Here is a 72,089-nt window from a genome sequence, read left to right on the forward strand (position 1 = left end):
TTCGCTACAACTAGACCGGCCAGTCTAGGGTGACAAATGTCTTGAACAAAACCGACGCCTGAAGAACGTCATAACAGACACTCCGTCATATTAGTATGGTTATAACGACTCACTAGAATATATCAAAAATGTAATTATACAGATTTCATCTTCAGTTAAAAATCAACTATTCTGACTACCTCAATGAGACTTTTTCGCACCTGTGTTATGTTATTACCAAAATTACTATTTTATACATCAGAAAATATAGGATTTTCTGGAGAAAACGATTTGTACGATTATGTAAAACAATGAATTAAGACACACATGCAACTATATTCGATTTGAAACAAGAATTACAACCACTTGATAAGAAAATATTGGATTTTCTGGATTTTTAAACTATCATCAAAGTTTTTATACTCAAATGCTTATGAACTCACCAACATATTTTATGTTAACGCTTTTCAAACGACTTGTATTCTCAGGAAATCAATAAACATGTTATGGATTGCGGATTCAAGCTTATTTTGCTGTATTTTGGGAAATTTGCTTACTGATGTTTCTTTTGTGTACACTTGGAAACATAAACATGATGTAAAACAATGTAAGCTTGTTATATTTATGTATGTTGTTTTGGATTTGATATGTTTCATTTATATGCAATTGTTATGATACTACACAATGAAGTCACCAGCCTCCGGATGTTTCCGCCATTCTGGTCTGGGGGTGTTACAATAGATACCTGCAAATCGATGGTGAAAAATTGTGAAATATAGCTTTAAACTAAACTCAGAAACCTAACTTTGAACCTGTGAACTTGTTACACTCCAATTAATCAAATTAAACCTAACTAAAACTAATCCAATTAGTGAATGAAAGTTCAAAGACACAATATAAAACTCAAAAGAATTATAACCAACTTTGAGCTAAATATAATCTATGATTGTGTGTTCATCGAAGCTTTTAAGAACCTCAAAACCCAGAAAAAGCAAAACCTAGAAAAATCAAAATCGAAGTTCTCAAGCACCTCCAAATCATTGATACTTATGGGGTGTCTATGTGTGTGTTGATACGGGTGAGAAAGACGACAAGGAGTCTTCGATTCAGGTGCATATTGGCCAAATGCCAAGTCAAAATCGTTTCAATAAATTGATCATTCAGGGAGTCTTTTGATTCTTAAATCATAGGTTTCTCTAGATCAATTTTGCAATTGAAGCGTTTCTTTGGAATAGTTGATGGAACCGATGAAGAACCTTATGCGCTATAACTGATGAAAGGAAGATGATGGAAGCGTGTGTAAGAGAGAGAGAGAGGTAGGCTTAAGTTGGGTGGGGCCTATTTTATTTCTAATTAATTAAAACACTTTAAAATATTTAAATAAAATGAAAAAAGAGTAAAAACGAAATAAAATGGATAAAACGGTCTTTTCATATTTACAAGGACAAAACCACAAAATATATGATTTTGGACTATCTATGCATGTCCAAAAGATTTTGGACCTTATTTATATTATTTTTGCTAACAATAGGTGTAAGAATCCAAAATTTAGAGTGGTTTGAATTTTAGTCCAATATTGACCACAAGAGAAAAATGGTCATTTAGAAGAATTTAATATGTTTATGAAGTTGTCACTTCATGAAAATGGTCAAGATGAGTTTAAGTCACTTAGATGTGTAATGTCCCATTTTAACTAATGAATGTTTTCATTTTTAATTAAGGTAAAACATCATTTTCATAAAACCCAAGTTAAGAAAACTCATTTGTTCCAAAATACAATTGTTTGAAAATCAGAGTAATCTAATAAATGTGAAATTCCCAATGTTGTTGATGGGTGTGTATAGTCACACATTGGCCTTCTCACGATCACCAATGGTACCTGAAAAACATTTAATCCACATTTGTAAGCTAACGCTTAGTGAATTCCCCCAAAATATTCCATACAACACAACATAATAATCAACTGTAAGTTATCAGCAACCCTGAGACTATCAACAGTCTTGAGGTGTAACGTCCTGTTCTGAATCGTTTCTTATTTCGGGGTGGTGATCAAAGATCGGGTATTAGCAGACTTAGAAACTTTGATGAATTGATATATGGACTCATTTGGAGGTGGGTGATGTAATTTAGATGATCTGGGGGTTCGGTTTGTGTTTTGGAGCCAAGGGGTATTTTGGTAATATGTCAACTCGGGCTTTTATAGCAATTGGATTTTTGTTCAGAAAATTGTAAGGAAAGTATGAGTTGATTAAAGTGTAGAGCTTCTCATTACCTTTTCATGGATATAAGGATCATCGAAATCGGATTTATAATGAAGAAGTTATGGCCTTCAAAGTATTTTAGCGTTTAAGGGTGACCCTAGTATGCGGTGTGTACATAGGGAGTATGCGGCCACGCGGGGCGTACTAGTGCGAAGTGAAGTATGCAGAGTATACACTGGTGTCCACTTAGCATACTAAGAAGGAATGATCGCAAAGCTTCGGCCTCGTACGCTGGTGTCCACAAGTACATTGCGTGTATGAGATGAGTACGCCCTGCGTACTCAACAAAGTTGGCCTTAAATCGTTTGGGCTTTGGTTTAAGCAATTCTTGTGGGCCTAGAGGTTTAGGGCTTTGTTGGGCCATATGATTTCAAGTGTTTTAGTTTGGGAATATTATTGGGCAAGGGTTAAGGCTATGGAAGGGATTTGGGCCTAATTTGGAAAATTGGCCGTGTTTGGGCCTTGTATGATGAATTGGTTTTTGGGCCTTTTGGATAGTAGGTTTGGGCCTTAGTCTTGGACCAAACTAGATAAGGGGTAAAATGGTCTTTTTAAACTAATTGTGGGATGATGGTTATGGATTGGAATCTAAGTATTAATTGGATGTTATTTGATATTGATAGCTCGGGATTTGTCGGACCAACAACCGTGGATTTATCAGTGTGGTCCAGCAGTTCGAGGTGAGTCTTCTCACTGAGTTTAGCGGGTCGAAGTCACCAATGCTGAACCATGGTTTATATGTTAGGATTCTAGATGTCTGCATGACTCTTGCATGTGTTATGTGATGGTATGTTTACCGGGTAAGGCCTGATGTCAATCGGGGCCTGATGAGTATATTGTATGTTAGTTATCAGTATGTGTTTTTATGCTTACTAGGCAAGGCCCGATGTCGGGAGGGGCTTGATGACTGTATGGTATGCTATGGTCTTTGTGATTATTGCATGTGCTAGTAAGATTATATATTTATATGATTATGTGTGTAATGGGCGGGGCCTGATATCAGGCGAAGCCTGGTGATTGACAGATATGTAATCCGAGCGGGGCTTGATGCTGGGCTCGATACTGGGTGGGGCCCATTATGTGTTGATATGTATGGTATGTGGTGCTTTAGGGAACTCACTAAGCTTTGTGCTTACGGTTTTCAGTTTATGTTTCAGGTATTTCTGGTTTCAGCGGGAAGAGTTCGGGATGATTGCAGGGCACACACCACCTCGTTCCGTGTTTTGTGATTTACTCAGATTTCATATAACAATTGATACACTTGTTTTTATCTGGATTGTATTGATGATGTTTTTGGAATACTGATTTTATTAAATTAAAAATGAAACTTTTTGGTCTTATTTTTGGGATGTTACATGAGGACTATCACCAATCATGAATATCACATACAACATAACAATATAAATAACTATGAGTTATCAACAACCCTAAGACTATTAGCAGTCCTGTGCACTATCAACAATTCAATGGGCTCACAACAAACCTATAGATTATCAGCAACCCTGCAGACTATCAACAGTCTGGAGGTTATCTACAACTCAATAAATACACATAACAATAATTAGCAAATAAAACTCAGCTAGTCTGCCATGCATACTACTTTAATGTAGATAATATATTGAGAAGGCTCACTATCGCATACCGAGCCTCATACAATACTTTACGCACCACTAGAAGATCACTAATGAATGCATAGTTATATGTAATAGAGGTGAGATAGACAATCGAACATGTGCTCCCACTCTAGAGCCAAAACCAAAAAAAGAACAAGCAAGAAATCCTAGATCAAGAGTTCTTTGGCTATCCTACATGACTACATGCATCCCCTAGGCCACTCAACTAAACGATCATCTACCTCCTATTACTCTAACAGTCTAACTAGCATGCAACTACTCTTATATCGTAACATACAAAGATTTATCAGAAACCCCGATGCTAGGGTGTAAAGCTCTTCATTGGATTGTATCTTAGGCTTTCCTTTATTCGATTTGGGTTATGGGTTGAGCTTGCATATATATATATATATATATATATATATATATATATATATACTTGTATAAGTGGAGAGAGCTCCCATTGTACAGATGAGTAATCTATTTTTAGAGAGAGAGAGAGAGAGAGAGAGAGAGAGAGAAAGAGAGAGAGTGTGTGGTCAAAGATGAGTAGACGCTCACATTTAACATCCGAAAAGGAATTAGTAGTAAATATAAATTTATCCCTCTCTAATAAAAAAATAAGATTAATCTCATTCTGCCATGTGTCAAGTTATTAAATCAATATTATGCCACATATTGTTGTTTTGCTTCTCCAATTTGAATTTCATTTGTTGTGTCTGCATTTTTAATTAAGACCTACTCCATAAAATCAAATACATCTTGTGACATCCCCAAAATCACGGCCAGAAAAGACCGGTTTGTTTATGCTTTATAAAAATCAGAGTACTTCATTTTATAAAAATGTTGTGGAATTTGTTCCCAGAAAAACATGGTAAATATGTTATTAAAACATTTTCGAAGAAACGTATCTATTTCATTTTAAAATGTTTGGGATGTCATTGTTAATACAGAAACATAAGCATAAACAGAACTTACAATTATTTACACTAGTGATCTACATCTCTTTAAATCTCTCAGTGTAATGTCACTTCATATCGTCACCTGTGATGTAAATAAACTGAGTGGGTCAGGTTGGGAAACCTGGTGAGTACATAGGGTTTTCAACCCACAATAATATAATTATTATTGTTAAACATCAAACACTCAACCCAATTACCCATTCCCGTTATCCTCACATTACGTCCCTAAAACATCTAACACAAGGGACCTAGTCAAAGGACTATCATTGGGATGGAGTATACCTGGTGAGCACACAGTTCACACAGTTCGAATAAACACACAGTTCGAATAAACACACAGTTCGGTTAAACACACAGTTCGAATAAACACCTACAGGTTGCGAGCCTGCTAGTGTTCCACTGGACTGTCTAGAATAGTCCGTGGTTGTCATCTATACTCCGCTAGATGACTAGATCATCAAGAACAGCTATAACGAGGCCTCTCATTATTTTATTTTGTCACACAGCAACTATTATATCTACCCGTGTTTTACCCCGCACATTATGTAGATATAAAATACTTATACAGTTTGAATCACTGAAAACATGTATAAAACGTTCTTCCAATATAGATAGCAAGTATACAGATAATATACACACACAGCACGTAAAATACTTCATATCTATGTGTAAGCTGAAAGTAACTATGCACTCACCTGAGTAGGTGGTGACTCAGTACTCGGACAGCGCTTCGATACTCTCAAAACGATATTCCTTCGATAAAACCTAGTACCGATACCACTAGGGTTTAGTTTAACGATAACCGCGACAAATTAATTAGTCTGGCTATTATTAAGCGCTCAATATAACTCATAATAATAGCTCAAATAATTATTTTAAGGACCTAATAACATTCCTATAATTATTTGAAAGCTATATAAAAAATTGCGTAAGCGTAGCACACTTACAGCGAATTTTATCGAAAACCGGGACTTAATTGGAGCAGCGTTTCGAAACCGAAAAACTCATTTTTCTCGGGACTCCGGGAGCCTCGGGGCTTCCCTAGGGTGCTAGGGGTTTAACTAGGGCTTAGGGGGGTTAAAACCCTTTAGAGAGAGAAAGAATTTTAGAGAGAGAAAGAAATTGGTTTGAAAAAGTGTGAAAAATCCGGAGACCCTCGCCCCCTTTTTATAGCTGCGAGGCCTCGGACTACGCAGGGCGTAATCCTCGGCTACGCGGCGCGTTCTCTCGGATAAGGATGCCAGCTTCGCACCAGCTGGCTCGCACCCATTCTCGGACCCGGACCAGATCAAGTACGCTGCGCGTACCCAGCTTCGGACGCGGGGCGTACTCCGGACGCTAGGCGTCTCTTCGCTACGCTGGGCGTAACCCTCGCACCAGGTGTCATCATCAGAAGCGGTTTCATCCGACGGCTGGGAGTTCGGCCACGTCATCACTTCATGCATCAGTTTCGCAAGTTCCCTTTCCAACTTTAAAAATTCATAACTTTCGCGTATGACCTCCGTTTTCGACGTTCTTTATATCCACGCGAAGGTGGGAACGTACTCTACAACTTTCGTTTAGACTCCGTCGGGTAATTTTGGCTAGATTTTAAATTTTATATTATTAACGGGCCGGGACACGATTGGTCCGTTAAATCCTCATAACTTCTTCATCCGACATCTGTTTTCACCCATATTTTTCTCGTTACGCTACTCTCAACGAGACCTTCGATTCTCGTTTAGGTCGTGTCTGCTAAAAACCGCTCGATCTAATATTCGAATTTCGGGCAGTACACTGCTAGTCCGAAACTTCGAAAAATCATAACTTCTTCATACGAAGTCAGATTTGGGCGTTCTTTTTATCGATGTTCTTAGTTTAACATATTCTACGACTTTCGTTTAGATTGCTAAAGCTAAATCTCACTCTATCGTAAATTCACTATTTACGCTTTCCGGTATCGTGCCGGTTCCGTCGCGAAACTTCAACGGGTAATAACTTCTTCGTTATAACTCGGATTTCGGCGTTCCTTATATGTACGGAAACCTTGTGACATACTCTACAACTTGATTAAGATTATTTATTCTAAATAATCTTTTGTCGAAAAGTCGTTTTCGACCCCTATTGCCTTTAAATTGACTAGCCCGGATTCGCGGGCGTTACAATTATCTCCCCCTTAGGATGATTACGTCCCGGAATCATCAACGAAACATGGCCGTATAATGACTCCACGCGTCGTCTCTTCATCCTAGGTAATAATTATAACTTCTACATTCCTTCAAGTCTATCTCTCAGACTTATTGACTGTATGTAGTACTCGATCGTGCACCTGCTCTCTAACTCAGGCTAGACTCCAAATTATGATCTTCAAGTCACAATCTCGATCCTTACTGGATACGAACTTGAGATGACTTCTTTTATTACTACTATGGATCGATATGTCATATTCTAATGACCTATCATCGTATGTTGCAACACTTAGACTTAGGTCTCTTAGAGTTAAACTCTAAAACAGACTATGCCTTCCTTCATGTTCTAATGTGATATAATCACACTTTAACATTAGGCATTTCTAGCTGCCAACTTCTTTAACAACGAGCGCGATATTTCTATTGATCGCTTTGATTTCAATCGTTTGGTTTAAGTCGGACGCTACATCAAACTTGGTTCTCTGAACCACACAACATACTCATCGTAGTCGGACTCGATTCGATATGGCCACTAGGGTCGGAATATCAACAATCTTCTTAGTCATTACCGAAACGATGGTAACAACACACTTGAATAAAATGAAATCAATTACTAGCTTCTTGGTAACCTTGTGACTTTCCCTGATCCAAGTGTGAGTCCTGTGCTTCCGGTAGTATAGGCCTCTACTACCATTCACACCTACTCATACTCGTTCCAAGTATTGTCCCGCAATTTTCCAAGTCACCATACAAGGAAACCACACAACAACTTAACACATCAGATAACAAAACAAAGGTTTCATATTATTTCTTGAAACGGTTACATAGGTGTTCAAGTTCACCCTAGACTATGCCTCTAATAGGCTACATCATATGACACTATCTATATGGCTTCTTCATAACTTGATCTCTATATATCCATCCTTACTCCTGATTCCTTGCATCGTCAGCTGCTTCGTCAAGGATCATTTGAAATGCTCTTGCCTTTGGTGGAATGTTTGGTTTTGCCGCCTCTTTCTTTTTCGGACAATCCTTAGCAACATGCCCTTCTTCACGGCATTCATAACACACCTTTTTGCACTCGTTGGCGTAATGTCCGGTCTTCCCACACTTGTAGCAAGTCACTTCTTCGCTACATTTCCCAAAGTGATTCTTCTTGCACTTCTCGCACCATTTCACTTTGTTTCCTCCTCCGCTAGACTCCTTTGAACCATACTTGATCTTCTTACTGGGCCTCGTAGATTCCTCAAACTTCCTCTTTTCGCCAACCTCAATCTTGTTGGCAGCTCTTCCCTTAATCATATCTTCCACAGACTTGGCAGCCCAGATAGCTGCCTCTAGAGTAGGTGCCTGACGCACTGGCACCGCGTACTCCCATGGAAGTCCCTTTGCGTACTTGTCGATTTTCGTCAGCTCATCCGGAACAAGGCGCAAGGCAAACTCCATCTTCTCTGTGAAGTTGTTGGTGTATTCATCGATTGACATGCTTCCCTTCTTCAGGTTTAGAAACTGGTTCTCTAGCTCGAGCAGGTTTTGGGCTGAGCAGTACCTACGTTTGAACTGCACCAGAAATTCTGCCCATGTTAGTTGCAGGGGCTCATTGGGGCTCAGAGTTTTCCCCAAGGTATTCCACCAACGTACAGCGCCTCCTCGAAACTGACACACTGCAAATGTGGTCTGTTGTTTTCCTCTGCAACCGCACGTCATGAAAGCTAACTCCATCTCCGAGATCCAATCCATGACCCCGATCGGATCCTCCTTTCCAGTGAAAGTCGATGGCTTGCAAGTCAGAAAATCCTTGTACTTGCATCCATTCCTCTCGACTTTGTCATCTTGGTTGTTTTGTCGAACTATTGGCGGGTTGACTTGACCAACAGTCCCACTGTAGTTCTCCTCCTCAGTCTGCCCTTCATTCAACTCGGGCCGTTCGATCTGAATAGTGGCTTCCTCTCGATTTTGCTGGAGTAAACGTCTAGTTTCCTCCATTTGACGATCCAACATCGCCTGGATCATTGCTTGCACTCCGGCCATTGTTATTGGCTCAGCAGCGGCTACTACAACTGGTATTTGCTCAATCACTGGGGGTTGGTTTCGGTTCCCATTTGCATTCACGTTTCCGCTACGGGTTCTTGCCATCTTGATCTATACACCGAATAAGGTGAATCTAGGCCTTTACTTAGGATTGACGGTTAAATCATCCTTATCACTCCGAAACGTTTATATGCTAGTTCTAATATCGTAGTCGTACGTTTAGAATCCTAAACACATAAGGTTTCCAGATCCGGTCGGCAACAGACCATAGATCCGAACAACTAACAGCATATCAGGCACAAGTATTTAGCACATAAAAGCATTTTAGGCATAATTCCTAAAATAATCTAGTGCTCACACCTCACAATCATCGCTTAGCATTCTAAGTTTAAGTCTAGAAATAAATCCATATTCCTAGTTCGCTTAAACTAATGCTCTGATACCAACTGTGACATCCCCAAAATCACGGCCAGAAAAGACCGGTTTGTTTATGCTTTATAAAAATCAGAGTACTTCATTTTATAAAAATGTTGCGGAATTTGTTCCCAGAAAAACATGGTAAATACGTTATTAAAACATTTTCGAAGAAACGTATCTATTTCATTTTAAAACGTTTGGGATGTCATTGTTAATACAGAAACATAAGCATAAACAGAACTTACAATTATTTACACTAGTGATCTACATCTCTTTAAATCTCTCAGTGTAATGTCACTTCATATCGTCACCTGTGATGTAAATAAACTGAGTGGGTCAGGTTGGGAAACCTGGTGAGTACATAGGGTTTTCAACCCACAATAATATAATTATTATTGTTAAACATCAAACACTCAACCCAATTACCCATTCCCGTTATCCTCACATTACGTCCCTAAAACATCTAACACAAGGGACCTAGTCAAAGGACTATCATTGGGATGGAGTATACCTGGTGAGCACACAGTTCACACAGTTCGAATAAACACACAGTTCGAATAAACACACAGTTCGGTTAAACACACAGTTCGAATAAACACCTACAGGTTGCGAGCCTGCTAGTGTTCCACTGGACTGTCTAGAATAGTCCGTGGTTGTCATCTATACTCCGCTAGATGACTAGATCATCAAGAACAGCTATAACGAGGCCTCTCATTATTTTATTTTGTCACACAGCAACTATTATATCTACCCGTGTTTTACCCCGCACATTATGTAGATATAAAATACTTATACAGTTTGAATCACTGAAAACATGTATAAAACGTTCTTCCAATATAGATAGCAAGTATACAGATAATATACACACACAGCACGTAAAATACTTCATATCTATGTGTAAGCTGAAAGTAACTATGCACTCACCTGAGTAGGTGGTGACTCAGTACTCGGACAGCGCTTCGATACTCTCAAAACGATATTCCTTCGATAAAACCTAGTACCGATACCACTAGGGTTTAGTTTAACGATAACCGCGACAAATTAATTAGTCTGGCTATTATTAAGCGCTCAATATAACTCATAATAATAGCTCAAATAATTATTTTAAGGACCTAATAACATTCCTATAATTATTTGAAAGCTATATAAAAAATTGCGTAAGCGTAGCACACTTACAGCGAATTTTATCGAAAACCGGGACTTAATTGGAGCAGCGTTTCGAAACCGAAAAACTCATTTTTCTCGGGACTCCGGGAGCCTCGGGGCTTCCCTAGGGTGCTAGGGGTTTAACTAGGGCTTAGGGGGGTTAAAACCCTTTAGAGAGAGAAAGAATTTTAGAGAGAGAAAGAAATTGGTTTGAAAAAGTGTGAAAAATCCGGAGACCCTCGCCCCCTTTTTATAGCTGCGAGGCCTCGGACTACGCAGGGCGTAATCCTCGGCTACGCGGCGCATTCTCTCGGATAAGGATGCCAGCTTCGCACCAGCTGGCTCGCACCCATTCTCGGACCCGGACCAGATCAAGTACGCTGCGCGTACCCAGCTTCGGACGCGGGGCGTACTCCGGACGCTAGGCGTCTCTTCGCTACGCTGGGCGTAACCCTCGCACCAGGTGTCATCATTAGAAGCGGTTTCATCCGACGGCTGGGAGTTCGGCCACGTCATCACTTCATGCATCAGTTTCGCAAGTTCCCTTTCCAACTTTAAAAATTCATAACTTTCGCGTACGACCTCCGTTTTCGACGTTCTTTATATCCACGCGAAGGTGGGAACGTACTCTACAACTTTCGTTTAGACTCCGTCGGGTAATTTTGGCTCGATTTTAAATTTTATATTATTAACGGGCCGGGACACGATTGGTCCGTTAAATCCTCATAACTTCTTCATCCGACATCCGTTTTCACCCATATTTTTCTCGTTACGCTACTCTCAACGAGACCTTCGATTCTCGTTTAGGTCGTGTCTGCTAAAAACCGCTCGATCTAATATTCGAATTTCGGGCAGTACACTGCTAGTCCGAAACTTCGAAAAATCATAACTTCTTCATACGAAGTCAGATTTGGGCGTTCTTTTTATCGATGTTCTTAGTTTAACATATTCTACGACTTTCGTTTAGATTGCTAAAGCTAAATCTCACTCTATCGTAAATTCACTATTTACGCTTTCCGGTATCGTGCCGGTTCCGTCGCGAAACTTCAACGGGTAATAACTTCTTCGTTATAACTCGGATTTCGGCGTTCCTTATATGTACGGAAACCTTGTGACATACTCTACAACTTGATTAAGATTATTTATTCTAAATAATCTTTTGTCGAAAAGTCGTTTTCGACCCCTGTTGCCTTTAAATTGACTAGCCCGGATTCGCGGGCGTTACACATCTTCATGATAATCCCAATTAATCAGGATGAAAATCGATTGAGATATACCTCATTTTTCTCCCTCTAAAAACCCTAAAAGTCATTCAACACTCTTTGCGATCGTTGTTGATTAGAGAAATAGAAAGGAAATGATGTCGACGAACCAAGGTAAAATGGTCAGGACTAAGATCATATCCAAATTTAATTTAAGTTTCCTAATACAACGGTTTGCGCTTATATTATTCCTCTGATCTTTGCTTTCGGTAGATCACCAATTCTTTAAGGTAAATCGATTTATCCAAAAAAAAAACCAAAGCTCTTCCCATCGATTTAAGGTTCAATATCAAACTTTATCTTCTTCACATGTATAGTATATGAATTTCATATCTAAATATTAGGAATTCTGATCATATCCAAATTTAAAATCGATTCATTAATACCTTTAACCTCACTTTCAGTTGCATATACATGAAGGTACAATTGATTTGTGGCAACGAATTAAAGATCATTTTCCTCTTCTCATCAATTTCATATTAGTTTCAAAATTGTTCATCTCCGATTTTGAGTTCTTGATGTGCCTAATTTTGAAAATTTGTTCAAACCTTTACGCCCAAAGATGTTATCACACGCTCTCCCTCTAGGAGACTCTGGTTATAATTTCAGGTCTTTTGTTGGTACTTTAAATAAGTACTTGAAGTGTGTCTCACAAAGCTATGTTGATGGTTACGTGTAGAATAATTAAAAACCTTTTTGTAATGAATGACTTGTACATATGTTTCATAAACTATACCTATTATAGTTTATATGTTTGTTTATGTATTGTATTATGAACTTAGTAAAATAGTATACGTTTCCATAAACTATACATATTATAGTTTAACGAGTATATTTTGTTGAAAGAAAACCTTTGTATTGTTAACAACTTTGAATATGTTTATCCGAAATTCTGAGATAATGATATTTTGTGAAATTTATCATTTTTTTACGATCGACAATAAAAATAAATTGCAAAATATTCTTTTTCTTTAACATGTTTAAATAGTTATATATATATATATATATATATATATATATATATATATATATATATATATATATATATACATAATGCTTATATAATTATGATTGAAAAGACAGTTGAATAAATGATCGATGTTAGCCTTATCAAATTAACGAGTGATGACCAATTTTGAGAAAAAATCCCAACTATTAAATGATACATAACAAGAAACTTAATGTACCAATATTTTTTTTCTATAGAACTCATTAATAACCTTATAAAAAACACTCCATTAATTGTCAATTACTAACTTCCCATATGCTGATCACGATTTCCTCCTATATCCAAATGTAACTATGGTATTTTATTAAATTGACTATACCTTATGGTCTCCTCTATAAATATGATTCATGACCCATTGAACTCATCTGCCCGCAATTCTTAAAATTTTATACAACGTTCTACATCATCCCAACCTAAATGTCCACATATATGTTTTTTCTTCGGTATGCAACCTCCCATGATTTTCAATTTAACTTTTTATTTACATTTATTAATTTTGAATAAAATGTTAATATATCATGTACACATTTTGTTAGTCAATGTGATGTTTCATAATTAAAGGAAGTTTATGTGAAGGAAGAAGTAGCTCACTTCATCAACAAAAGAACCCCATAAACATTTAAGTATGTATATATCCCATTTTCACAATTCGGGATGTTTATATCTAACAAGTGGAGAATGACATGCTTTGAAACTTGGAAGTGTGTGAAGGACCATGTATGCTCCATTAAAAAAATATGCTTTTTCTTGGATGGTTAACAACTTAATACTCTACTTTATGAACTCTTTTGCGTTTTTTCGAAGGTTAGTCCTTTATTGATTGATTAAACTACTTAGTAAGAACTTTATGTGTTAAAAACAGGATTTCAACTTGAGCACCGATCACTTTTTTGCTCTTGACCCTTTTTCTCTATAGAAGCCATTATTATTAGGCATGTTGTTCGTGTGTTGTTGTAGGTATGCAAACCTTCATATCCAATTCATTGTTATAATATAAAATAAAATATATGAGGTTGTATCTGTTGTATGATTTTATGTCTTAATAAATGAATATCATATCAGAACACTATCTATTTTTACATACAACCCCTTTTGATTATCTATAATATTTTGTGCTCTTATAATTGTCCAACAACCAAATCAAATTAACTATGGACTTATATAGGACACATGCATCATAATGGTTCACCGAATAACATTGGAACTTCATAAACTAATTTTTCCGAGTAGGTTATTGTTGTAAGATATTGTTTTCGAAAGAAGTCTTAATTTCAATAGCCATATAATAATAATAATTTATTCTTTCCTAGCACAAACATGGAACTAACATAGCGTGTTTTTATCGTGATCTGAGGACATGGCTTCAAGTAACAAATTTCTCGCGGGTGCGAGACTAGCATAGCCTTATTATTTGGTGTGTATTGAAGCAACATATGAAGAAAGTGGATGTGTAAGACATAATATAGTAACACATTCGTTCTGTTGTGTAAAAATTGAATGCAATCCTGGATATTGTGATTGTTAGATAGTGAACGACTTAAGTATCTTTCTTTGTTTTTTATATTCGCTTAAATTAGATATAGTGCATGTGTTGTTTGGATATTTTTTCACTAGATATGTATATATTGGCCCATCCCCTCTATCTTCATCTAATTTACACTAACATGTTAAATCCTCATTTATACGATGGAAATATACCTTCAAAGTCACTTGTGGACCATTATATAAAGTGATTTGTCTAAAAAAATAGGAAATTTTTAATTGATTTTTCTAAAATTGTCATTTTTAGTAAAACCCCAATTAACCTAATAACTAATATGATTAAACTTGGAAACCAAAAAAACCGATTTTTAGACTTAGAATCATTTTTTTGCTTCTATGCATAAACCAAAAGAAACATTGTGCTTATCACATGTCTTTACGAATGCATCTCGCCTTTCGAGATCTGCTCCCTGAAATTTATTCTCCTCCGCATTGCGCGAGTGCACATCTAGTATATATATATATATATATATATATATATATATATATATATATTAGTAAAAACAACAATTGAAATCATTTAAAACAGTTTAGATATGAACACAATAGTTCTTATGTTTTACTTGTATCCCCCCTAAAACAATTGAAAAATCGTGAAAACGTAGGGGTATGAACTCACCTTGAGTGTGTGTTCTTGGTTGGTCACGACTGGGTTGTGATAATCCTCGGGTTAGAACACGTATAGATTAACCGTATCCTAATTTATATTAACACATAATATCGGGTATAAATTAGATAATCTAATAATTTAAAGTGTTAACTAACAGTAGTTTGTATTAAATACTTACAAAGTGTAAATGAGTTCTTGGGAATTTTGGATGTAGATGTGAAGTGTTCTTGGGTGAAATATGGATATTTGAAGGTTACTGGGTAAGACTTATGAAGATATAAAGAAATGTTTATGAGTTTTGAGAGGATTTGCAACTGATTTCGAACATGAAATGGAATAAATGAGTGTGATTTCAGCCTATAAAATATATATGAGGATTAGATGATTTGAGATGTGCATTGGGAGGTGCATTTTATCACTTTGGATTGTGTGACACCGCCTAGGAATGAGATTTCGGCCATAAAGAATTAGATTTCGGTCCTAGCATGACCGAAATCACCTAATGTATCTCACAAAAGGTAGTTTTCGGTCTTAGTAGAACACCCAAAACTGAAAAACCTAATTGATCTAAGACTCCAAAAGCCGAAAACCACTTGTTTCCTAGGTACTAGAACCGAAAACTCAATTGTTTCTAGATTCCAAATACCGAAATCTAATATGAGGTGTCTTATTTGTGGTTTTAACTTAGCCTTTTTGACTTATATTGACTTGTTACTAACTTACTTCAACATGGTTTTCAATATAAGTATATATAACTTATATAAGCATTCCCTCATGGCTAATTGTGATTTACTGTAATAAGGTTAAAATGTGGTTTCAACTCAATAATGATACATCCTTTAATTTAAACTAATAGACTTTTATTTATAACATTGATTTTTAGTTAAACATTGTTTGACCTTTATTAACTTTCTTTTACTTTTATTGAATGGAAATAACTGGTTTTTACATGTACACATTTTATCAGTACTCTCCCAATTTTATGATTCATAAAAGGAAGAAACACTCTTATTTGTAAGTTTCTCTTATTTTCTTTGCGTGAATGATATCCATGTATCAAGTTATGAATAAGATTATGAAGTTTTGATGCATTTTGGTTTCAATATTGAAACTTGAAATAGACTTCCATGAATCATTTCCTTCACCTTGATCGTCTTATCCTTAAAGACATTATCTCTCTAACCCTAAAATCCCCTTTTTTCTCTCCGCATCTAGATGAAGATATGGTCTCCTTTAGGGATGGATGTTAGCACTTGTGTAAAAGACATTGAAGGTTGGTATATACTAATTTCAATATTTTTCCCTTTTCATTTTCTTTATATCATAAACAGACAGATTTTATGGTAACAACACAACTGAGAAGAAATAAGTATATCTTGTAGGTTTTGGTGTGTTTGAAAAACAACTATTGTATCCAACTCAGCTGACTATTATATCATTATTTTATGTTTATAACTCTAATTTATATCTGGTGTAACAGACATTGAAGCTCTACATTTCATTTTCTAACTCAGGTGACTGTTACCTAAGGGTTTTTGTCGCTCCACTTCCAGGTAACAAATTTTACCTAGACGTTTTGATTTCAAACAATATTAAACTTTTTGGAACTTCTTATGGATGTTCGGAAAATATCACATCTTATTTCCTTTGGTAAGCTTCATGCTTTGTTTTTTTGTTGTTTTGGGCCCTGTTTTTCATAGATGCTTGTATCTATTACATTATATCTATGTAATAAAGGTTTAATGAATTTCATTTTAATGAATTTCATTATTGTCCAGATGCTCAGGTGGATGGAGATCTTTATTGAATGAGAGTTTGGCATGGTAAGCTCTCTTTTGGTCCTAATCTTAATTTTACATCAATGTGTGGAAAATACAAGGATATTTTAGTCATTTTGATACCATTAAATTTTTTAAAATAACTGGTAACCTATTTGGTGATTGTATGTGCAAGTATATGATTATGTGTGTATGTCACTGTATGCGTAGGTATGTGAATTTGTGTTTATGTATGTGACTCTATGTATATGTATGTAAGTATGTGTGTTTTTATGATTGTGTGTGAATGTATGTATGCTTATATGTGACCGTTTGTATGCAACTGTATGCGTAGGTATCTGACTGTGTTTATGTATATGTGTGATGTTTATGTTGTATGTCTATTCTTTGTTTATGTTAGGGAGGAGGGAGTCTTTCCCTCCCAACCCACTGAACCCACTGTCACATCACTTTTTCTCTTTTATTTTCATCATCTTTCCCAACCCACAACACACGTAAACTCTATCTTTTTGAACCCACTCAACCCATTCAATTAAAAAAATATATAAAACAATCAAAGGTAAAATTTTAATTAGCAATAGAGTTACCGGCGGTACCACTCCCGCTTCAACGGGTTGGTTAATTGGTTTCACTAACCCACTTCATCATATCTCTCTCCTTTATCTCTCTCATTTTCTCTTGTATCGTGTGTTTTAAAACTTGTACTTTAGTTGTTTTGTATTTTTTTAATTGAGTGGGTTGAGAAAGATAGGATTTTTCGTGTGTTGTGGGTTGGGAAAGATGAAGAAAAGGAAGAGACAAAAATTGATGTGTCTGTGGGCTGGAAGGGAACGACTCCCTCCTCCCTTAGGCCGGACGGAGTGGGATGAGGGAAAGGAGCGGGAACCGATCCTGCACCTGTGCACACCGCACCGTGGGTGTGGGAAAGGAACCGGGGGAAGCAAGTGGGGGGAGAGAGTCCCGCTCTCTCTCTCTCTCTCTCTCTTCTAACCATTGGCCGATGAATTTTTTTTTTCTTTTTTTTTTCTTTTTTACTCAAACGGCTATATAGCCGTTAACACACACACACACACACACACACACATATATATATATATATATATATATATATATATTCTTTTTTCCTTCCCTTTTCTTAATCTATAAATACTCAAACATTTTATCATTTTTTAAACCATAATCTATATTTCTCTATATTTCTCTCTAAAAAATATTACTCAAAATGTCATCATCTTCATCATCCGATTCGACAGCAGTTGAGGAGGCTAAGTTTATCGGTTCCGTCATGGCAAAAACGGTTGCATACTATCAAAACCGACTTAGTGAAACATCACATGCACGACCTAACCTAAGAAAGCCGTCGTTACGTAGAAATCACAAAGCTGGACACGATCATCTTTAGAAGATTATTTTGCAGATGACACCGTCTACGCTGTAAAGTTTCGACGTCGGTTTCGGATGAGGAAGGAACTATTTTTACGTATTGTTGGCGATTTGGAAGGCTGCTTTCCATATTTCCAATGGAAAATGGATGCAAGGGGAAAAAGGTTTCTCTCCCATTCAAAAATGCACAGCTTCAATTCGTCAGCTAGCATACGACATTGACGCAAACAAATGGGACGAGTATTTTAGGATGTCAGAGAGTACCATGAGGGACTCTGTGTACAAGTTCTGCAAAGCTTCTGTTTGGTTTACGGGCAACAATATTTGCGCAAACCAACTATCAACGATATCCACCAATTGTATACGGTGCATGAAGGCAAACATGGATTCCCTGGAATGCTAGGTAGTATCGATTGCATGCATTGGAGTTGGTCATTATGCCCCAACGCATGGCGTGTCCAGTAAATGAGAGGCGACCACAAAGAGTCGACGATCATTCTAGAGGCTATCGCATCACATGATCTTTGGATATGGCATGCATTCTTTGGTCCAGCTGGTGCAAACAATGACATCAACGTGCTAGACCAGTCGCCTGTATTCAACGATATCTACCTTGGAAAGTCACACGATGTACCTTTTCAAGCAAATGAGGTAGCATATAAGCGTGGATACTATCTTACTGACGGTATATATCCTCCCTTGTCTGTTTTTATGAAATCATTTACATGTCCTAACGACCCGAAAAGGAAAAAGTTTAAAGAGGCGCAAGAGTTAGCTAGGAAGGATGTGGAGCGAGCATTTGGTGTACTTAAGAGACGTTGGCAAGTACTAACGGTCGGGGCATGGTCATATGAGGTGAAAAGGTTACAACACTTAATGTATGCATGTATCATATTGCATAATATGATTCTTGAAGACGAAGGAAGAGCGATATGCCGATACAACGAAAATGAAGTTTTGCCAAATGTCGAAGGAGTAGCCATTGGTACACAAGAGTATAGGGTGAATAGAAGAGAAGTACACAATCGCGACATTCATCAGGCCCTTTATGCTGATTTGGTGGAGCACATTTATAGGGATCATATTAAGCCCCCGCACGAGTTATCTCACGATGATTTGTTTGACGAATCAGACGAGGATTCTGATATGTTCATCGAGAGTGAAGATTCTGACGACGAGAGTGACGCTGGGGAGAATGATGCAGATGATCAGGGCGAGGACGAAGACGATGATTCCAAGTGACATATCTAGGTTTAGATAAAATTAGGATATTAATTAATAATTTTTACTATGTTGTAGGTTGTTTGATTTTTTTTTTTTTTTTGCGGTTTTTTTTTCTACTTTTTTAAATATTAGGGTTAATGTAATTTTTATTTTACTTAATGAAATGTTTTTTATTTTTAATTAAATTTTATGTTTGATATTAATTTAATAATTATGAAGCAAAAAAAAGTATTTTATTTAATATATATATATATATATATATATATATATATATATATATATATATATATATATATATATATATATATATATATATATATATATATATAAAGGTGAGTGAAGGGTTTCCCACCCATTCCTTGGCTTTTAGGTGAGGGAAAAGAGAGTGAGGGAAAGAGGGGTATGACCCACCAAAAGTGAGGGAAGCATCCCACCCACTCCTTCCAGTCTTATGTATGTAAGCTAAAAGAATTTTACTGGAAGGCGAATTTATACTCTACACACATGATATATATATATATATATATATATATATATATATATATATATATATATATATATATATATATATATATATATATATATATATATATATGGGTAGATTATGGTCTAATTCTTCTTAATAAATAAAGAACTTTTTGCCATATGTTATCTACTCCTTCATTTGGACACATGACATTTTCTAGAATTTTTGAATTTTTTATTTTCCACTTGTCATTTTAGTGAATTTTTTATTTTATTAAATTAAAATTTCACATTTAATATGTAAGATAATATATATGTAAGATATTTATTAGAAAGGGTTTATATATATAATATATTCAATACATTAAAGACTCATTAATTTTAATAATTCAATTTTTTTTTTCATTTTTCTTATAAATTCAAACTTTTCAAATTGTTAAAATTTCATATTTAATTTTTTTTAAATAAACTCATATAATACATGAGTCTAATATAATACATGAGTCACACGTAATTAAGCGAATATACAGGGATAGTTCGATGGTCCAAGCAAACCCCATACGCAACTACACAAGCATCTAGAAAGCGCAAGTTAACTAATAAACAAAGGGGAAAATAATACATCGATTATGAGGGTAATCGTCGAATTTTTGGTGATACCATTTTTGTGTTTCCATTGCTGCGAAAACAAGATTTGCCACCTGCAAGATAACAGATTGATCGGGTGAAATATTTAAATTTAAATACTTGAATAGTTGAATTCGGGTGCGAGGGGAATGTAAAAGATATACCACAAATGCAAAAAGCAACCACAAAGAGAGATCCGAACCCCCACTAGCCACCACAAGACCACCATATATCACCTTCATCATTAACATCAAGCGTTTGTAATTTGAACCTCCTTTACGTTGAAAAACGGAGGTTATAGAACATGTACACATGAGATACTTACAATTTCAGCCGTGTAGTGCGGAGACGAGACGTATTCAAACCAATCGCCATTCGGAATAACATACTCGTCCAGCTTTTTGGTTTTGTCTCGCAAGGAACCCTAATTATCACAATGTTAAAACAACAAGAACAAAGTATACATCTTTTCTTCAAATTAAAATATAGGAAAAAACGTACAAGGATTTGATGACAGCGAAGCTGATGTACCCAACCCCATAAGAAAATAGCAGCACCTATCCACGCATACCATGGAAGCCTCAAGAAAAGAGTCAGAAACATCCATATATTATCAAATCCAGGCCTTGACATGCCAACTCTTCCGCTGACAAAGTCAAAGACTTGAGGTGCAAAATTACAGCATAGGGATAGTGGAGCTAGTACATAGTATCTGATTTATAAAATGGGTAATTAACTTGAATATATCAGCAAAAGAATCTTGAGAATCCGGAATAACATACATAGCTGTTGCAGATATGTGAGACTTACAATAAGCCCAGAAGATAACCTAAGATGTGCATTCGAGCTGATGGACTGTAGTTAAAAACATAGATTGACTCATAGAAGCGTCGCAAAACTTGAACTTCCATTAGCAGAAGGAGAAATACAGCTTGAGATAGCCAAACATTGTATACATGTTCTCTTATTGCATAAGACCATAAAGAAACAAGCAAGATTGTCGTCCATAAAACCCCCACCACATAAAAGTGAAAGAAGAATCTTTGAGGCACAGTTAGTTTCTGAAATGCATAAAAAAAATCGTAATTAAGATGAAAATATATTTTATTACTATGAATAGGATTGTTGTATGTGACTATTATATTCACTTACGGATTTGGATTGCAAAATCTTGCCTCTTTTGATAATCCCCAACAGAGCTGTCCGAAACCAACCAAGCCCAGGCAATGGAAAACAGGCTACAGCAATTGACAAAGTAGCAAAGATCCATGCTACTCGTATGAATGATACGGTCCCCAGCCCCAGTTCTTCCATTCTTTAATTACACGAAAATGGGGGAAAAAAAAGAATCTTGAAATGGCGTGCACAAGGACTAAGTGAGCAGAAAGATAAGATCCGATACATTTAAATTATATTAATTAAAGAATGCAAAACACTCCCTTTTGAATAGAAAGTTTGGTTTGCCACTATAAATTTCTAGTGTTTAATCAAATCCAAAATATACATCACGGTAATTTTTAACAAAACCCTACTAACTACTAGCTACCTGCTAACTACTACCAGCTATCCATTAGTTTTGCTAAACAAGCGCCCACAAAATAGTTTCTAGTTCCTTTAAAAACATATAAATCTAATAGAGGAAACTACAAATATGATCATGTTTGTCAAATTTTGGCCGGGTTCAATGTGCTAAAACACAATTTTGCACAAAGTACTCTTATTGTTTCATGGTGGTGGCGGTTGTGGTGGTGGGGTAGTCGGCGGAGAAATAAGAAACGGATGACACTACATAATCATTTATGATTATAAACTCTCCGGCCGTACCGGTACGCCGTAGGGTTAGAACGTAAAATAAATAAAAAAAATATGTAGTTGACGTTGAATTTCAAGATTCGTATTTTTTTCTAATGAAATATATTCTAATATTTTGTTATTCAAAAAATATAATATATGTAATATTCTGATATTCTAAAACAATATTTTTAACAAAATTTACATTGAAATATTCTAAGAACATATAATTTTAGAACATTATACATACTATAGTTTTACGATGACTATAATATTAGAATATTTCACTAAAAGAATTGATATAACGGTCTCACAAAATTATGTACGTCTCAAATGAACTCTTATATATATATATATATATATATATATAGACCAATCATTTTAATTATTTTAAAAAAATAATTAATGGATATTAAATGCTGAAGATTTAATTAATATCTATTATATCTTCAACATGTAATATGCATTAATTACTTTCTTAAAATAACTAAAATGATTGGTCCAGAATCAATCATAAATGCACACAATAGATAGTGAAAACAAAGTAACCTAACCCTATATATATATATATATATATATATATATATATATATATATATATATATATATATATATATATATATATATATATATATATATATATATATATATATATATATATATATATATTACAAAATGATTGAAAAAATATTTTTATACAATAATGTTCGAAAGAATGATTATAAAAAATATTGTCTACAATTTGTTTTCATAAAAACTTTTTACAAAATACTTTTGAGATAAAGTTATGTTGAAAAGACGTTTTTATAAATAACGCTGTTATTGAAAGAAACGTTCCATACAAATAAGTGAATAACATTTTAAACATTTGTGACGTGTGTGTGAAAAAGATGGTCGGGGGGGTTTATATGATTTGATGAACACAAACCATTTTGAAATAAAAAAATAAAAAAATAAATAAGAGGATCCTCACTACAAGAAAACAAGGCATTAGCGGCGACAAACATTGCTGCTAAGACTACACATTTTCACCGGTAAAATTAATAACGGTGAAGCGTTGTCGGTATTTGTCAATCGATATTGCTCTAATATGTCGTCATTAAAGATAATAGTCACCGCTAATAACATTATCGTTGGTAATACATATGTCGCCGGTAATACCGTCGGTAATAGTATGTGACGCCGATAATATCATTTTTTGTATTTTCTTTTTAAAATTGGCATTCACGTGTGTAGAAAAATCGATATGTGACGACATTAAATGTTGAAAACACGAAATACAAAAAAAATTACATAACGACATCCAAGTAAGTACTAAAGTGTTATAATTATATATACAATTAATTATAAGTGTGCTTATGAACAGTACCCCCAAGCGAGCCGGGTACCATTCATCGGGTCAGGCTTAACTTTGGCGCCTGTCACAACTAGAAATTTTCGGTGCCTTGTAACTACAACACTTATGTCAATTATGAATCAAAAACATTAAAGCATGCATGATACTTACTCTATGACAACAAAATTTCAATCAAACACTTCATACAAGCACTGCAAATAGTCAACAAACAATTGGAAACTTTAGAAATCCTTGTTTAAGTCCATTTTGGATTAGGATTTCCTTATTGGGCCCAATGGACCAATAAGCTTCCAATTGGAATATCATGGGCTTAGAGCTCTTAAATGGGCTCTAATTGGACCCACTTCTATTTATTTCAATATTTTGGGCCATATCGGGCCTAGAATGAAATAAATTATTTAAATGGACCATTTTGGGCCATAATTAACTTAATTTAGCCCTAATAGGCCATAAAAATCATTCCTAGATTTATTTGAGCCAAAAATTCACCTAAATGGATTATAATAAGTGCTTAAGCATTAAGGGCCCAAATCTTTTTTTCTTCCCTCTCTATTCTCGGCCCAAGCCCAACCCAAGAGGAGGTGTTGACTTTTGATGCCACCTCACAGTTGTTCATGGGATAACCATGCATTTTTCTCATGTTCTCATGCATAGTCACCTCACTCACTCTCTCTTCTCTCCTCTCCTTCTTGCTCTCGGCCGAACACAACACACACACACTCACAAAAATTCACTCCATTCTCTCTAAGTCTTCAAGAACATCTTCTCACTTCTTCTTCAAAACTTTCGAGATCTAGAAGGCTTTCAAGGATATTCTCCACAAAAACTCATCATCTAAGGTAAGATATTGCTTAGATCCATAATCTAGCTACTTCTTTTCATCAAAAATCATCTCTTAATCCATTCAAGTTCATGATCTTGCATCTTAGAACCCACTAAGTTCGAGATCCATCCAAGGAACTTGATAGGGCCGAAAATAGCACCAAACTTCTCCAAATCTTCTTCAAAACCGATCCACAACTCAAGGTGAGTTTCATACCCCGTTCTTTTCGGTTTTTATGAGTATTATGGGGGGAGAATACAAGTAAATGTGTAGATCTATGTGTAAATGTATGCTATGTGTGATTTGATGCATGTATGTGTGTGATATCATGTGTTTGTGATGAATATGTTATCCAAAAAGTGTGTAAAAACCAAGATCTAAAACATGAGGAAGGAAATAAACATAACTTAAACTATTTTATACTAATCAAGTCAAGAAAAATAGTTTATATGGTTAGGATGAACATACTTGAACATAAAACCCATTTTTTGGGCTTAAAATGTCAAAAATACAAAACTTAGGGTCCAAACTGACAAATTATAATTTCTGGAGGTTCAAAAGGGTCCAAACAGTTTCTATAAAAAAAATTTCTGAACAACAACATTTTTGGGGGACTTAAAATGTAAATTTCGAACTTAATGGGCTAAATTTGGGCTTTTCGGCCCAATAAGCCTCAAAATGCGAGATTTTTAAGTTTGAGGGGATGAAAATGCAACTTTATGTAAAACAGGGGATTTGAAGTGTATTAAAACTATTCCAATGGTCAAAAATGCTTTTCAAATTCAAAAAGGATCAAAAATGTAAAAAATTTCTATTTTGGGCCAAAACTATAAAAGTTGCGAAATTGGGGGTTTTAACCGAGAAAACATCATTCTGGAAGGACTAAAGGTGTTTACAAAATAAATTTGGGCTAAAAATGTCTTTTCAACAAGTTTATGATACAAAAGTGTCAAAATAATGTTTTAAGGACTAAAATGAAATTCTTTTATATAAAGGACTAAAAGTGCTATTTTTATAAAAGAAAGGTTGTGAAAAGTTAAAAATCTTACTTTTAAATGAATTAATTCATTAAGACAAAATACAAGATCCACGACTACCGACGAAACATAAAAACAAATACACTCTCAACAACCAATATCGTTACTAAACGAATTGATTCGGTCTCGAATCAATAACAAAACAAAAATCAATAAACCATAGGATTTCAATAAACACGAGATAACTATGAGGAGTCAACATTCAATCTTTGGGCTTGAAAGTTTCAAATCGTGCTTGTCGGGCCTTGCTAGCCCAATAACATGATCTTTGGGCCCTGAAGGGAACGCGCTTATGTGTTAATGGGCCTTCTATGACCTAATTTCATGTAAAAGGACTTTCAATAGCTCTATTGTGCTATTGGGCCCTAATGGTCCATTAGTACTGCTAGTGAGGTCGAGAAGTCAAATGTGAGTTGGGTCAAGTGCCTTTCGCATTCCCGGTAGCCTTGAATAACTTATGGAAATAAAGGGGGCTTCGTACCCTCCTTTCTCCTCGGTTGTTGGGCTTATGAGAAATCGAGTAAACAGATTTGTGGCGTAAATCAAGAGAAGTCAGGGTGGTTGGATTAAGTGAGGAGTACGGACGACGCCTTAAGGATCGTTCGTAATTTGTAGTTATAAACTAGTCATTTTCAATAATGCGTGATTGTAACAACTCACAAACCTTAATTAATCCAATGTCACCTGGGTAATCAAAAATGATCGTCATATCGGTATAACAATAAACAAGTCATGTAATTTACGTATTGGGAAAACAAACATCGGGTTTTCCCGGGGAGTTCAACATTTTAACCTATGTGATGTATACAAAGTTCAACAATTATACATGTTTTCAAAATCGACAAGCATATTTACGGATCTTCACACGTTTTTTATAAACAAATACTCTTTTTAGAAAATATCGGATTTTCTGGGTTTGCAATCTTCACAAAAATCATTTTTCCATAACATTACTTATGAACTCACCAACACTTCATATGTTGACGTTTTTCAAAATAACTTGTATTCTCAGGTAACAGGTAAGCCGAAGAATAAGTACCAAGTTATGTCATGGTGTTTTGCTTAGATTTCCTATCGAACGGTTTATGTTATGAAATTGTAATGACTAAAACAATGTAATAGATGTAAACCATATCAGTTGTACTATTTCAATGCATGGTGATGAATGATGTTATGATTCATGTATAATCATTGTGATGGTATTCAATTTAAGTCACAAGAGCCCTCGGACGTTTCCGTCGTTCGGTTCGGGGGTATGACAGCGCCGCCCACATTTCCCCCTCCACCACCTCCCTCGATTCTTCCAAAACCTACCGATTGATTGTGTAACATTTGTAATCTAGTAAGTTTCCTTTTGGCCCCTTTAATGCAAATCGTTAACATTTTGGTCCCTAGCTAGTACGTTGGGCATACTCTATGAGTACGCTTAGCGTACTAGCCCATTAGTTGATCGCGGGTTTCACCCACATCCCGCATACGTGGTGCAAGGGCAAACCCGAAAAATTAGGGTTTACACCCAATTTAAACAACTTATCTCACTCTTGGACATTCTATTAATCATCCTCCGTCACCTTATGCCCTAAAAACGAAACCCTAAGTGCCTCTTGTGAGTTTTGAGCTTGTAAGTGAGATTTTGGTGGTGTTTTAGTGAAAGAAGAAGAAGAAGAACTCTTGGTGGTTGCTTGGGAGTAGCTTGGGCTTGTACATCCAGCTTCATCATCATCATCGCAAGCTAATTGAGGTATAAAACTCTCTACTTGATGGTTCATTATGCTAGATCTAGTTTTGGGACCTTGTTTATGCATTTTTGGGTCTTTGAGCTAAAGCATAGCTTTTGATCTACTCAGGAAGCCATGGATGTTAGATCTTAGCTCCATGGAGGTCCCTTGTTCATAAAAATGCAAACTTTTCGAAATATATTGGTCAATGAAGTGTTAAGAGCTTTATTAAACTTCTTTTTTGGTGTTGGGTCTCATTAAGTCATGCATGGGTGTAAAGTATCCAACTTTACGTATTAAGTCACCTTTTAGGACCAAATCTGAAAGTTTGGCAAGAGGTCTTAACTGATTAAGTGTTGGGTCTCATTAAGTCATGCATGGGTCTTAACTGATTAAGTGCTTAATGTGGGGCGTTCCCTTGCTGAACGCAATGAATTCGTGGCCAGGTGTCACCATCTGGTGCCAAGCCGTGGTGAGGAAGAAAATGCAAATGGTAATTTTTAGGAAAATTATAACCTAGTAAAATATATAATAATTACATTATTACTTATTACTTGTTTGTTTTATTAAATTGTAGCTAAATGGTGGTCAAGTTATGGAGACGAGTGCCCGAAACTTCAACATCTTGCTATTCGTGTCTTGAGCCTCACATGTAGTGCCACCGGATGTGAGAAAAACTGGAGCACTTTTGACCATATACACTCCAAGAAAAGGAACCGTTTGGAGCGAAAAAGGTTAAATGCATTGGTGTTTGTTAAATATAACATCAACCTTGATACATGACTTCAAAAGAGAAAAGAAAGAGGGGAGACCTATGATCCAATATGTTTGCCGGACATGGAGTCGAATGATGAATGGATTACCGAAAATGAGGATGTATGCCTCCCCGAAGATATCTCATGGATGGATGTTCATGAATGTTTTAAAGAAGATGAAAGAAATAGTACTAATAAAAGGATTAAATGTAAATTATACAAAGGGATGTCTATATATTATAATATTAATAAGTATCAAGTTTAATAAATACAAGCTTTATTTATTTGTAGGACCAAGGAACCTAAACAAAGTTCCTAATGTTAAAGACAAAGCTAAAAGCCAACTTGTTGACTTAGATGATGAGGATGAGGAGGAGTGAGATGATATTGGTTTCCATGAGATAACGGTGGTTAAAGATGAAGATGATGAGGACCATTTTATACCTGAAGTTTAGTTTTATGATTCAAACACACCAAGTCTTTTTTTCATTTGCTTTGTTACTAAATCACTGGTTATTTTTTGTATACTTTATGAGGTGTATGACCCTAACTAGTGGATTTGTAACATATTAGTAAATATTCTTAAATATTCGGCTTATATTTTGATTACACATGATGTTATATATAATTTTTTGTATATAATTTTTATTTTCATGACTCTTACGACTCGATTCAAATGCCTAGAACTAATATCGTTTTCTCCTTTCTAGATTAATCTTTCCTTCTTCTATCAACAGGCTTCTTAACCAATTGCTGCATCTCTATAACTTAAGAATAGACATAAAAACACTTAGGTGAGTTTTTTGTTATTGATTTTACGATTTCAAGGTTTTTTGTTAACGATTTCATGTTTTACTTCTTCTGTAGGATAACATATGTGCATGTTATTGTGGGTGTTTTGGCTGTTTTAAGGATAAAGCTTTTTCTTCATGCCCTGATACTGAAGTGAGGTTATTTTTTTTATTATTTTTTTTTTCATATCTACAACTTAAGAACAGATAAATAAAAATGATTCTTTTTCGAATTTGGTTATTATGTCTCTCAAGAGAGTTTAGTTTTTCCTTCACGGTTTCATTTTTTTCTTGAAAAAGAGTATCAGATCTGGGTTGTTCTCTTACGTTTTGGTTGTTTGAAGGATAAAACCGTCTCATCCGAAATACACTATATTACTTACAGTTTCTAGTTTTGTCTTTGTGATGATGATAACGATAAATTATAAATACTAAAGAACATTTCAAACATATTAGATTATTTGCGGTTTGGGTTGATTTGCAAGGTGTATGAAACATCCCAAAAATCAAGGATAAAAAGTTCATTTTTATTATAATCAAAACTCTATTTTATCTTTGTCCAAACATTGAAAAGCATTTCAAATAAAACAATTATCAAAGTTCGTTCCCAAAAATCACATATTGCAGAAAACACGGGTGCACGCGTTGCGATCGTCCCGAGCTCTTTCATTTGAAAACTAGAGTACCTGAAACATAAATTGAAAACCATAAACACAAAGCTTAATGAGTTCCCCAAATATCACATATCATACAAGAAACATACAATAAACATATAGTGGGTCCCCGCCCGGCATTGGACCCCGCTCAGCATCGAGTTGAGCTCGATAAAACGGGCCCGCCCAACCTTCAATAACATATATCAACTAACACACACATGAAATAATCACATAGATACATAGCATACAAATATTCATCAGTCCCTGCTCGGCATCGGGCCTTAGCTTGGAAACATATAAACACAGGCACATGCAAGAGTCACAAAGACACCTAGCATACTAACAACATAATATAAACTTGGGCCGGGATTGGTGCCTTCGAACCACCAAATCCGGTGAGGAGACTCACCTCGAATGTTGAAGCACACTGAAAGAAATCCCTAATTGCTGCCTTGACGACACCTCCAAACTGATTAATCAAAACAACACCCAATTAACAATTGGGTTCCAATCCATAACCACAACTTCATACCTAGGGTAAAAAGACCATTTTACCCCTAACCTATCCTTGTCCAAATATATGACCCAAACTATAATTTGAAAGTCCCAAAGGCCCAATAATCAACCAATGGCCAAATTTTTCAAATTTGGGCACAAACCCCATACATGGCCTTGCCTTAAGGCCCAACCATCTTTCTAGTCCAAACACTTTGTATCCCGATGAACCATTAATAACTCAAGCCCAAAATGCCAGAAACTACTCGGTCCATAAAAGTCCACTAATGGCCCAATTTTCCAAATTGGGCCCAATCCCCATATGGGCCTTATTTTAAGCCCATAATTCCCTTACTTACAATTCAGATTACCTCAAGTACCCCTTGGGACAAACTTGTTCAAAGATAAAAAGTCAAAAAATCAAGATCAACAATCCATGTTGACCCAACTCACCGAGTTGACCAACAACTCGCCGAGTTTCTCTATCAACTTAAAATGGGGAAAACCAAGTCAGCTCGCCGAGTTCGCCCAAGACCCAACAATTTAATGCATTAAGATGCGTTCATCGAATCCAGGAGCTCCAAAGCTCAGATCTCGACCAAAATGAGATCAAGAAGGGTAAAGTTGGAAACTTTACCCCTAGGAACCACCTAAATGGGTCCAAACCCAAACCCTAGACTTAAAAGAGTGAGGGGTTAACCATTAAACACTTAATCATCAAAGACAAACCTAAAATGCAAATCTGACCCCATAAGGCTAGATGGCCACATAAAGTTTCCAACTTTACGCTTAAGCATGACTATGAGGAGCTCAAAAGCTCAAAAAGGGCTTAATAAGGGACTTAATGAACGCATGAAGTCCTTAAATCCATAAAGTTGGCACATTTATGCCAAAAGAGCTCATGTAGACCTTAGATCTGAAAGAATAATCATTTGGGACATCCTAATCCCCAACATCCACCCAACCATGGCTAAAAAGCATAAAATCTAACCCAAGAAGATATCTAAGCAACTAATAAGCAAGGTGAGAACTTGATACCTCAAAAACTTAGCAAATGAGACAGAGATTCTGGATCCAAGACTTCTTATTCAGGCCAAGCAACTCCTAATTCATTAGCTCCTTCAACATGCACCAAAAATGAACACCCAAGGGTCTCCTCAAGCTCTCACACTCAACAATGAAAGGTAAAGCTCGATTTTAGGGTTTCTGGACAAAGGAGGCTGGTAAGGAGGCCAACCAAATAACTTAAGGCCTTTAAATAGGATGCAACACACTAAAAATTAGGGTTTCTCAATCAACGTCGAACTCACCGAGTTCCCTTCACCAACTCATCGAGTTGGTCCATAAAAATGTGCATCCCAAAAGCTTCCAACACGTCGAGTTTCCCACCATCAACTCGCCGTGTTGGTCCCTAGGAAATGGGATTTTCTTCCACAATTAATCTTTTAGATTTCGGGTGTTACAACTCTTTGTACACTTAAATTAGATTTCGTCCTCGAAATTGCTCCTTACTAACGCTCATATCAAAACAAAAAACCTGAGGAACACAATCGAAAATTCTGCGCAAAAGAATATCTTCCCAAGACAACCAAAACCTAAACCAAAACTTTCATCCCGAAGACAACAATCAAACCTTCATCCCCTGCAACCGAACCACTTCTACTTTTCTGATACCCGAAATCTATAATGGTCTGACTCCCCGACAAACCACCCATGCTGAAACAACTCCATGCCAAACTATCAACGAATAACAAACCAACATAACACTTCTAACCCAGATCATACAACGGCCTATCCAGATCTACTGAAACCATCCGTAGAATACTTCTTCAAGCCCGATAAAGAATGCATCCTTAATTTCTTGAATAAAAACCAATCTTACCTCACCTGAAATCTGAAACCTAAAGTCTCAATGGTCTAACTCCCTGTCAGACCTCCCACACCGAACCGCCACCATGCCAACCTCATAGAGTTTTGTACCAAACAAAATTCTTCCAACCCCCGATCACATTGTTGCTTCAAAGGGAACAAAGTCACTGACCTTATACAACTATAGAACACTTATACTCGATAGAAGGGTCAAATAATCCTTCGAGTAGAAGATCCATCCCTGCAACGGTTAGACTCATACGAGAGTTGCGCAACAAGGTCAATTTAATTACTCTGAGATTATTTAATCCCACTGCGAGTGGCTTAGCATTTCCCAATCAACCAGTCACCCTACTCCCACACGAAACCTCAAATCACAACTATTGCCCGAAGTACCACGCTACCTCTTTGTTGCTTCCCACAAGCAGTCGAGACCGCCCTGGTCCCAACTTGTCTTCCAACTATCTAAAATACTGAATTCCCGCCCGAATGTTAAGCCAAAAGACACTCCCACAGTCGCCACACGTGACTTCCTAAAGAAAACCCCGACTGACAACAACTACCTAAACCATCTAATCACCAAATCTAATGCTAAACTGAACGCTACAAGACCAACTGTAGTCTTACATCTTACTTGGTCTCCCGTAACCTTCCATTTCCTGATTACGGATACACTGTGGCTCGCCCACGGCCTTACGAACTGGCCCACCCTGGCCCAAACCATCCGAAGAACCACGAGCAAATCATAAATTTGTCACACTCTCCCGCTGCACAGGGACCGATGAATGCTACAAGCCACCCCACAGTCTTACAACACTTTCACACAACCAACCCCTAGTGAATGCTATGCGCCATCCCGCAGTCTTATGACACGCCTAAATTATATGCGGACTAGTGAATGCGATGGGCCACCATGCAGTCTTATAACACTCCTACATTTTCTACGAACTAGTGAATGCTACGGCCCCCCGCAGTCTTACAAACTGTCGCCCAAAGCCTTACCGCTAATCTATCAATTTGAAGACATCCAAAGTTGAGCACACACTCGACCCAACACCCGAGCTGAACTAGAGTCATAACTGGATCCCCAAAGCTTGCTACCCGACACCAAGAAGGCATGAACCCAAAAATTGGGAAGTTTTCCAAACTCCCATCCACACAATCCTTAATTCAAACAATCACTTGGGCTACCGTCTTCCCCGATGGGAATGCGAAACTCCTCCTAGTTTCACAACTACTTCGAATTCTGGATACCCGAATGATTCTCCCCTACTTTGATTCGACTAAGCTCTTACAGCACCTAAGATTGGAAGGATTTCCAATCCATCTAACCCTCTAAGGATTTCCAATCCCTCGATTATAAAGCCACTGGTCTTCATTTTAACCCAGACAAACGGCTACCGCTCGAAACCTACAATTTCCATCACCTTCTACATCATATCGTCAATGTAATCATGAAATATATATGGAATATTTCTCAATTGGAATGGATCATGGCTCAGTGGTTCATCAGTTAAGTCAGGTTCTTTATTAAAATCAAACCCAACAAACTTTAATGTGGTTGAGAAGTTGTATCTACTAGGAGCTTGATTTTGAGGATTGGCTTTCTTTTTTTGGTCGTCCACGAGTGTTTTTTTTTTTTTTTGAAATGTAGGTTCTCCAATGTTAGTTTTTTGCGGATCATATATCTCTTGTAGCTTTCTCATATAAGGTTGTTTCTCAGCTTTTGATTGCTTCTTGAAGCTTTCTTTAATTTTTTTCAACTATATCATCACACAAAATATTGTCGTCTACTACAAGTGTTGTATCTGAAATATCAAGTTTCCTCCAAAAGATATCTATTGAATCCAATGGTATATCTTCACCTGCATTGAAATATAAAATAATTATTTATATAACATTTTAAAAACTATCTGTATGTGGTAGTTGAACGTACGAACCTGAATTCAAGTAGGCAACAAGTATGCAAACACATGGTAACCCACAACTGTTACGAAGTTTGCAACCACAATTTGAGGAGTCGAAATTTAGATCATTCAACCTTTGAAGCTCTCCTAATATTATATCTAAAGCTTCATTCGAAACAAAACCAAGCAGTAACCGGAAACACTTCAAATTGTGGTGATTGTAGCGATAACATATGCTGTTTTCAAAACTTTCGTTGATCGAAGTTACCTGTGACTGCACAATTTAAGTAATTCGTTGCACAAATATATCTAGATTACAATTTGGGAAGTCCAGAAATTTCTTTAACTTGGAATGTGCACCCTCAACTCTATTAGATGTGTGGTTTCAAAAATTTAGATGTTGATCAACCCAAACCGACACAAACATTTCTTTGTACTTATTTAACCATATATCCTCTACGTATCTCAAAACACTTGCTAAGTAAAATAAATTAACAAATAAGTACATATATAGTAATATGAAGGTTTTGATTTAAAACATAGTCAAGAAACAAGCTTACGTGGATAATCTATGAACATTGATTGAAGTCGTTCATAGTTATTCGTGTATGTCATCCATGTTAGATACTCAACTAGTATGGTGTGGCGCTACATGCTTTCGTGTTTAATGTGCCACCAAACGATTCTCATCAATAGATAATCGTCGTACAAACGGATGACCTTCCATATGTTGTGCAAGTGCATGATTATGTTCATCACATTTTACCCTTAGCATCCATCGATCAAATACTTTTGAATACTTTCATTGAAATTCAAATTTACAATTAATCTTTATGCTTCTTGATATGTGCATATTTAGTTCATATTAAGTATAGATTTTTATTCATTTATTAGCTAAATTATTGCATTTTATGGACAAAAGGTACTTAAAAGTGTTTGAATTATATTTTCAGTCCAAAAATGAAGCTCGGAAGCAGAAGGAAGCAGGAGAAGCGGTTGAGAGATCAAGAATGGAATAAAGAAGAAAAACACTAAAAATGGCACTGACTCAGCGAGTCAGATCGACTACTCGGCGAGTCCAATCGAAGAATCGAGAAGATAATGACTCAGGATTCCAGAGAGTTATCACAATACGGGGAATGAGAGAGGGACTCGACGAGTCACCACCTGACTCGACGAGTCGATTCGTATATATAAAGATAACTCCTCAGAACGATGAGGGAGTTCTGGAATGATTCAGAAGAGTTTAGCTGCGATTGAGAAGGCAGAAAAACCCTAGAAGACGACGAAAGAAGCTAGAATTCAATTCCGGAGAGTAATTGAGGCAAAATTTCATCATTCCACTTATTCTTTTGTTTTATCATTATGGTTAAGCAATTTGACTTTGTTTGTTTGCTGTTATTTACTTCAATTATGAGCTAAAACCTTTAGACTTCTGTTTGGGGATACAAAGTTGACAATATGGTTTGATTGATTGGTAGGATTAATTCTAAGTTAATGAATTTTTGTTATTTTAGCTTGCTAAAGAACCTTGTGTGTGAATAATAATTAACTTTCTGTTAATAGGAAGATAATTGATTAGCATGAACATCTATTGATTATTAACCTCATATACTATGTGATCACTATGCTATATGTCTAGGATTAATGAATATGAAACTAGAATTAATAAGAAAATTGAGTAAATTCATGTGCAAGTTTGTAAGATGACCATCAAACAAGAAGTTAATTAAAAGAATAAATTAGTTAACTATTGCAAGTCTAACTTGACCCGAATAATTAATCTAGTGAATTTAATTAAATTAGACAATTGGCCACTGTTTAAGTTAGTTTATTTGCTAAGGATTAGGGTAGTGAACACGAATCTAATCACTTGAATCGGTAACCAACAAAAGAATTAATCCATTGCACCATTACCTTGAAATCAACCATAGAGTCAACCGAGTTGAACTAAACAGAAGTTCCTTTCCAATTATTGAATTTAGTTAAGTCTTTATTTTCTAGTTCTTAAATTAGTAATAATTAGTAAGTTTCTAATCTTGTAAAACTAGAGAAAACCCTCTACTTATTAATTAACTTAGATTAAATTAGTTTTTAATTTCAATTTACCGTTCCCTGTGATCGATATCCTGCTTATTTAGCTATACCACAATTGATAGGTTCACTGCCTTTTGTGTGTTATTTGATAATTAAAAGTAGGTTTAAAACTAAGTGAGTTTGCACACATCACTTCTAGATGCTCTAATTGTGTTAATAGCTTTATACTCTCCACTACGATCACATGCAAGTATGACTTTATACACAGATCCTTTCACATATGCTTTTGATCTTTTTGTGATAATGATATATCCTAGAGATCGTGTTGTGTTTTGTGTCCATTCAAACAATTCATTCCAAGACGTGAACATCTGAAATTGAATTTTATGTGTTTTAGAATATATTTTTTTATTTCAAAACATCACAATCGAATATAATTATATAATGTGATCGCGAGCAGACAAGTTGATTCCAAACGACTTCAACATATCTATATACAAAAATCACGATATATATATTAATATAATGTTGCACAAATACAAAAACCATAAGCTTTCATAAAAAATAATTCAATATTTTTTAAATTGAAAATACAATGTATTAACATAAAAAAATATTTGCAATTATTTAAATAAAAAATAAAAAAGTGCAACTCTAATTAGATAACATGTCCGATATAAAAAAGTGCAATTCTAATTAGATAACATGTTCGAACAAAATATGTGCATTTATTTAAACTTCGAACTAAGGGTTAAAATGAAATATTTTTAATTGATGGGCTATAAATATAAAATTCTAAGATATAAAAATCTTACTTTCTCAAAACCCTAACAACATAAATCAACCGTCAAGAAGAGAGTAACATACCATATACGATTTCCGGTAACTAGAGTCGAATTATGACGACTTCTCCGATTAAATGGTAGGCTGTTTCAGGCAGTTTCTCCTACTTTTTTAGGTCACTTGATGACGTTCATAGCCATTGGTCCAACACTTCATGAACGTCCACTGGTCCGTTGCTTCGTCGACGGTCTTTCTCACGGTGTTCCAGTCATGTTTCTCACGATCTCTCTTTTTCTCGTTCTGTCTTTCCGACGATCTATCGTTATGTCTCCGGCGTAAATGATGAGTGGCTCGCCTTTCTCAATTTGGTCACGATGGTTTAAGGTATTCATAAGGTGTTAAATGGTGGTTAACGATGGTTGACAATGGTAAAAAGGTGTTTAACGATGGTAAATGGTGGTTCCAGTGGTCTTTCTTACAATTTCTCTTTCTCCCTTTCTATCTCCGGTGTGGTTTGGTTACCACTGGTTAGTTGTTGCCGACGACAGTTTGTTGATTGAAGTTGGTTCCTGTGGTGAACAATTTTTTTGATGATTATTGTTCATTATTGTATTGAACGAGAGATCGCCGGAAAGACAAAACGAGAGAGAGAGAGAGAGAGAGAGTGAGAGAGGTCATGAGAAACACGACTGGAACACCGTGAGAAAGACCGCCGATGAAGCGCTGGACCAGTGGCTATGAACATCATCAAGTGACTTGAAAAAGTAGGAGAAGCTGTCTGAAACAGCTTACCATTTAATCGGAGAAGTCGTCGGAATTCGACTCTTACCGTCGGAAATTGCATCTGGTATGTCACTCTCTTCTTGGCGGTCGATTTATGTTGTTAGGATTTTGAGAAAGTAATATTTTTATATCTTAGACTTTTATATTTATAGCCCATCAGTTTAAAAATATTTCATTTTAATCATTAGTTCGAAGTTTAAATAAATGCACATATTTTGTTCGAAGTTTAAATAATTGCTTCATGTGAAAGCTTCAATTGACAAAGTATAATCAGACATATTTTCTAATTAGAGCTGCATTTTTTTATTTAAATAATTGCAAATATTTTTTTATGTTAATACATTATTTTTTCGATTTAAAAAATACTGAATTATTTTTTATGAAATCTTATGTTTTTTGTATTTGTGAAACATCATATTAACATATCTACCGTGATTTTTGTATATAAATATGTTTAAGTTGTTTGGAATCAACTTTGCCTCCTTGCGATCACGTTATATAATTATACTAGATTGTGATGTTTTGAAATAAAAAATATATTCTAAAACAGATAAAATTCAATTTCAGATGTTCAGGTCTCGTGAGGAATTGTTTGAATGGACACAAAACACAACACGATCTCTATGATATGTCATTATCACGAAAAGATCAAAAACATATGTGAACGGATTCGTGTATAAAGTCATACTTGCATGTGATCCTAGTGGAGAGTATAAAGCTATTAACACAATTAGAACATCTGGAAGCAGAAAGACTAATTGTAAATTTGAATTGCAAGGAAAGTATTCAAAAGTATTTGATTGATGGATGCTAAGGGTAAAATGTGATGAACATAATCATACACCTACACGGCATATGGAGGGCCATCTGTTTGTACGACGGTTTTTGTTGATTAGAATCGTTTGGTGGTAAATTTAACAGGAAAACATGTAGTGTCATGCCATACTAGTTGGGTCTCCAACATGGATGGCATACATGGAAAACTATGAGCGACTTCAATCAATGTTCTCAGATTATCCACATAAGCTTTGTTTATTGACTATGTTTTAAATCAAAACCTTCATATTACTATTTACGTACTTATTTGTTAATTTATTTTACTTCGCAAGTGTTTTGAGATACGTAGAGAATACATGGTTAAATAAGTACAAAGAAATGTTTGTGTACGTTTGGGTTGATCAACATTTAAATTTTGGAAACCGCACATCCAATAGAGTTGAGAGCGCATATTCCAAGTTAAAGAAATTTTTGGACTTCCCAAATTGTAATCTAGATATATTTGTGCAACGGATTACTTAAATTGTGCAGTCACAGGTAACTTCGATCAACGAAAGTTTTGAAAACAGCATATGTTATCGCTACAATCACCACAATTTGAAGTGTTTCCGGTTACTGCTTGGTTTTGTTTCGAATGAAGCTTTAGATATAATATTAGGAGAGCTTCAAAGGTTGAATGATCTAAATTTAGACTCCTCAAATTGTGGTTGCAAACTTCGTAACAGTTGTGGGTTACCATGTGTTTGCATACTTGTTGCCTACTTGAATTCAGGTTCGTACGTTCAACTACCACATACAGATAGTTTTTAAAATGTTATATAAATAATTATTTTATATTTCAATGCAGGTGAAGATATACCATTGGATTCAATAGATATCTTTTGGAGGAAGCTTGATATTTCAGATACAACATTTGTAGTAGACGACAATATTTTGTGTGATGATATAGTTGAAAATTTTAAAGAAAGCTTCAAGAAGCAATCAAAAGTCGGGAAACAACCTTATATGAGAAAGTTACAAGAGATATATGATCCACAAAAAACTAACATCGAAGAACCTACAATTCAAAAAAACACTCGTGGACGACCAAGTGTGAAGAAACATCAAAAAAAAAATAAAGTTAATCCTCCAAATCAACCTCCTAGTAAATACAACTTCTCAACCACATCAAAGTTTGTTGGGTTTGATTTAAATAAAGAACCTGACTTAACTGATAAACCACCGAGCCATGATCCATTCCAACTGAGAAATATTCCAGATATATTTAATGATTACTTTGATGACATACATGATGTAGAAGGTGATGGAAAGTGTGGGTTTCAAGCAGTAGCCGTTTGTCTGGGGTACAATGAAGACCAGTGGCTTTATAATCGAAAACAATTGCTTGAAGAGTTAGAGAGTCAATATTATACATACCATAGAGTTTTTACTGACGGGTTCAACAAGGTATATGATTCATTGTGTTGGTTTAAAACACCTGCACCTTCTCGATATTGGTTGCATATGCCTTTTACTGGTTACCTGATTTCCAACATGTTTCGTGTGATCGTTCACTGTTTAAGCCACGAACAATCTACGACATGTTTCCCTCTTTGGAGAGGTCCCGAGGAGTTTCAACCCCGCAGAGCCATTACATTGGCATATGTAAATGGCAACAATTATATGTTGGGTTTTTGAAAGGAAATTACCAATGCCTCCTACCACAATGTATTGGAATGCCCATAGAAGCATGTCAGCATCTACATGGGAAACTATGTATTGGTCTCGTTTTGAATTATACAATCAACTATACAATCAACTTAGGCCTCGTAGTTCTGTAGCACCTTGGATACATATTGATTAAGTACAAATATATTTTAACTTTTTTATAATCCGTTGCGTTGAAGTATTATTTTATTATTGTCATGTGTTAAATATAATTCTTTTATATAAAATAATTTTATTAGTTGTGTATAAATAATATATAACAAACGTTTTTTGTTTTATAAATTTAAAATATAAAAATGTTTTATTAAATAGATTGAATAGTTTACATACAAATAATATATGTAATACATTTTATAAATTTAAAATATAAAAAATGTTTTATTAAATGGATTAAATAGATAATCAATTATTTGCATATCAAATAATTACTTGATCAGTATAGTCAAAAAGAATTAAATTATTACTTAATCATTTTAATCATTTAAAGAAAAAGTTAATATAATGAGTAAGGGGTATTATTAGAAGGTAAATGGGTATAGATAGTTAAAGAAAAAGTTAATATAATGAAGGGCTGTTGCTAGAAGGAAAAGGGGTATGGATAGTCTGTGTCATTAATAAAATATATAACTAAATTAATTAAGTTGGCGCTATGAAAAAAAAAAGAGTTCTGTGACTAATGAAAAATACATATCAAAGGATTACTTTCATGTTATCTTGAAATTGGTAAGATAAATCCTTTGAGTAACCATCATAACTATTATTAGTTCTGTAATTTGACTTATAGAAACAATAAACATCAGTTTCACATATAAATATAAACCACAATAGGTGTTAGCGGTCATCTGAAACCAGCAACAGTAACTCCATTGAAAAAAAAGATGAACTATATTAAGTGGAGATTAGACATATATGCAATTAACATCATCAAACATTTATGTTAAAAAGCTTAGCAACAAAGAATTAAACGAACAGCAAGTGATATATTGGCGAGTGTAAATACTTTGGAAACAGAAAATCAGATGAACTTTACCTTGTTTCGAGCCATTTACCTCTGGATAGAAAATACGAAGAAGGGTGTCTGAATCGTAGTGGGTTACCAGTAGTTCGCCGCCGGAGTGGAGTAGAAAAGAGAAGGCTGAGAGAGAGCGACAGAAAGCAGATAAACGGAGGAAAAAGGGGATGAACTAGAAGCTTGACTGAGACTGAGTAGAGAGACAAAGATTATGGACTACAAGCTCGACGGCGGGCCTAGTAAGAGAAACGGAGGCCAGAGGGGCGGGATGATGGTCCACAGTCGACTTCGATTGTGCATGATCAGTGGATTTTGGAAACGGAGACCTAGGGATTTTGCGGAGTCAACTAACTTGGGGGTGGAGGAAAAGTGGGAATTGGGAAACACCAAAATTTAACTGTTTGGGGAGTTTATCGCCATTTTTTAAAGAAAGAAAAATAAATTTTGTGAACATATAAATATTTATTTATCAATATTATAATCTTTACTGTTATAATAGTTTTAAACTTAATATATATGGTTACTAAAATTTAAAAAATAATTCATTATAAATTTTACTATTCTACAATTCTTTATATATATATAAATTGCGTGTTCTCTTATGAAAACTTCTCGCTAGAAGTGAACATATTAACTGAATTATACCCAAATTAATTGATATAATCGAACCATTTTAACTGAACCATTACTAAAAGATATGATTCGGTTTTCAATTTTGATTAACTGAATGCATATGGTTCGGTTATGGTTTTCATCTAAAACTGAACCATTAGAAACCAAACCGAACCAATAATATTAATAAATATTTTTAATATAATATAATATTAAATATATGGTTTGTAATTATATTAAGAATTGAAATTTTAAAGGGTAATTGTTTGAGTTAGATATGATAAGTAATATTATATCAATACAATTATATATACACAATCATTTATTTTTTATAATGATAGAACTTTATGTTTTTTAATTTTAATAGAAAATTATTTTTACTTTCATGTCATCGTTGACCATTTTGGTTAATTGATATTAACCATTAACCGATTAAAACCGTTAACCAAAACCAATATTAACCGCTACCTAATGGTTACCAAAATACATTAACCAATTGTAATGGTTATGGTTCGGTTTTAACCAATAACCGAATCAAACTGCCTCATACACACCCCTACTTCTTGTTGTTCATTGGTCTATTTTTTATTCTTTTTTAAAAACTATGAGGCAAAACTCATTTCAATTGACTACAGCTACCAATGGCACTTAATGGTTGACGATGTCCCCATAACCTACTGTCTAAGAGCAACTCCAATGGACCACTAAAATGGTGCAAATCTTTTAAAAACCATTCTAATGGACCTTCAAAATCATCACCATTTTTGTGAAACCTCTTAGTGACCTCCAAATTTGGCGTGTCTATCTCCCAACACCAAATATACTTTTTCAATATAACTCCATTATTTTATTATATTTATTATTTTTAACACCATTATAATTATTATTTTATTTTATATATTACTTTTAATGTAAAATTTGTGTGTATGGTTGAAGTGAAAACTGCATTTTAGTGTTACAAAGTCACAATTTTAGTATTTTTTTAGTGTTTTGTGGTTGGAGTTGGTCTAAGCCAATAGGGATTGGATTGTTGTCCACCGCTTTTCTTTCTATCTTCCGATTAAAAATCCCTAAAACCACCCCACTTCCCCATTTCTTCACATCACCGTCGATCAACACTCAGTCTCCTCCCCCTTTAGCTACCCACCTCCGACATCGTTTCCAGCCCTAAATCGGCTGAAGGAATACTCGTCGATTTCTTGTTTGGAGGTGAATTTAGACCCTCTTTTCCTCTATCGAGACCACGAACACAATCTCTTCAAAAGCTTCCATGAGTATTTTTCCTCTTTTCTCTTCTACTCCATAATCTACTAGAGAAAACCATCTCCCCTTATGTGCCTCAGTTCATTCACTTTAATTCTAAATTTTGTTTTGCAAAGGCTTTTGATCCTGATAAACCACGCCCCGCCACTTTATTACTTTATGGGTGGTATTGAGAAAATAAGGAGCGAGAACAACATTATAGATGTTGTGTTGGGATAAATTCACAATCTTCTTCTCTAAGTTTTTTTTTAACTTGTGTTCAATTTGAGTGAGGTTTCTCGGTTTTTATCTTTCTTTCGTGTTGCATGTAAGTAGGTCATTAAGAGCTGCAATGAAAAATGTAAGGACAATTCTTTTTTACATTCACACAACGTTTTACCAATGATAAGTTCTAGTTTTGTGCTTTACAACATTCCCATCTCAAAAAGGTTGGATATGTGATATAATCATGTTAGTCTTCAAATCATTTCCTTGCAAGCTTCTTACTCTGATGGTTGCTATATCATAAAAGAAGTCTGTTGCCTCCTCGACTCTAATGATGTTTGGATACCTAAGTAATTTATAATTGATGATTTTCCTTTAAACATTTCATCAATCTGAAACAATAAACAATTATATTTATTGTAAATTAGTTGTAACAGAAACTTAGGGTGTAATTTCAATAACATGAAAATTTCCAAAATGGGAAGTTGTTAGGTCCAGGCTACCTATATTTTTGTTATCATGATTAATAAAGAACTTCATTGTAAATTTGGTATACAAGATCTAAATGTGTTTACTAAAGAGTATTTCACAAAAGCTGTAGACGTTTTCTTTCTTTAACTATGTGTTGAAGTTTGGAATTTGAAAATTTTCAATGGAAATAAGGTGTAAACCAAATTCATATCTCATCTTTTTGTTTATGTGTATAATGCTTAATATGTGCATATAATCTATCAGTTTATAATATATTCGTTCTATAGTGTAAGTATTATTATTTTTAATATATTCAACTTTAAGTTATGTAATTTATGTTAATATTTGAACTTATTTTCAATAGAATTTTTATGTTATTGTGTAATCTTTATATTCAACTCTTATCATGGTGGTGTGGAAAATGATTAAGGGCTATCTGAAATTGAAACTGGTAATGGAGGTTCAGGCTGTTGCATTGGGGGAGACAAAGGGGTGAAATTTTTATATACATAACCTATTTGTTGAAATGCTTCAAAGAAGTTTCTTATTCAAGAACACATTAATTGGTAGGTATGCACTTATTAGTTGCAATTTATCTCCTATCTTCGTGTTCTTCTTTTTTAGTTATTTAATAAATGTTTGTTTTCTTTCAGTCCACACATAGGTAGAAAAAATAACCATTGGAATCGATCCCTGGCCCCTAAATCGAACAGGGCGATGGTGGCGGTGCTTTTCCGGTTTCCAGACTTTGTTTTGGTACTGTTTTTTTATATTTAAGCACAAATGTTTCTTGATTTTGGCATATATTTTTCTTAAATATAGGCACCACAACATCCATAATTTAGAAAGTTGATGATAAACAAACATTCGGGATGGTTTATAAACTTCTATATGACATATGAGGTAACTACTTGATTTTTTTTAGGATTTTCTTGACTCAAGTTTATTCTCAATTCAACTTTGGGCCACCATGTGCATATCTTTCTGTAAATTATTTGAACAAATTTGTCGTTGTCTATGAATTACCTGTAAGTTGTTATTAATGTTGCTTAAATAGTTACATTTATTACAAATATTCAATATTCCAAATTCATTTCTATAATTTCTTTAATCACAATCTGTCTCACATGATGATTTATATGTACAAAAAGGAAGGGAGCAATGATAAGGCTCGATGGTTACTTTCAATGATGATTTATATCTAAAACAGTATTTTCCAACACCATATATATCTGAAAAAATGCATAATCTGATAATAATAATAATAATAATAAAATCTAAAACAAAGCATATTCTGAAAAACCTGAAACAACAATAAAGTTCCAACACCAAACACCTTCAATCCTTATTTTTGTTTAAGGTTTAACCAAATCTTAGTTTCAGATTGGGTCTATGTTATTTAGCAATAAAGTAAGAAAGAGATGAAAAAATCGAATCACCTGGTGTAAGTTGAGTGAGAGTTAACCAAGGAAGAAGCCGGAGGAAGAAGTGACGACGGACCGAGACAGCAGCAACGTAGGTGAACCATTGGCGTAGCGATTAGCATCGGAGGCGGATGCAGAGTGGATCCAGCTGCGACAGAACCGGACGAAGATTAAGGTGGAGGCAACACCGGATTGAAGGTTCGATTTGTAGAGTTGTAGTTGAGGCCGATCGGAGAAAAATGGAAGCGGAGAAGGAGTCGATTGTAGGAGCCGGAGTGTGCGTTTGATTGTTGATTTTGGAATGTGGAATAGGGAAACATGAATTAGGTTGAGAAAAAAGTAGATTGATTCCAAATGTGATTCCAGAGATACTATTTGGTTTTTAGCCCAAAATTTTATTATTTCTTACTGAAATTGGCCATTATAATTCTACAATATATAAGAAATTTAAAAATTATAATTTTATTTAAAAATTAAATATTATCAAATAGTATTAAAGTTTTAACCTTAATTTTACCCGTTTTCTTTTCGTGTATGTCAACCCATTTAATTAAACATATCAAAATCTTTTACTCAAACCAAGTTATTTCATGTCAGGTTAGTTTTGGGTTATCGTATCATGTCTAGCTTTGATTTTATTATGTTGATTAGCAGTTGTGAATTTATGAAGAAAAAATCACTTATGTTTAGAAAAAATATAAATCCACTTTTTTACTTGTGGTTCCCATGGGTTGTACCATTTAATTTGTAATTTATTGTTTTGTGTTTGTTTATTTTTATTAAATATTTGTTATTCAAATTAATATTATATTTTAAAAATTATAATTATATTAAATATCTTCACATACATATATATATATATATATATATATAGAGAGAGAGAGAGAGAGAAATGAGTTCTATGGAAAACAAATAACTACGGTAATGTATGTTGAAACCAGTAATCAAATGACACGCGTCCATTTTTTTATTGACAAGTAATGTATTATGGAAGTTATTTATATAGTTATCTAAAGTTATGTGTTGTCATGTTTTCATTGGTTCAAATATGTGTTGCCCTAATCATTCATTTTCCATATAACCCTTTCATATATATATATATATATATATATATATATATATATATATATATATATATATATATATATATATATATATATATATCCGGTAAGAAATTTTTTTGGTACGAAGGTAAGAAGTTTTTTTTCTACATATTTTTTTGACAAACAAAATAAATGAATCACTAAATGATTCATTTGTAAGATGATTCACAAGAAAAAAAATTCCCAAAAAAATATCTTTATGATTCATTTTTAAGTAAATTAAGAAAAAATTGATTTTTATGACAATTTTAGTGAATAACAACAAAATCATTATACAAATGAATCATCGAGATATTTTTTGAGAATTTTTTCTTGTGAATCATCTTACAAATGAATCATCTAATGATTCATTTTGTTTGTTCGCGAAAAAAATATGTAGAAAAAACTTCTTATCTTCCTTCCAAAAATTTCCTTCTTATTTGATATTGACTATATATATATATATATATATATATATATATATATATATATATAGAGAGAGAGAGAGAGAGAGAGAGAGGTAGGTTTCATTGAGATTAATAATAAATAGAGATCTTGAGATTCAACCTCAGCTACGTATTTCACATCTACCGCTCTAACCCTCTGGCGTACCGGCATGGCAGGCCTGGTATAATCATAAAATGATTATACAGTGTCGTTTGTTCCTTTCTCCTCCGCCACCATCCCCACCACCATCACCTCTGACACCAGTCGACCCCACCACAGTCACCTCCGTTACTTATACCACCGCCACCTTTGTCACCACCACCTCTTCTGCCGCAAACTGTCATAATCATTTATGATTACTCAATCTGTGAACAGACATATATGTATAATCATTTATGATTAGGCATATACGTATAAATATCTATAATCCTATATGATTATACCTTTCTGCCATATAATCATTTATGATTAGGCATACGTTGTTGTTGCCGGTACGCTGGAGCATTAGAGCGGCAAATGAGAAATATGTGGCTGAGGTTGAATCTCAAGAACTCTATTTTTGTTTAATCTCAAGTGAACCCTCCCTATATATATATATATATATATATATATATATATATATATATATATATATATATATATATATATATATATATATATATATAAACTTTAAATAATCAATACAAGAAGCTTTAAAAAAAATTTATAAATAATTTAAATGTTTTATAAATATTTTACCTATGGTTCCCACGGGTTGTAACCTAATATATATATATATATATATATATATATATATATTAAAAACTTAAAAAAAATAAAAATTAATAAAAAACATAAAAAGAGAGATAGAATGTAGGAAATACACCCTATGTTGGGAAATCCCCCACCTCAACCGCACCATGGTGTGCTGGGGTGCGGTTCCTGCTAACTTGGTGAACCATATTATGTTGTTGTAGATACTTCGTCCGATCTTACATATCAATGTTTTCTTCTTTCTTTGAAATAAAGGGCTCAAGTACCCTCGTTGAGCTTTAGTATGCAGCGAGGAGACGGGAGATTAAGATAGAGACCCAGATAAAGGAGCAGCTTCAGGTTCCGGTTCTATTATATCCCGTAGCAAAGTGGTTCAAGTCCGTTGGCAGGAGTTCGGGATCAACGGAGGGGAGGTACATATCTTTTTTATGTCACATGTGTGGCGAGGAGGGCCATTTTGGTAGAGATTGTAGGCGTAGTGCGCGAGTTTGTTTCCATTGCAGCCAAGAAGGCCATATTAGAGCTCGTGTCCTTTTCTCGTTTTCGGTGAGGTGATGGATCTTACACCCTTGCCTTGGCAGTTACCCGACGATCTTCATGGGATGACCGGAGTCTTGACGACCGAGAGTTGAGTTGGTAGATCTTTATTCAGTAGTTATGGTGGTATTGGTATTCATCTGTAATTTCTGTTTGTGTTTCACGGCTTAGTTGTAATCTTGGATGATCATTAAAATGAAATTATCTTATTTAGCTTTGTTTAAATTGATATCTTGTTATGAATTGATTAATCATATTTTCCCTCGGTTGTATGCGTATTGAAATTTATGAATGTTGTGTGGTTCAGATTCTCATGCGGATGTGGATATCAGTAGTTGGGATTAAGTGGTAGGGTTCAAGTTAGTATGGGTATTGAAGGATTGTGAAGTTTTCAGAATATAGCATATCTCAAGTGGGGAAGAGTGAAGACCTAGTAGAACGAAGACCTTATGCCATGATTCAGTTTTCAGCTATTTTTTTTGCATTCAGGATTTCGTGGAATTGTTCGTGATGGGTTTTGGTCATAAGACATCTTATGTGCTCATACAAACCCTAATGCTTGGATCTAGGTTTCTCTATTGTACATGCAAGTTATCCAAGGCTATAAACCCTAATTCTAGCATTCAAGTAATCATATTAACATGAGAATAGGTTTAAGATGTTACCTTGATTGTTGTGTAGCAACAACAATCCCAAATCTCCTTGTATTGACTTTAGAAAGCTTAGAGTCACAATTGTCACTCCTCTGATGGTTCACAAACACCATAAGCAAGAGGATGAAGAGGAGAGAGGATGGAGGCTGCCCAAAACGTGTTCTAACCCTAGAAGAAAGCTTCACCACGTTTTTGGGTCATAAGGGTCTTATATATAGTTAGGCAATTAGGGTTATCTAACAAGGAAACCCTAATTTGGATGCTTAAGCCCTAAGCAACCCATGGACTCCTTTAATTAGGGCCTTGGAAGATTTCCTTATGGGTTTCCCCATAGAATTCGTCCACTCCTTAATTTAAGACAATCCATGGCCCAAATTGCAATTATCTTATAATTACAATTCCAGTCCCTTAAGTTTAATTAATCTCTTTTAGTCACAAAACTAATTACCAATTAATTCTTGACTAATATTAATTAAACAATATGATTTCTCCTTTAATATATTATTCTCATAATATATTAATAAATCATATTTAATCCTTTCTCTCCATAATTCATCCTATCAAGTTGCTTTGGTGAAGGCAACCCAAAAGGACCATGCACCATCGGGTCAAGTACATACCAAAATAGTTATGGACTTAGACACTAATCCAACAGTCTCCCACTTGGATAAGTCTAATAACTATTATGCGTATGACTTCAGATCCTGATCTGCAATCGTAGCTTTCCAAAGCCGCTGTCAACTCTGATCTTATCAGATACGCGTGTCCTTAGATAAGGGATCATATATTCCTCCATTCTAGATATCATATGAGACATGATTTCAAATCATTCCCTTTGTACTATTTCTCGAATTCCGATTTATAACAACCGACTAATTGAACAAATCAAATTAGCCCTAGCCCGGCCGAGCATTTACGTTTGTCATCACTAAATCATCGAGGGGCCCAATTAAAGATATCGCTTTTATCCTTTCTTTGGATAAAAGGAACGGATAAACTTTGACTCAATGCTCGCTTGCACTTACTCACCGAATCACACATAACAATATGTTTTATAACACCAAGTTACTAGTGCATTTACATATTATCAATGTGCAACCAATTTGCAAGATACAACTCACACATCTCGGTTTCAAGAATATAAGATGTTATCGTCTCACCAATTACTCGTGATACAATCTATGGAGTGATCTAAGTGAGCGTGGGTTTAATCCAATGCTCAAATCATATTCATAAGCACTCATGAACGTTGCAGCAAACATTTGCTTATGTCTAATAATCTTTTAGACAATCCACACACCAATTCACGATAGTCTTCATTCATATTTACTTCCAACATATGAACGACTGTGGCCCGTTTGAATAATTTGATTGTTCTTAACCAATTAAATTATTCAGGAAGTCAAAACATGCAAAGTGAAACACGAGAATAATACTAATCCCATATGGCCTCAAACCTTTGAGTATAAATAAAACTCCTTTTATTTATCACCATATCGATTACTCATTATTTGTCGTTTCGGGTAATCAACTTCTTACTTGAATTATTACACTTGTCCCATGCTCTTAGCATGCACACAATGTTTATCTATGGTTCTTACTTTGTGAAATAGATCAAATTGAACACATTTCCAATTATTCTCATTTCACAACTCCAAATCCTTTTTCATAAGTGTAAGAATATTAAGTTCTTGTTACTTATAAAATATGCTAGATTCTAACATCCTATGCAATGATCCTTTCGTAATGTCACTGCACCAAAGTCACAAAGACTATTGCCAATGTTATTACAAAGTCCTCTATCGGAGATTGTTACAAGACAATTCCTTAGATATGATGTCTCTCACTCAAAGTACATTCCTTTGAATATCCTTTTGCATAAAAGTTTCTAATCTAGACATAGATTTTCAATATTCAATTCCCAATATGGACACGCTTCCATATTTTCCATATGACAACTCATTCTTGATAGAATCTTATCTATTCGTAATGATGTCGATATGGTCCATCCAATATGGAAACATTTCCACATTTTCCATATGACAACTCATTCTTAATAGAATCTTTTCTATTCATAATAATGTCTATATGGTCCATTCAATACCATGCTTCCAACTACTCACAAGCAACCAATCCTCGTCGAACTTTGGATTGTCCTTTGATAGTCGTTTAATTATTTTAGTCAAAACTGATTCTTGTCCTTTTTCCCTCTAAATGCGCTAGACATTTGGAAAATTTTAGAATGGTCAAATATTAAAGCATTTGCAATCGATCCTATACCCGAAGCGTATGGGACACGACGCATAATGTTTTATTTGCTATGTTCTCAAAATTCGAATTGTGAAGAGGAATGTCGTAATCATAATCGAAATTTTAAGAACACACTATGTACCTTTGACTAAATTTATTAACATTTCTCAACCTAATCCTTTAGATTTGAAATGAAGCATAATATTCTCTCCCTTAATTATAGCAAAACAACTTTACAACCCTTACGACTTTGCAAGGTATTACTCTTGTTTTCTATAATTAATATTGCCAACTTGCAATATGTGCCTTAATAATCATACAATCATAACATTTATGCTCCCACTATCATGATGATTATTATAAAACATAACACTTATGCTCCCACTAGCTTTGACATGTATTCAGAAACAGCTTAACTTTCAGAAAAACAATGCTTATTGAATTTCTTAAGTTCATGTTTCTAATACTTAGTGCTTTGATAATCTTTTATCAAGGCTTCTTGAACTTATACACCTTTGCCTTAGATAGTTCATATATGTGTGTGTAAACAATTGCCAAACCTCACAATTCAAAGTATGGAAAGGGATACCGTAACCATAATCGAATTCGAGAATGCAATTTTACAATCACTATCTTCTTAAAATCTTTCTTAGTGAAAGCATTTCCTCACAATCATTTTCATGAAGGAGGAAATATTATGACACTTAGATTTTAATGATGTATGTGTTCCTATCCATGTGAATTTGTCAAAACCAAAGTTTACGACAAATTCAAACTCATATGGACCGAACTTTCTTAATCTTGATTTCTTGCCTTATGGTAGCACAGCTGCCCACCACGTCTTCCAAGTAGCTAAGTAGCTCACCCTTTCCTATCAATTTACTCTTCATTGATCAAGGTCCTTGCCTTTTATGCATTCGAACGAGAACTCATAGAACTCATATGCATAATTAACTCAATTGGAACGGAATAGAAACAAAATAATGTCAACATGATAGGTTGTAAACCTCAACTCGTGTGCTAGTGATGATCGATAAGGTTTATTTGATTTGTTCTCGAAACCTTTCAAGACCATTAAGACTCCCACTGACTCCTTGACATATAAGATTCTCTTGTCAATAATCATTTCTTGACAAACAAATATTCAAGAGTTAGCGTAGTTTTTATCAAAACATTTCATAAATTGGTCCTAGTTGGTCTTTGTCTTATCCAAGACATCACAACTTTTCCATATTTGATGAATGCTATAAACCTTCTTAATACTTATCACTCAATGTCGCAATCTTAACTCTAAGACTTGTTTTGGAACGAAGTATGATTGATCTCTTGATTTAACCATTTCTCCAATCCTTGATTCCTCTTCTTAAACATACAATTGTACTAAGACTCACTTAGAGGATCAATTGAGATATGATTCTTAATCATTAAGACTTATCATAAAGCATAAAAGGTACTCTCCCTTCTTCTTAGAATGGAGAAACTTTTATCTTTCTGCCTACTTGATTCTTCTTATTCGTTCTGCTATTGATTTAAACATTTTTTAATCAATTCAGAATTACACTCAATCTTGTAAGTATAATCATATTTACTAAACCTTTAGTAAATCATGACAAATATCTTTGTTACTCTTATGGTGGACTTGATCAACACGAAACTTTGTGTGCTCGATCTCCTAGTCTTTCACTTGACACTTTGTCAATGAATTAGTCTAATTTCCAAAATATGAAATTTCTCATTCATCGTGCAACCAAGTTGCATGATTTCAAGTTTTTGTCCAATTGAAACTTGGGCGATGAGAAACTCTCCCTATTTGGTAAATTCTCGACTTTCCATAAATAACATAATAAGAACCAAATCCATTATTGCTAATATTCAAACATCAATTTTTCATATACGCCATTGCAAGGATAAATAAATAATATAAAATCAAAATTTATTTTATTGCGGAAAATTTTGTCCTTACAATGCAATTCATTGAAAAACTATGCTAATACATCTTTCTTAGCAATCTAATTCTAACTCTAAGTAGTAGCTCAAAAATCTAATCTTCGAGAAATGCGATCGAAATACATTCCTTCACGGTTAGATTCTGCTCACTTCTTCCCTTAAGCTTCCTTTCTTTTCTTCGATCCTACAAAACATCAATTGCAATCTTATCACATTATGTATTAAGAATCTAGAATAGAAGCTTAAAAGAGTTAGTTAATGGATTTTACCTATATTAGAGCCATACGTTTCGACTCTCCCATCTCTTAGATCTCTTAGGTAAATGGGGCAGCTTCGTCTCCAATGCCCTTTCTCTTGGCAATAAAAGCAGATTGACTCTTTTGGAACATGACATGGAACTACTTCAGACATTGTCTTTCTCTTATGATCAAACTTTTCGATCATAGCATGTATTTTCGTTTCCATTGTCTATATCCATAGAGGTCTTGAAGGCAGATTCACCAATCAACTTTGCTTTTCCATTGCGCCAAAACATTTCTGATTCAGCAGCAATAAGCATATAGGTGAGATCTATAAGGGTCACGTCGCAGTTCATCATATAGTACTCTCTTACGAACTCACTATATGAGTTAGGAAGTGACTAAAGAACCCAATCAACAGCCATTTCTTCACAGACAACGGATCCCGACATTCTTAACCTATCAATGTGTGACTTCATCCCTAGGACGTGTGCACACACCGGCTTTCCTTCTTTATGTTTACTTGCCAAAAGGGCTTGAGTGATCTTGAACTTTTCAAGCCTTTGAACTTGTGGGTTAGGGAGAATAGTTGGAGGAGGTGGAGGAAGTGAAGCATGATTTCTTGTTCCTCGATCGAATCATGGAATATCATCTTCATGTGGAAAGCTTGTTCCACGGGATTTGGGAAGACCATAGTTGTCGAACTTTGACATCTACAAAACGGGAGAAAACGAATTCAAGTTAGTTGATTGATTGCGTCCTTAGTAAATCACCCAAATGAAATACTAAGGCTAGGACCCAACACAATATTCTACAACTCGGGAGAGGGATGCCGTAACCCAAATTGCAGAACATTTGAAGGTAAGTGAATGACGATTCACTAATTTCCACCATGAAAAACGAAAAAGAAATTTAAGCTTTAAATCTATGAAAACTCCTAGATCCTATGAGATTCATTGAACATTTCAATGGCATGTTTAAATCTCGATATGCCCCTCTTGTTTGTGACTGGGATGCCGAGGATCACAAAGCGGGTGTGAATAACCATGCAAACTTACATGGTGCCCTCACATGTTACAGTCACCTATTCGATGTGCTGGTAAACCACACACGCTCCACCAAACTATGACAAACATTGAGTCACCCTTTTCTACCTTTGCTTAGAACCATTTAGTGTGCCGGTAAACCACACACGCTCCACTAACGTCTTCGCAAGGGCACAAAGTGTAATTTCATGGAATTGCATCAATTCAATTTTGCCTAAGTAAATATATTGGGAATTTTATGAAAACATTTAGTGACTTTAATAATTCATTATACTTATAATGGAAGGTTTCGTCCTATCCTACCCGTTCGGCTAACGACCCTCCACTAGTCAAGAGTGCGGTGGGTAAGAGTGGATACCCATTCAATCGCCATTTTATAGGCAATTTCCTTAAACACCCCTTATAGACCAGCTTCGTGAATGAGGCCTACTAACGGTAAGACTGACTTTTACTCATACATATATAATGTTAGACTTTTAATGTTATATATATATAGTATAGGGTGTATTTTACACTTTTAAAATACTAGGTGGTTTAATTTAACAATTATACTTTTAATTCAATTAAATTGTTAACCTAAACTTTTATGGATTTATTAAACCTCTTTTAATTATACACCTTAATTAATTAATAAAACCATAAGGGAGTGATTTGAACTTTTCAAAACATTACTAGGGTTTTAGAATTTAACATTCCTAATTAAACTTTTAATCAACTTTTAAATTCCAAAACTTGAGGGCAAGTTTTGAAACATTTCAAAACATTAGGGTTTAGAATTTAAATATACATCAAAATTAAACTATTAATCAAAATTTAAATTCCAAAACTTGAGGGCAAGTTTTGAAACCTTTTTCAAAACATTAGGGTTTCATCTATTTAAATTTCAAAACAACAAAACTTTTTGGGTTCAAATTTAAACTATAAAACCTAAAAGGGAAAATATGAAACTTTTCAAAGCACAAGGATCAAATAACAAATAATCTAAATTAACATTTAATCGCATAATTATCCATATTTGATTTATTTTAATGATTTCTTGCAAAATAATTTACCAATTTAATCAAAATAATTAATCAATTATCACATAAGGAAACAAATATTTTATTAATTGATAAATATCTTCAATTAGATCAAGAATATAGTCAAATATATCATAAAATCGGATTTATATTGATCTAATATGATAAGGCAACTATCCTTAAGCAAAAACAGCAAGAAATCCCAAAGTTTACTCCATCTGACGAGTTGACTCGTCGAGTCAGCATGGACTCGGAGAGTTCAACTATGGACTCGGCGAGTTCAGCTATGGACTCGGCGAGTCCAGCCTCCAGAACACCAAAAAATTGAATTTTTCAAACATATAATGCATCAATACAATAGAAACCAGTCTAGGCTCTGATACCACTGATGGGTTTTGGTCATAAGACATCTTATGTGCTCATACAAACCCTAATGCTTGGATCTAGGTTTCTCTATTGTACATGCAAGTTATCCAAGACTATAAACCCTAATTCTAGCATTCAAGTAATCATATTAACATGAGAATAGGTTTAAGATGTTACCTTGATTGTTATGTAGCAACAACAATCGCAAATCTCCTTGTATTGACTTTAGAAAGATTAGAGTCACAATTGTCACTCCTCTGATGGTTCACAAACACCATAAGCAAGAGGATGAAGAGGAGAGAGGATGGAGGCTGCCCAAAATGTGTTCTAACCCTAGAAGAAAGCTTCACCACGTTTTTGGGTCATAAGGGTCTTATATATAGTTAGGCAATTAGGGTTATCTAACAAGGAAACCCTAATTTGGATGCTTAAGCCCTAAGCAACCCATGGACTCCTTTAATTAGGGCCTTGGACGATTTCCTTATGGGTTTCCCCATAGAATTCGTCCACTCCTTAATTTAAGACAATCCATGGCCCAAATTGCAATTATCTTATAATTACAATTCCAGTCCCTTAAGTTTAATTAATCTCTTTTAGTCACAAAACTAATTACCAATTAATTCTTGACTAATATTAATTAAACAATATGATTTCTCCTTTAATATATTATTCTCATAATATATTAATAAATCATATTTAATCCTTTCTCTCCATAATTCATCCTATCAAGTTGCTTTAGTGAAGGCAACCCAAAAGGACCATGCACCATCGGGTCAAGTACATACCAAAATAGTTATGGACTTAGACACTAATCCAACAGTTCGATCTTCTGGTTTCGCATCAGGGTTAACCGTCAGTTAGTGAATTTCCTTTTGAGTCGTCTTAGCTTTAGTTGTGATAGTAATGAGTAGGGAATTCTTGTGTTTTAGACTCTAAGGTGTTAGGAGCCCGGGTTGAGGATCGGGACTAGGACTTCTTGTCTGTTCTTGTTTGATTGGGATTATGAGTGTTGTGGTTGTGAATTAGGGATCGAGGATAAGCTTGAGTGTTCTCAATGGATAATTGAGCAGAGCTATTGGAGCTAAGGAGGAGCATGGTCTATTTGGGCATGTGATCGCTTAGTTTCCATTGCATTGGTGCATTTATATGCGAGGTTAGCTTAACGTCGGTCAGCCAAGAGTTCCGCGATTTTCTCCATGTTGAATCGGAAATGGGCCTTACGACAGATAGTATGGTTGTGATGTTCCATTGTTGTGATGGAGGGAATCATATGTGAGTGTTTCGATCAATATTAAATCGTGTGTCAATGATGTAGGTACTTTGTGCTTGAGGATCACAAGAAATTGTTCCGTTGGTGACTTATACAAAGAGATTTGGGTTTGGGAAACCTTTAAGGGGACGGGTATATGTTTATGAAAGATTTGTAAGAACGAATTTCAAGAACGAAATTTGTGACAACCCGAAATTTCCGTTGGTTTTATCTCCGTAATTAAGCACTTCAAAAATAGGCCAAATTTATCTCAAAACATTTTTGGTCGGATTTAAGCCCGTTTTAATATTTTATTTTATATTCGTCAGGCGATCAAATAAAAAGAAGGTATAAATTTAGAGTTGCCGTGTTTAACGTAAGTCGCGAAACTCCAAAAAATTAGAGTTTACGGGAGAAAACTCGGAGTTTACGACCACAAACCCCCGAGAGTATAAATATGACACTTAGTCATTTTCTCTCATTTTTCCAACTTTCACCTCAAGAACACTCAAGAAATCCTCTCAAGTATCATATTTCTTTTCCGTCAAATCCGCCAAGACGTAAGTGTTTCTTGCCTAGATTCGTTCATATAACACTTAATCTAGTCTTTTTACATCACTTCATCCATGGATTTTTGATTTTTGCTTAGATCTTCAAGTGTTCTTCAAGAACACCAAGAACACACACTAGTGTTCTTGGCCAAAAACGATCATCCAAGCTCCTAGAACGTAAGTACACTTGCCCTAGCTTCTTGTGTACTCAGTATGAACATGTTTACACTCGAAAATCATCATTTCCCGATGTTCATATGAGTTTACGGTTTGGAGAGGCCTCCCAAAACCGTAAACACCTCCAAATGGTGTTTAAGTGCCCTTAACACCTTCCTATGCTCGTATAAGTGACTAGAACCTTGCATGCATGAGTTAGAACCACCAAAAGACAAGATAAATGGACAAACATGAGTTTACGGCTGTAAACCCATGTGTTCACGACCGTAAACACCCAAGGGAGTGGTCCAAGGACCGTAAACTCCATAAAGTGTCCATTTTGAGCCCTAGTCACTTCCATAGCCTTTGATTCGAGTCTAGCATAACTCCTTGAGTGAGATAAGACCTTTAAACACCCCATGGCACCACTACCATGAGTTTACGGCCGTAAACTCATGGGGATTATGGTCCAGAAACCGTAAACACCCCTAAGGGCCATCATTTGAAGAGTAAACTCCAATGTGAGTCCATATACTCTCCTTATATGCAACCCTTGGTACTCCTAGCACTTGTAGCAAAGTTTTTTCATGTATTAGGACATCCTTACTTGATTAATTAGTTATTAAATGACTAATTAGATACTTAAATGTATCATTACTTGTTAAATAGGATCCGAGTGTGTGTTCAAGTCCCCAATTGACACATAGCATCCTATACCGAACGTTCATCTGAATCACCCAAGTCAGGTGAGTTCATACCCCTGAATCAACCTTTTAAATGATTTTAAATGCTTTTATGGGGGGGGGGGGAATACAAGTTGAACTATAGAGTTATTAGATCAATCACATGTGATTAATAACTGTATAGCAAAATAGATTTTGCTTGTTAAGCTGCTTTATTCAGGTAAAGGTTTTTGACTCTCGTTTTCAAATCTCGTGTAAGGCATGAATAAATCTTTTTAGATTATTAAAGATTTTCCAAAGGTTTTCAAAGCTTGTTTTATAAACTGACATCAATTCATAAGTTCTTATTGATAGATTTTCCAAAGGTTTTCAAAGCTTGTTTTATAAACTATATTTTGATAATGATAGTATTTATGGGGAAATTACTCCTTAAAACATAAAACCGCCGGGTCCTAGTAGAAGACTGCTTTGGATAGAGATACTCCTTGGTTTAAACGTAGAACGATTGGGTCTTGGTAGAAGACTGCTTTTAATTTGAAAATGTAGGATTTTCTGGAAAGAATTCTAACACTCAGTAGATTCTAAATCACCACCTTTTCTGAGTTTATTTTGAAGAAAAACCTGTATTTATACTAATGTCATTAAATACTTATGAACTCGCCAGCATTTAAAAATGCTGATACTCGCTTTCAAAATAACTTGTATTCTCAGGTCATCGATAGACAGGTACACTTCGGGACCTTTTACGAAGACATCCTTGTACCGAGCTATACTCTATGTTATTCTCCGTATTTACTTTGATATTATTGTTAAATGTAACCTATGTAAAATTATTACTATTAATGCAATGATTGTTGTACTTTGATTACTATACTGCATATGTTGTGATACTTGACATGACGTCCTTCACCCCAGAACGTTTCCGCCATTCCGGTTTTGGGGTGTGACAAAATTTGATTCAAGTGGGGGAGAGTTGTAACATCCCATTTCAGAATAAACCCTAAACCCCGGGATGTATTTAATTATTTTATTTAATTAATTATTTTTTAGCCCTAAAGCAATAATAATTTAACGGAGTGTTTACCACAATAAGTTAAAGGTTATAGTTTCTAGACAATGGGGTATAAATTGTAATATTTGGACTAGATATGTAAATATTTATGGAAGCAGAGGTTGTATGGTAAATATCGGACTTAAGCTGAAATGGGTTCTTAAAGGCAGGGGATAAACTTGTTAAATGAATTATAAGTTTGAGGAGACGCGAGAACTTAAACCCAACGCCCCCTTTGTCTTCTTGGTGGAGTGAGCACACAACAAACACTAACACTAGTGTTTTAGCCAGTCGCCACCTTATTCCTCATACCTCCATCCGTCACCATCACCATTTGTTGCTGCTTAGAACCACCGAGCGACTCCTAACGTTCCTTGGTTGACCGTTAATTCTCCTCTACGACAAAAGAAATTGAGACCGACAAGGAGTGGATGGCAGCCATCGAGTGTTGCTGGTTTCGTCGACTACCATTTGTTTTTAGCTATCCCCAGACGCCGCCTAGCTCCTTCGTCGAACACCACTACTACAACTTATGTCGACGGGAACGAGGGTTGACAAGCTGAACGTCGAGATTGAAGGAAGCGGGAGCGAACCAAAAATTTGTGGCTAATGAAACAATTCTCTGGTGAGGACGAGCTGCAACCCCTCTCTTCCCCATTCCCTTTTCTGAAATGACACAACTTTCTCAACCGCTACCGTCGCCGCCATGTGATTGTCACCCTATCATTTCTTCGACTATCGCTTGCCACCACGAGGGTGGTTGTGTTTTTGTGTATTTTTCGCATGAGTGTATGTGTGTGTTTCAGTTGTATGGGTGTTGCTTAGCTGAAAAACCGAAGAAACCCACCACCATTACCGTGAGGTGGTGGCTGCCACCTCTTGCCACCGTTTGCCACCATCTTGGTGGTTGTATTGGGTATTTTTTTGTGTTTTTTTTGGTGCTAGTGTGTGCGTGTATGATTGTAGGAGCTTTTATGTATGTGTGGTTGTTGGGTTTAACACTCGAAAACCACCACCGTCATCGTGAGGTGGTGGTTGCCTCCTTACCGGCGTCGTTTAGCTCCACTGCTTGTGGTGGTTGTTAGACTCGAACCCTAAACCCTTGAAGGAATGCATCGTGGACTTGAAACCTTAATGTCAAGAAACCCTAGTTTTGGAGTTTTGTCGGGACCCGTGTTGAACTGTTAATTGGACTTTAAGTTATACTCGATAATACCCTACGATTAACATAATGCAATATTGGAATTAATGAATTAAGTCCCCAAGGGGTTAAGTGTGAAACATTACCCTAGTTATGGTTTTATGAGGGAAACCCTAAAAACAGGAAGCCTTATTTTAGACACGATGATTGGGGCGCGTATTTAGACTATTATCTGGACTATTATTGCACCCTGATATTGTTTAGGTCAAACATTAATTGATGATGCTCTTAAAGGGGTTAAATCCTTAATGGGTTAAGTGTCCTCACTTAACCCCAATCATCATTTTATGTTAACCCTATTTGCCATTATTGCAAGTGACTATGGCATGTGATCGAGTATTAACTCAAGTATCTTCCTATAGGGGATTAGAAGTGGGTTGAAGCTAGTGGAGCTCTTTGTTACTACTATGGTAACCTATGTGCATATCGAGGTGAGTTCTCATCATTGCACCAATGGGTCGAAGGCACCAATGTCGGCCCACTAGTTTTGGCTATCTTTTAGTAGAGGGGTGCCATAGGGATTGTATGCGGTCACGTAGGATAGACTAAGGACTCTTGATCTAGGCTTTCTTGCATGTTCGTTGTTTAGTTGTGGCTCTAGAGGAGGATTAATTATCCGGGTGTCTATCTCACCTCTGGGTACCTATGGTTATGCATTCTTTAGATTGTCAGTTATGTATACTTGTGTGTAGGACATTGTGGCACTGTAGTGATCTGCTAGATCTATGTATGTGTTATATATATATATATATATATATATATATATATATATATATATGATAGGATGTTGTAGTAGTGGTATGATGGTAGTAGAGCAGTGTGTCATGAAAGGTCCAGTAGGCATAGTGAGTTATGTGATTTGATGATTGTATATATTATCTGCCTACTTGATCCTTGTTTTCTTACAAGTCGACATGTTGTGTTTGGTTGTGTTGAGGTGGTACTATTTTGTGATGAATGCCAAGATGCCTGATGCGGTCCAGTTGTAAGCCATAGGAATGGAGGATTGGGATGAGCGGTTAGGTTGAGGCGGTAAGGCCAACAAACCCGATATAGTTGGGAATTCCAGTCCAATGATTGATTGGGCCCGTTGTTCGTTCTATATGTTTGGTTATGTGTGGTATTTTTAGGAAATTCACAAAGCTTTGGCTTACAGTTTGATTTCATGGTTTCAGGTACTTTATTGATCGGGCTTGGGTCGAGGCGTAACTGTACAAACACACATTGTCAGCAATGGTTTTCCGCAATGAACTAATAACTCTTATTTTCTATTAAATGAGTTTGAAGATAAATGTTATTACTAATTTGGATTATCGACTGGTGTTTTCTTTAATTTAAATAGGAATTTTTTTATTGTGAAAAATGGGACGTTGTAGTATTCTAACAGAATGTATTCTGCTAGAATGTATAAAGTGTTTCTTAACAATAATATTCTTTCAGAATGGATTAGTGTTTTTGTTAGATTTTGATGTTTTTTTTAACCATTTTTAGTTTTAATCTTTAAGAATAAATGTAATTATTAAACCATTATTAGTCATGGGTGGTGGCACAGGAGTTGCCACCGCATGTGCCACCTGGACTGCTTGTGTGCCCATTGGTGATTCTGATATCCCAATCCCACGTTTATTGAAATGGTCCAATATTGTTTGTTGGTCGAACTTTTTTAGCCCTTGTAAAGTAAAAATGATTGTCAATGATATTGTATTAGTGTGTTTGGTTAGATGTTAAGTTTTAACTTTTAACTCTACCTTATAGATTAATAAGTTATAGCCTGTGGATACCACGGGTGAGAAATAAATACAATAAAAATAAAAGTATAATGATTGACCATTAATATTTCTTAAACATAAATGATTTCTTTCTAATTTGATAGAATATGCAGTAATATGGTCAACTATAGATATGTATTCTAAATATAATAAATTAGTGTTATAACTTATAACTATAAACTTAGATAATAGTTGCTAAAAAATAAAAATTACAAATAGACAATCATTATCTTAGTCATGACAATTGAGGGGTACAAATAAAATTTCCATACATATATATATATATATATATATATATATATATATATATATATATATATATACAAACCATATTACTCATATCTTGAATTTTAAAAGGTACAAGATACAAAGCTTTTTTGTACAAATCAATTATGCATAACAAAACCATTAATACTTACCAAAATTTTGAAGACTTTAATTAAAGAATGTGATTAAAAAATTAATTTTGATAAGTTCATTTACATTTCTTAAACTAGATATAGATAATAATTAATTACATCTAAGTATAAACATACAATATAAATATAAGTTCTAAACATAAATATTTTAATTAAAAGTGATAATTTTTCTTATTGCATAATAACTAATAACAAAATCTAATAATTATTTTCCTGTAAGAAAATTATTCGCCAAAAAAACTATTTATCATTGCTGCTTTGCGCGGGCACACATCTAGTATGTATATATATATATATATATATATATATATATATATATATATATATATAGGACTAGGTTATAATGTGGATGGACAACTATTGTGCGAACGTGTGGACAATGGTATTCTATGAGAATTTCTAAGAGAATAAGTTGTTTGCTAATGTGAATACGTTCAACCTTACACCACAATCGTCATTTTCATGATTTCTCACTAATTATTATTTACTTTTGTTCTCATGCATCGTTTTTTATTCATTTTCATTTTTACAGAATACAACTCAATAAACATTCTGACAGAATGAAAATAATATTAATAATAATAATAAAAGTCTATAATAACATTGTAGACGATTTAATTAGTGAGAATGTGTGATAATAACAATAGTTATATAAGATTGAACATATTCACATTACCAAACAACATTTTTTCTTTGTCATTATTACAGAATAGCACTGTCCACACGTCCGCATAGTAGATGTCAATCCACATTTGAACATAACTCTCTCTCTCTCTCTCTCTCTCTCTCTATATATATATATATATATATATATATATATATATATATATATATGGAAATTTTATTTGTACCCCTCAATTACCTTTGCTAAGATAATAATCGTCTATTTGTAATTTTTATTTTTTAGCAACTATTATCTAAGTTTATAGTTATAAGTTATAACACTAATTTATTATATTTAGAATACATATCTATAGTTGACCATAGTATTGCATGTTCTATCAAATTAGAAAGAAATCATTTATGTTTAAGATATATAATATTTTTTTTCATGGGAAATTAAATGTAAATTATACTTCGAATTACCTTGTTCCATAATGATTATATTTCATAACCATTACAATTATTGACATCGATTCGTATTTTTCAATTTGTATGAAAACGTTTCTCCGTATAAATGAAATTGAAATAGTAAAATAAAGACATTTAGATTTTTAATCAATTCAATCAATAATAGAAAATTTGATGTTAATAATTAAATTGACAACAAAACTGAACCCATTAGTTGAAATATCAGTCGCATTTTATAAGCACCATTTTCTTTAAATTTTTGTAAGGATCCGTCTTTTCAATGCTTCCAATTCACAACTTCAAAAAGCTGTTAATATAATATTAGCACCATTTAAGAAAAAAATTAATTGTACACATTTAATTTGATTCAACTATTAATGAAGAAAAAACAATGTTTAGAAATGCTACCAGTCTTCTTAATACGTGTAACAGATGATCAAGAGAATGGTCCCTCAGCTGAGCTTCAAGACCAATAGTTGTGAAAACTCCAATGAAACTTCAATCATCTATAGGTGGAACTAATCCTTTTTAGGTGGAAGCTTCGATCCTATATAGGTGCAACTAATCCAAGGAACCTTCAATCCTCTTATTGTCTAATGTAGTTAGAAATATGATCTCTTTCTATTTCCATGAGCATATGCTGAGCAAAAATCCAACATATGTTGACCAAAACTTCCCTTATTAGCTTGCTAACATAGACAATTCCCAAAACAAATCCTCAAGATGCTTCAATACAAAGGCCAAACAAAAATATCAAATGAAGAAAAAGACCAAAAAACTACATCTAAATCGAAATGCAGTCAAACTCAAAGAAATAGCAACCTATATTTGTTGAATCTCTAATAGCAAATAAAGATTATCTGAAAGAAAAACAATGTTTGAAAATATTTTTATGGAACATAAAAGCAAAGAACGGACTAACATATTATTAGTTGTGATCCAGTAAATAAATTATAATTTATCTAGCATATATCATGAATATTTGATAACAATATTGGATTTTTTTCAAAGGAACATTTTGTCCCCAAAAAAGTTCAAGCAAAAATTTATAGAAGATTTTTGGGGTCATTGCATCTTTATCATATGAGTTAAATGAAAGAAATAAAACATATATACCACTCTTTTTTCCATACTATAACATTGTACATTCATTAAAACATTAGACTTTCAAATAACATTCGGACATCCTACATGGATGATGGCATGGCATAAAAACTTGTAATAAAGAAAATACATTCCCATTTCGCAACCCTAAAACTTTCAACTTTAAGATTATTTATCAATTACCACAGTCTGATGTGAATCTTTTTTTTTCTTCAAAATTAAGATGGAGAAACTACAAAAATACACTATACCCACAAGATTTGAAATGCATACCCACTTCCATATGTATCAAAATGCTAAAATGTTTTATACGAATCCTCTTCACAATCTAGTTGGTGTCTATGCATTGTTGTTTTGATGAACTCAATTGATCCATTTCCATGCACATCGGCCTGTAACAGTTACGTAAGTCAAAACCAATATTATATGACAATCTTAAAATCTTGAAAGTTAGAAAAAGCATACAACATCCATGAGTTGTCTAGCTTCAGACTTAGTGAGTTTTGTCTCGTGTCTAGCCAACCTGGTTTTAAGTTCATCTGATTGTGCCACTTTTTTCGAGTCCATGGATTTCACAAGCTGATATTTCCAGCAATCACCTAAAGAAATTTATTAAAAATTATGCTCGTTGCACAATTAGGGTTAAGATGTATACTAGAATCTGAGGAAGTTGTGTTATTAAAAAAACCTTAAAGATCGATTTTCTCGAGTTTGTTGATGGCTCGAAATTGCTTCACCCTAAAGGGTTGAACCGTCGATTGTTGATTGACTTGTCTGATGCTTCTCCATCTTCTCTAATCCATGGATGCTCTCTATAAGCTCAAAACATGAACGGTATTAGTATTATAATAATGTTATGAAGATGAAAAATTGCAAAAAAGAATTTCGAATCACAAAATAACTGAAAAGGGGGAAAATCAAATCTATAAAGAGAATGAATATTATGAAAGAGATTACTTGTGCACCACCAGAAATTAATGTTTGATACAAGGAATTGAGATAGAAGAAAACTAAGTTGAAAGAGAAAAAATCTAAACACAAAAATGTGTAAAAATCAGAGAAGTTCAAACCTGATGCTCTCTGCTTAGGTTTGAAGCACGTAGATTTCAGAGGATCTTCGTCTTTAGAGTATCGAGAAGAGAAAGAGGCACAATTGAAATGTCAGATGATAAATGATTTCAGGATTGAGATAGGGGGCATCAGTGAGGTCCTAGGGTTTAGTGAGCAGCTTCGGCTTATGAAAGGGAGGCGATGTATAAATCTTCATAGAAGAAGACACGATATGGCGTTATATTCATAAAATCATTTTGCTGGTCTATAGACTATAGGCGTCAGTTTAGAAAGTTCCTGATTTTATGCAATCTAATTAAGTAATTAGGAAATTGGAAATTGAGATTTTGAGCGGGAAATTAAGAGAAGATCGGTATAGAAAAACGACACGTGGCAACATGGTTTATAGAATAATGAAAAGTGTTAATTTTAGGAGTGTTTTATTAAAAGAGAGAATTTGATTATAATTAATAATTTTTTTCTTTACAAAATGAATAAAAGTTCATTAATACACGAATAAGATTATAATAATAAAGAAATTAGTAACTTTTAGAAAGTAAGATTGTAATTTATTTATGTTACACAAATAAAAATAGGTTATATTATAATTTATAATTTATAATTTATAATTCCATTCCATGAGAACAAAAAAACAACCTTTGGCTTAGGAATGAAATTTTAAGCATTTTTATGTAGTCATGTCTCAATTTGTCACCATTATCTTATATGATTGTGTAAAAACATGTAAGTTGGTTGCATAAATTTTATTACTAAAGTTGTTAAAATATCATATAGATAACTGATTATCAAATACACAATTTTACCGCTTCCCGCAAAGGAGAAAGCAAAACCGTTGGTATTGTATAGTTTTGGAGGATGAGAGACAGAGTCGTAATTTTCCTGTAAAAATGTCACAAAAAAAAAGTTAAAATTTCAGCTTTTTTATGAACATTTTACCATTGATAAAACACAACGCTTAAACATGTTTTTCTTCTATCATTTCATTTGACATATTGATAATTAAATACAAAACTTAAGTTATGATTAGAATCACAAAATTTTTGTGTAATATGAAGAGGGCTTCATCTACTATCATGCTTTTTAGTTATCCAAAGGGTTATACATATCAATTTGCTACTTGTTGATACTCAAAATTTATAAGACAAAGTGACATGTTAACCACATCAAAATTAAATTACAGATACCTTATCAACACGATTCTGATCTCCGGTTTCTTGATGATCCAACATCTCCTGGTGGAGCTAACCCAACATACGTCATCATTGTACCTGTCTCAAACAAATAATCTGCCTCTAAGATTTCCACGGTCATGTGATTTGGGAAATCCCTGGATGCGAAAGCTATACAGCCAAATAATCGTAGAAATCTAATTATTTTAGCTTTAAATAATCCGAATCATAATTAGATAATCATTTGATTAAAGCTAAGAATATAAATGAATATAAGAGTTGATACATAAAATACAGTTAATTTTCTTTTTCATTTGCGTACGCAGAGTAATGGCCACCACCAAAGACGGTGGTGGTTTTTTTTATCGACTCCAAGAAAGGAATAACAAAAAAGCACCTAAAAGAAGGAAGACCGACAGCAAGAAAAAAAAGATAAATGAAACCAGGAAAAAATGGAAGAAAAACGAACCTGTAGCTGATAAATTGAAGGTCTCCAGTGTAGCTGTGGGGTGCGATGGTCTTCGGCCGTTGGTTAGCGAGGCGATGGCTAACGGCGGCGAGCAGAGAGGACTCATCGCTTGAGGAGCCAACGATTGAGATATGCAGATAGGGGTCTGTGAAAGGTATTGTTGTACAATATGGAGTGTGATATGTTGGATTAGGGTTTTAAAAGAGAAGGAATGCAAGTAATTTGGGGTGAGTGTGATTATCGGTGGGTAGAAGGGGTTTGTAAAGAGAAGGAGGGAGAGAATTAAGGTCGATCCGATGGGTGCAGAGAGTGCAGAGGGAGAGGAAGGTGGATTGTGATTTTAGGGTTCAATGGTGCAGGCGATAGCTTAAAGTTTGGAGAGAGAATGGAGGGATGGAATGAAGGTCATGGGTGGGTGAAGATCTACAGGAGAAAGTGCATAGCTAGAGGAAGGCGATGTACTTCAAATTTTTGGGGGATTTGGTTTCCCCCCTACGCGCTTTAAAATTTTTATAAAACAACATTTCTACATGACACCCGTTTAATTTAAGTGCCCTCCATGTTTGTAATTTTTTTGTTGGACACTTAATTTTAGGGCACGCATATCTATCCTTTATATTTTGGAAAGCTGACATTATTTTTAGGACACGTGCAAAATGCGTATCGTAAATCCGCGTGTGTCATTGTTTGCGTGTCATTAAAGGTTTGTTTTCTAGCAGTGTAGTGTTATTCTTTACAAGTTAATGTAATTAGTGATTCTTAAAGAATAAAATTTGTATTCTTTAGAAAATATTGTTCTTGATAATATGTTGTATAATTCCTTAAGTATGTTTGTTATAAAAAAAATATATTGCATGGAACCATATTCTGCAAACATAAAATAAAAAATATCAAGTTAATTTTCATAAATATTTGAATTTGAACTATATTCTGTAAAAATAAAATCAAAAATATATTTACTAGTTTATTGTTAGCATTTTACTATTCTAAAGAATAAAATCAGATTTTTATATTTGAATGAATTTAAAAAAATTTAGATTTTTAAAAATAAGGGAATTAATTATCCCTTAATATCCGAAAATTTTCTTTTTTAATATAGGTTAATTGACCAAAATACCCTTATGCTGAAATTTGTGTGATTATATGGTACATGTTACCCTATTGTAATATCATAGACTCTCAGATCATGATCATTGATTATATTTCATCCGATGGTCTGGATTTGTGCTTACGAGCACACAGTATATGATAGGAACACATGAACCTAGCACTATATATATATATATATATATATATATATATATATATATATATATATATATATATATATATATTAAAATTATATCTATATATATACCGGTTCTGGCGGGTACCCAGCGGTTCCAAATTTGGAACCGGCAGTTTTGAGGCGGTTCCGGTTCTATAAGCGGGTACCCTGTCCCGCTGCTCTTCCCTAATTCAATATGTTTAAAAAAAATCGCTTCATAACACCCTTTTGCATATGAATAATTTAATAAGAAGAAAATAATAAAGAAAAATATAATTACTATAATTAACTTTTTGTTATGAATTATTATTTAGTGAATGACTACTGGATTCCCGTTCTTCCCCCATCACTCTCCATTATTAGTGAGCATTATAACACGTTATCAGCTCGACTCTACCATAGAGCTATAACTCCTTTTGTTCTTGTCAATTTCAGGTATGTATTTTTTTTTAAGTTCACATGTACGATGCTTACAACTTATTTTATGGAATTTCGTTACTAACAACTCCTTAACACACAAGTCTTTATTTTGATTAGTATTTTCACCATGGAAAACCATGCTAGAGAAAATGTTTTCTACTTTTCATGCTACTAACATGCTCCTACAACAACAATGTCGTGAGAAAGGTTTAAAAAATCTAAATTAATCTCATATCTTTATATGGATAAACAAAACAATGAACTATTGATGAAAAATCACCGATCATGCCCGACCGATTCTAGTTTATTCCCTGAAGTGAATGCAACATCATATAATCATAATATCTATCTAACCGAGGTCGTGGAGGTCTTCATAATTATCATAACAACAATAACTAGATTGCAAGTAACCACCAGAAGTTGGAAAATAACAAAAACTCACATAATAATGATAAAAGTGGTCAACGCAAAAACAAAGTTAAAAATATTTTTCAACAATATGGAATGACCGGTCATTGGTCTCATACATGCTACTCTCCAAAACATTATGTTGATCTTTATCAAGCTTCTCAAAAATCTAAAGAAAAATAAAATATCAAAACAACTTTTATTCAAATTGATTTTCAAGAAAATCAACCAGAAATGGCACATTTGGAGGTTGTCGATTTTCTTGTCTACCCAGAAAGGACAAGTGGTGCTATGGAGAGTGATGTGGGGGGGGGGGGATTAGGGGAATCCAATATTCATTCACTAAATAATATTTCATAACACTCCCCCTTGAATGACGATTGTATCATGCCTTGTTAAACCCTTAATAGGTAAAATCTCATGGGAAAAACCATTTATAATGGAAAAAGAGTACATGATTAATAATAGATATTGGGAACAATTGTCTCGTTAAAAACCTTGCTAAGAAAACCCAGTGGGAAAAACATAGCTAAGGAAAAGAGTACAATATGTTTCCAACTCCCCCTGATCATCACATCACTTGATTTCCTTAAAGCGTCGCATGTCAGTGTGTTCGTACATGGTTTAATTGTTCAAGTACATTTTTGTTGAAAGAGGACTACAAAAATGATCCTATAATCCCATGTGTATTTATAAAAAGATCCGGATCAGAATTTTGTTATAATTGTTGTTTAAGTAGATGATTTGAAAATAATTGGAACTCCTGGAGAATTGGAAAATGTCACTTCTTGTTTGAAAGAAAAAATTTGAAATGATAGATCTTGGTAAAATGAAATTTTGAATAGGTCTTCAAAATAAGCACATAAAAAATGGAGTTTTTTGTACATCAATTCGGTTATCTAGAAAGAAAATAAGCACATAAAAAATGGAGTTTTTTGTACATCAATTCGGTTATCTAGAAAGAGGTGCTTAAAAGGTTTTATATGAATAACTCACATATATTGAGTAACCCGATGGTGGTAAGGCAGTTAGATGCCAAAAAGGACAAATTTTGGCATTGTGAAAAACATGAAAAACTTCTTGGTCCCGAAATACCATATCTTAGTGCTATTGATGCACTAAAGTATCTTGCTAATAATACAAGACCTAATATTGTTGGATTAGGTGTCTAACCCTATAACTCAAATTGGTATATACTTGAATTGATAGTAGCACAATCCTTTTTGGTTGCCCTCAAACCTAGCAATTGGACATGATGACTTTTTAGAGAGAGGGAGATTAATTTATTATGTGAATAATAAATTAGTTAAATGGTTTATTATGTGATATGAAAATAATATATTAACTATAAATCATATTATTTAATTAATAATTAATCAGAAACTATTTGGGATTAATTTTGGGATTTATTGGATTAATTAAAAGTATAAGGACTATTTGGTTATTTATTGATAATTAAGGAAGGAACGCTCTAGAACCTAATGGAATGAGGTGGACTTAAATCATCTAGGCTAATGCCTAGATGATTTCGTCCAAGGCCCCTTGGATAAGGGGATTTGGTTGCTTGGTCACCAAGCAAGGTAATCTAAGGCTTATCCCTTAAACCTTAGCTTTGGCCCCAAGTATCTTCAACTATATAAGGAACCCCAAGCCCCTTGTTTTCATCCATCCTTTCCCTCTACAAGCCTTGGACAAAAATTGATTATCCCCTCTCCTTTCTCTTAAGTTATCCTCTTGCTATCTTTGGGCGTGATTCCATTAGAAGCACAACATTTGTGGTGCTAGGTTCCAAGAGACCTTCAAGGGGAATTTCTAGATTTTTGCTATAACAACTAAAAGGTATGTAATCCTAAAACCCTCTCCTCTATTTTTCCGAAAATATCCTAGGGTTTCTACGGTTCCTTTTGATGATCTTAGTTATAGGTTCAATAGAGAAAACATAGATCCTATTTAGGTTACATACAAACTTAAGGGTTTTATTTTTGTTTGTTTACCTAAATCTTATCAGTGCTATCAGAGCATTTGGTTTGTTTTCAATTAAACTGCTATAATTGTTGAATTAGATCAATTAGGTTTTATGGACATTAAACCCTTAAATCCAAGAATTTCGACTAGGGTCAAGGTTTTTCGAAACCCTAGCATCCACCCATTGATTTTGAAATTTTGGGCTAGGGTTTAGATAAATATTAAATCATTTGGTTTATTTTAAATTTAAATTAACTATTTATTAATTTTCAAAATTTAAATTATAACTTAGTATTTTGAAAAGTTTTAAAATACACCGTATACTATATGTAAAATTAAAAGTTTAATAATTACTATATGTATAAGACTATGTCAGTCGAATCGCTAGTACACTTCATTCATGAAACCATACTATAAGGGGAGTTTAAAGAAGCGGCCTATAAAACGACTGACATTGGGTATCAATTCTTACCCACTGCTCTCTTGTATGGTGGAGGGTCGTTAGCCGAACGAATTTGATAGGACATTAATTCTCATTAAAATTATAATGCTATTAAAAGTATTAGAACCTTTTGAATCCTAAATATAGTTACTTTAGGAAAAATGTGAAAAGTATGCTAATCCATGAACATGCACATCATGCTTTATATGTCGTTAGTGGAGCGTGTGTGGTTAACCAACACACTAATAAGGGCTATAAAGAAATATGATGGAAATGTTGAAAATTATCATTGTTGATGGAGTGTGTGTGGTTAACCGGCACATCGATTTCAGATGGTAAAAGACATCAAGGTTGTCAAGCAGGTTTGCATAGTTATTCACACCTCGTTTGTGATCCTCGGCATCCTGGTCAAAAAAGTGAGAGCATAATCTGAGATTAAAGATGTCATTTATACGATTGAATGAAACTCAAAAGATCTAGGAGTTTCATAAGATTGGAATTGGTAAAATCCTTACCTACCTAAAATAAATTCATAC

At 34.5% G+C, this 72,089-nt stretch overlaps 1 protein-coding gene and 4 long non-coding RNA genes across 5 annotated transcripts; 1 reads left to right on the forward strand and 4 right to left on the reverse strand.

Annotated features, from left to right (window-relative positions):
* Nucleotides 1-20,283: 20,283 nt before the first annotated feature.
* LOC145092407 (polyprenal reductase 2-like) lies at nucleotides 20,284-21,900 on the reverse strand. Its single transcript, XM_079030348.1, has 6 exons — nucleotides 21,630-21,900; nucleotides 21,288-21,538; nucleotides 20,979-21,189; nucleotides 20,803-20,901; nucleotides 20,642-20,713; nucleotides 20,284-20,551 (listed from the first exon to the last, which is right to left on the reverse strand). Exons 1-6 carry the CDS (start codon nucleotides 21,789-21,791, stop codon nucleotides 20,447-20,449), a joined length of 900 nt encoding a protein of 299 aa, XP_078886474.1. The 5' UTR covers nucleotides 21,792-21,900; the 3' UTR covers nucleotides 20,284-20,446.
* A 7,355-nt stretch (nucleotides 21,901-29,255) lies between these two features.
* On the reverse strand, nucleotides 29,256-35,247 carry LOC145092412 (uncharacterized). Its single transcript, XR_013702516.1, has 2 exons — nucleotides 29,513-35,247; nucleotides 29,256-29,435 (listed from the first exon to the last, which is right to left on the reverse strand). It is a non-coding gene; the product is annotated as an uncharacterized LOC145092412 (long non-coding RNA).
* Nucleotides 35,248-36,426: 1,179 nt separating this feature from the next.
* LOC145092411 (uncharacterized) lies at nucleotides 36,427-38,336 on the forward strand. Its single transcript, XR_013702515.1, has 2 exons — nucleotides 36,427-37,343; nucleotides 37,847-38,336. It is a non-coding gene; the product is annotated as an uncharacterized LOC145092411 (long non-coding RNA).
* Nucleotides 38,337-38,987: 651 nt separating this feature from the next.
* LOC145092410 (uncharacterized) lies at nucleotides 38,988-41,379 on the reverse strand. Its single transcript, XR_013702514.1, has 2 exons — nucleotides 40,794-41,379; nucleotides 38,988-39,577 (listed from the first exon to the last, which is right to left on the reverse strand). It is a non-coding gene; the product is annotated as an uncharacterized LOC145092410 (long non-coding RNA).
* A 1,603-nt stretch (nucleotides 41,380-42,982) lies between these two features.
* Nucleotides 42,983-45,137, reverse strand: LOC145092409 (uncharacterized). The gene is made up of 2 exons (XR_013702513.1): nucleotides 44,765-45,137; nucleotides 42,983-43,246 (listed from the first exon to the last, which is right to left on the reverse strand). It is a non-coding gene; the product is annotated as an uncharacterized LOC145092409 (long non-coding RNA).
* Between the last annotated feature and the right edge of the window lie 26,952 nt (nucleotides 45,138-72,089).

This window comes from Lactuca serriola, chromosome 3 (assembly GCF_051521515.1).
Source record: "Lactuca serriola cultivar US96UC23 chromosome 3, Lser_US96UC23_V15, whole genome shotgun sequence".
NCBI classification, from domain to species: Eukaryota; Viridiplantae; Streptophyta; class Magnoliopsida; order Asterales; family Asteraceae; genus Lactuca; species Lactuca serriola.

Excerpts from the sequence above, each read along its gene's own strand:
- LOC145092407 (XM_079030348.1), bottom strand. The coding sequence starts at position 21,791 with ATGGAAGAACTGGGGCTGGGGACCGTATCATTCATACGAGTAGCATGG. Across the intron at positions 20,714-20,802 it reads CGCACTACACGGCTGAAATT|GTGATATATGGTGGTCTTGT; the intron begins GTAAGTATCTCA and ends TTAATGATGAAG. Across the intron at positions 20,552-20,641 it reads GGTTGCTTTTTGCATTTGTG|GTGGCAAATCTTGTTTTCGC; the intron begins GTATATCTTTTA and ends GTTATCTTGCAG.